The sequence below is a fragment of the Macrotis lagotis genome, chromosome 7 (assembly GCF_037893015.1).
Source record: "Macrotis lagotis isolate mMagLag1 chromosome 7, bilby.v1.9.chrom.fasta, whole genome shotgun sequence".
Lineage (NCBI taxonomy): Eukaryota > Metazoa > Chordata > Mammalia > Peramelemorphia > Peramelidae > Macrotis > Macrotis lagotis.
Window position 1 is genome coordinate 190,407,519 of NC_133664.1, and position 72,089 is coordinate 190,479,607.

A 72,089-nucleotide genomic window follows, 5' to 3' on the forward strand; every position below is an offset into this window, starting at 1 on the left:
ATGCACCAGCACTTATTCATAGTTTTAATGATAAAAAAAAGTATCTCCCTAATGTTGGCTTCTACATAAGTTAACCAAAGTTGCTCCCCCCCCCACAGATATTTGGTCCTTCTGATTTCACTTACATAGCAAACTTCCAAATGAGGAAGTTTCTATTATCAATGCATACAAGAGTTTTTTTCTGTGAAGTAGAATGTTAGATAATTGTCTAAGACATTAAGAAGTTAATTGAGTTACCTAGGGTCCCAGTCACTATTTTTATGTTTCAGGAAATGAACCTAAGTCTTCCTAATTCTAAGGTCAACTCTCTATCCACTGTCATATTTTTTCATATGTAATATAATAATATGATATTATATGTAATACATAAATATATGCCAAATAACCTGAAATGTGTGACAGACACACATCCCAAAATAGTATCACATGTATGTGACATGAATGTGTGTCTGTCTATTTTATTTCATCTTCATAAAATATTACATGTAGCTTATGAGAAACTACTAATATCTGAGAGAGTTATGATTTTTGTCCTGTACACTGAATTCTCAAGAGAAGCTACTATTCATTTAGAAATTATTAGAAAACTTGCTGGTTCAGTTTCCTTGCCTTGTTAGAGGTGATTTTGAAATGATAAAATTTCTTATGAGGGTAAGGTGACCTTACCATCCACCTAACACTAGATAATTTAAAACATGGAGCCCAGAAATTGGAATTGACCTAAAAGCTTTAAGCTATAATCTTGTTAAATTTGTACATTCTAGGAAAATAATTTAGAACCCTTTGAAATCATGTTCATATTTAAGAAATTTGTTATTATAGAGAGTCAGTGTTGTGAGCTAAGAGTCAGAAAACCTGATTTCTATTATTACCTGCTGTCTTTGTAACCTTGGATGAGTAATTTGAGATTTGGGGGCTTCAGGTTTTTCAACTGTAAAATGAATGTAATCATCTTGGTTTGATCCTGTTGTAAAGTTCCAAGGACATAATAAATTCAAATGCAAATGACAATCAAAGGGGGGAAGACTTTCACACTAATCTGGAAAATGATAAGAATCCAATAAAAATGACAGGAGAAAGCATTTTTATGCCAGTAACCTGCAACTCTGAGTCATAGGGATTAGAGTAGTAGAAGATGAGAATATCCTAGACAAAGGATGTTCTTATGTGCAAGGCAATATACTAAGTGCTGAGAATTAAAAAAAAGTAAAAACATCAAGTACAATTTGATTAGAATAGGCTAATGAAAATGGCAGGTGAGATTACCATTTGGTAATTCTAGGCAACAGGGAGTTATGGTAGACATTTCATTCTTTTGTCTCTCTACCATGAACCTTGATAAGATGTTTGGATTTCTTAGTGAGAAGGGATCAGTAATGGGCCTCTAATTCTGGTCATTTAGTGAAATGGGCCTCTAATTCTGAGTTGCTCTTTGCTTTCTATCCATATTCCCATTAATTCATGGCAATGAAACTCATAGATTCTTATATTATATTATTATATTATTTATTTTTCTCAATTGAACAAGGAAATCTATATATGAAATAATTAATGAAAAGAGATGGTTTAAATTTTTTAAAAAGACTGGCTCAATTAAATATACAAGTCTGAAGAAAAAAAGAAAATAATGAATTTTTTTTTACGCCATTATCCCTTTCCCTAGAACAAAAGAGAAAGGAATCTCATTGATTTATCATTAAATTCTGTCACATAATTGAATTGTCTTTTCCTTGTATGTGAATAAACTATTTTTTTAAATCCAATTAATTTAATCAAATTTTGCTTATATTTTAAATTCTGAACAGTCTCCTTCCTTCATTCTGTACATTACTCTTGAGGGCATCATTTTTTTGGGGGGGGGAGGTTGAAATACTTTTCATTTATTTATTTATTCATTCCTTTATTTTTTGTTTTATTAAAGATTTTATTTGAGTTTTACAATTTTTCCTCCAATCTTACTTCCCCCCCCCATAGAAAGCAATCTGTCAGTCTTTACTTTGTTTCCATGCTGTACATTGATCCAAATTGAGTGTGATGAGAGAGAAATTGCATCCTTAAGGAAGAAACAAAAAGTATAAGAGATAACAAGATCAGACAATAAGATATCTGGTATTTTTACCTAAATTAAAGGGAATAGTCCTTAAACTTTGTTCAAACTCCACGACCCTTTATCTGGACACATGGTATTCTCCATCGCAGACAGCCCAAAATTGTCCCTGATTGTTGCACTGACGGAACAAGCAAGTCCATCAAGGTTGATCATCACCCCCATGTTGCTGTTAGGGTGTACAGTGTTTTTCTGGTTCTGCTCATCTCACTCAACATCAGTTCATGCAAATCCCTCCAGGCTTCCCTGAATTCCTGTCCCTCCTGGTCTCTAATAGAACAATAATGTTCCATGACATACATATACCACAGTTTGTTAAGCCATTCCCCAATTGAAGGACATTTACTTGATTTCCAATTCTTTGCTACCACAAACAGGGCTGTTATGAATATTTCTGTACAAGTAATGTTTTTACCCCTTTTCATCATCTCTTCAGGGTATAGACCCAGTAGTGGTAATGCTGGATCAAATGGTATGCTCATTTTTGTTGCCCTTTGGGCGTAGTTCCAAATTTCTCTCCAGAAAGTTTGGATGATTCACAGCTCCACCAACAGTGAAATAGTGTCCCAGATTTCCCACAACCCTTCCAACAATGATCATTATCCTTTCTGGTCATATTGGCCAGTCTGAGAGGTGTGAGTTGGTGCCTCAGAGAAGTTTTAATTTGCATTTCTCTAATAATTAATGATTTAGAGCAATTTTTCATATGGCTATGGATTACTTTGATCTCCTCATCTGTTAATTGCCTTTGCATATCTTTTGCCCATTTGTCAATTGGGGAATGGCTTTCTTTTTAAAAAATATGACTCAGTTCTCTATATATTTTAGAAATGAGTCCTTTGTCAGAATCATTAATTGTAAAGATTGTTTCCAAATTTACTACATTTCTTTTGATCTTGGTTACAGTGGTTTTATCTGTGCAAAAGCTTTTTAATTTAATGTAATCGAAATCATCTAGTTTGTTTTTGGTGATGTTCTCCATCTCTTCCTTAGTCATAAACTGCTCTACTTTCCATAGATCTGACAGGTAAACTAGTCCTTGATCTTCTAATTTGCTTATAGTATTGTTTTTTATGTCTAAGTCCTGTAGCCATTTGGATCTTAACTTGGTAAATGGTGTGAGGTGTTGGTCTAATCTAAGTTTCTTTCATACTAACTTCCAATTTTCCCAGAGAGAGTTTTGATCCCAATAGCTGGACCCTTTGGGTTTATCAAAGAGCAGATTACTATAATCATTTCCTAGAGAAGGTCATTTTTGATGCAGATTTATAAATATATGTAAAACTAATATATGTACTTCTACTGCATATATGCATATATGCATATTTACTATATATACATATATTTATATTATACATACTCATATTAATCAATTCTTTCTCTGGAGGTGGATAGCATCTTTCTTAATAGGTCCTTTAGAATTTACTTGAATATTTAGTACTCAGAATAACTTGGTTGTTCATAATTTTCTTCGAATAACGTTGTTAATGCATATATTGCTATTAGTTCTGTTCACTTTAATTTTCATTATTTCATCTTAGTCTTTCTATAGTTTTCTAAAATTATCCAGCTTATCATTTCTTAGTGCACAGTGGTATTCCATCACAATCATATACCACAACTTGTTTAGCAATTCTCCAAATGATGAACATTCCTTCAATTTCTAGTTCTTTGCCACCACAAGAAAGCTGCTATAAATATTTCATAATATATGTAAGTTCATTTCCATTTCTCCTAATCATCTTGGGAAACAAACTTAATAGTGGTGTTGCTAGATCGAAGTATATAGACATTTTAGTAATATTTTGAGCATAATTCCAGATTGCTCTTCAAAATCATTGGATTAGGGACAGTTAGGTGGCACAGTGGATAGAGTACCAGCTCTGGTGTCAAGAGGACCTAAGATCAAATCTGGCCCCTAGCTGTGTGACCTTAGCAAGTCACATTGCCTTCCAAAGAAACAAAATAAATAAGTTCATAGTTCTATCAACAATGATTAGAGTGTCCCAATTATTTACCATCTTCTCCAACATTTATTCCTTTCCCTTCTAATATTTTAGTCAGTATGATAGGTATAAAATATAAAAATTGTTCTAATTTGCATTTATTTAATCAGTAATGATTTAGAACATTTTATTTGACTATAAATAGTTTTGATTTCTTCACTGAAAAACTTCCTATGTATATTCTTTGACCATTTATCAGTTGTAGAACGATTCATATTTCAATCAATTTGATAAAGTGCTTCAAGTACTTGAGATATGAGACCTTTATCTGAGAAACTGTCTATAAACTTTTTCTTCCAGTTTTCTTTTTTCCTTTTAATCTTGGATACATTGATTTTTATTTGTACAAAACAAGGTAGTCAAGATTGTACATTTTTACATCTCTCAATGCTTTCTGTCTCTTGTTTAGCCATACATTTTCTCCTCTTCATAAGTATGATAGTTAATGTGTTCCGTGTTCTTCAAGGTTTCTTATTATATTTCCCTTTGTATCTAAGTCATGAATCCATTTTGACCTTATCTTGGTAAGTGGTGTAAGATATTGATCTATACCCAATTTCTGCCAGATTGGTTTCCAGTCTTCTTAACATTTGTTTTTTAACCAGTGTGTTCTTTTTTCCCCAAGAAGCTTACATTCTAATGTATTTTATTGAGTACTTGATGTTCAATTGTTTATCGGTCATTTCTGACTCTTGGTGACTCCATTTGGAGTTTTCTTTTTTCTATTTATTTATTTATTTGTTTGTTTGTTTAATTAATTAATTTTGAATTTTGCAGTTTCCCTCTTAATCTTGCTTCCCTCTCTCATCCCTCACAGAAGGCAGTCTGTTAGTCTTTACATTGGTATTGATCTAAATTGAATGTGATGAGAGAGAGAAATCATATCCTTAAGGGGGAAAAAGTATAAGTGATAGCAAAATTACATAATAAGATAATGGTTTTTTTTTTAAATTAAAGGTAATAGTCTTTGGTCTTTGTTTAAATTCCACAATTCTTTCTCTAGATACAGATATTCTCCATTGCAGATACCCCAAAATTGTGCCTGATTGTTGTACTGACAGAATGAACAAGTCCATTAAGGTTGATCAATACTCCCATGCTGCTGTTAGGGTGTACAATGTTCTTCTGGTTCTGCTCATCTTGCTCAGCATCAGTTCATGCAAATCCTTCCAGGCTTCCCTAAATTTCCATCCTTCCTTGTTTCTAATAGAACAATATGTGTTCCATAACATACATATACCATAATTTGTTCAGTCATTCTCCAGTAGATGGACATTTCCAATTCTTGGCCACCCCAAACAGGGCTGCTATGAATACTTTTGTACAAGTGATGTTTTTACCCCTTTTCATGATCTCTTGAGGATACCCTCAAGGACCCAGTTGTGGTATTGCTACATGAAAGGGCATGCACATTTTTATTGCCCTTTGGGTGTAATTCCAAATTGCTCTCCAGAAAGGTTGGATGAGTTCACAGTTCCACCAATAATGTCTTAGTTTTCCAAATTTCCCACATTCCTTCCAACATTGATCACTGGCTGGTCTGAGAGGTGTGAAGTGGTACCTCAGAGATGCTTTAATTTGTACATTTCTCTAATAAGTAGTGATTTAGAGCAATTTTTCATATGACTATAGATCTTTGATTTCCTCATCTGTAAATTGCCTTTGCATATCCTTTGATCATTGTCAATTGGGGAATGGCTTGTGTTTTTTAAAATTTGTCTCAGTTCCCTGTATATTTTAGAAATGAGTCCTTTGTCAGAAATACTAGTTGTAAATTGTTTCCTAATTTACACTTCTTTTGATCTTGGTTACAGTGGTTTTGTCTGTGCAAAAGCTTTTTTAATGTAATGTAATTTAATGTAATCAAAATTATTTAGGCTTTTTTTTAGTTTTTTTTTTTGCAAGGCAATGGGTTTAAGTGGCTTGCCCAAGGCTACACAGCTAGGTAATTATTGTGTCTGAGGTCAAATTTGAACTCAGGAACTACTGACTCCAGGGCCAGTGCTCTATCCATGGTGCATCCAGCTGCCCCTATCTAGTTTGTTTTTAATGATGTTCTTCATCACTTCCTTGGTCATAAACTGCTTCCCTTTCCATAGATCTGACAGGTAAATGATTTCTTGTTCTAGTTTGCTTATAATATTGTTTTTTATGTCTACATCTGGTATCCATTTTCATCTTATCCTGGTATAGGGTGTTAGGTGTTGGTCTAATCCAAGTTTCTACCATACTAACTTCCAATTTTCCCAACAGTTTTTATAGAAAAGAGAGTTTTTGTCCCAAAAGATAGACTCTTTGGGTTTATCAAACAGCAGATTACTATAATAATTTCCTGCTATTGTACTTAGTCTATTCCACTGATCCACCACTATTTCTTAACCAATACCAAATAGTTTTTTGACTGATGCTTTATAATATAATTTTAGATCTGGTATGGTTAGGCCATCTTCTTTTGCACTTTTTTTCATTAAATCTCTGGAATTCCTCAACTTTTTATTTCTCCATATGAATTTACTTAATTTTTTTTCTAACTCATTAAAATAAGTTTTTAGAATTTTGGTAGGCACTAAATAAGTAGTTTAATTTAAGTAGAATTGTCAGTCTTATTATATCATCTTGATCTATCCATGAGCAGTTAATATTTGCCCAGTCATTTAAATCTGATTTTATTTGTATGAGAAGTGTTTTGTAATTGTTTCCAAAAAGTTTCTGAGTTTCCCTTGGCAGGTAGACTCCTAGGTATTTTATATTGTCTGAAGTTACTATGTTTATTATTTATTTATTATTTAGGTTTTTACAATGCAAATGGGGATTAAGTGGCTTGCTGAAGGCCACACAGCTTGGTAATTATTAAGTGTCTGAGGCCAGATTTGAACTCAGGTAGTCCTGACTCCAGTGCTGGTGCTCTATCCACTGCGCCACCTAGCCACCCCTGAAGTTACTTTGAATGAAGTTTCTCTTTCTAGCTCTTCCTGCTGTATTTTGCTAGTCATATATAGAAATGTGGAAGATTTACACAGATTTATTTTATATCCTGCAGCTTTGCTAAAGTTGCTAATTATTTCTAGTAGTTTTTTAGATGATTTTTTTGGGGATTCTCTAAGTATACCATCATGTCATCTGCAAAGAGTGGGAGTTTTGTCTCTTCCTTCCCAATTCTAATTCCTTCAATTTCTTTTTCTTCTCTTACTGCTAAAACTAATATTTCTAATGCAATATTGAATAGTAGTGGTGATAATGGGTATCCTTGTTTCACCCCTGATCTTATTGGAAATGCCTCTAGCCTATCCCCTTTGCATATAATGCTTGTTGATGGTTTCAACTAAATACTGCTTATCAGTCTAAGGAACAATCCATTTAGTCCTACATTCTCTAATGTTTTTAGCAGGAATGGGTGCTATATTTTGTCAAAAGCTTTTTTAGCATCTATTAATATAATCATATGATTTCTGATGGGTTTGTTATTGATATAATTAATTATACTAACTGTTTTCCTAATATTGAATCAACCCTGCTTTCTGGGATAAATCCTACTTGATCATAATGTATTATCCTAGTGATAACTTGTTGCAATTGTTTTGCTAAGATTTTATTTAAGATTTTTGCATCTATATTCAGCAGGGAGATAGGTCTATAATTTTCTTTCTGTTTTAACTCTTCCTGGTTTAGGTATCAGCACCATATTGGTGTCATAGAAAGAGTTAGGCAGAGTTCTGTCTTCATCTGTTTTTCCAGAGTTTATATAGAAATGGGACTAATTGTTCCTTAAATGTTTGATAGAATTCACTTATGAATCCATCTGGCCCTGGAGAATTTTTCTTAGGGAGTTCAATAATGGCTTGTTGAATTTCTTTTTTCTGAGATAGGGCTATTTAAGTATTTAATTTCGTCTTCATTTAATCTGGGCAATTTATATTTTTGTAAATATTCATCCATTCCACTTAGATTATCAAATTTGTGGGCATAAAGTTGAGCAAAATAATTCTGAATCTTTACTTTAATTTCCTCTTCATTGGTGGTGAGTTCACCTTTTTCATTTATGATACTAGTAATTTGGTTTTCTTCTTTCTTTTTTTTAAATCAAATTAACCAGAGGTCTATCAGTGTTATTGGTTTTTTCATAAAGGCAACTGTTGGCTTTATTTATTAGGTCAATAGTTTTCTTGCTTTCAATTTTATTAATTTCTCCTTTAAATTTTAGAATTTCTAATTTGATATTTAATTGGGGTTTTAGTTTGTTCTTTTTCTCTAATTTTTTAGTTGCATATTTCATTCATTGATTTCCTCTTTCTCTAATTTATTCATGTAAGCATTTAAAGATATAATATATCCTCTGACAGCTGCCTTGGCTGTAACCCATAAGTCTTGGTATGTTGTTTCATTATTGTCACTATCTAGGATGAAATCATTAATTCTTTCTATAATTTGATGTTTAATCCACTCATTCTTTAAAATGAGGTTATTTAGTTTCCAATTAGTTTTGGGTCTATATCTCCCTGGCTCAATATTGCATGTGATTTTTATTGCATTGTGATTTGTGAAAGATGTATCCACTATTTCTGCCTTTCTGAATTTGATTATTAGGGTTTTATGCTCTAGTAAATGCTCAATTTTTGTGTAAGTGCCATGTACTGCCGAAAAAAAGTATATTCCTTTCTATCCCCATTCAATTTCCTCCATAAGTTTATCATATCTAGATTTTTTTTTAACAATCTATTTACCTCCTTACCTTCCTTCTTGTTTATTTTATGGTTAGATTTGTCTAAATCTGAGAGTGTGAGATTGAGGTCTCCCACTAGTAGAGTTTTGCTATCTATGTCTTCCTGTAACTCCTTCAAATTCTCCTCTAAGAATTTGGATGCTATACCATTTGATACATACATATTTAGTATTGAAATTACTTTATTGACTATGGTAGCTTTTAGAAGGATATAGTTCCCTTCCTTAGCTCTTTTAATGACATCTATTCTTGCAACTGCTTTGACTGAGATAAGGATTGCTATCCCTGCTTTTTTCACTTCAGTTGAAGCAAAATATATTTTAATTCAAACTTTTACCTTTACTCCATATATATGTATATATATATCTGCTTCAGATGAATTTTTTGAAAGCAGCATATTGTAGGATTCTGGTTTTTAATCCACTCTGCTATTCACTTATGTTTGAAGGGAGAGTTCATTCCATTCACATTCAAAATTATAATTACTAACTTTTTATTGACCTCCATGCTATTTTCCCTCATTTTGTAATTCCCCCTTTTTCCCCTTTATCCATATTCCCTAGTATTTTGTTTCTGAATACCACCATCTTCAGTGTGTTTGCTCCCTATATCCAATCCCCTCCCCTTTCTTTCCCCTTTCCCTTTGCCCCTTCTTCTTTCCCTTTCTTCTATTACTTCCCCCTTTTCTCCCTCCTTCCCTTTCCCCCTTTTATTTCTTAGAAGGTAAGATAAGTTTCTTAACTTAACTGAGTGAATGTATGTCAACTTTTTTAAAATTTATTTTTATTAAAGATATTATTTGAGTTTTACAATTTTCCCCCCAATCTTACCTCCGTCCCCCCACCCCCCCACGGAAATATGTATGTCAACTTTAAGCCAAATCTGATGAGAGTAAGATTCAGGTAGTTCTCACCTCCTCCCTTCTTCCCCTATATTGCAACAGGTCCTTTGTAACTCTTAATGTAATGAGATTTACCCCATTCAGTCTCCTCCATCCTCCTGTCTCTTTACTATCCCCCTTTTTAATGAGGTATTGTTTTTAAACCATTCAGTCAGATTCACAGATAATTCATGTCTATCACTTCTGGCTAAGTATATTCTCTCTAATAGAGTTACAGTTTTTGAGAGCTATTAGAGTCTTTCTCCTAGGTAGGGATAGAACCATCTCATTGGATAGCAGTCTTTTTTCTTTACCCTTTTTTTAAACCTTTTTTATGTCCCTCTTGAGTCTCCTGTTTGCCGTCCACATTTTCCATTAAGGACTAGTCTTTTCATCAGGTAAAGTTGGAAGTCTCCTATTTAATTAAATGTGCATCTTTTCCCCTGGAAGAGAAGGCTCAGTTTTCCTGTATAGTGAATGCTTGGCTGCATTCCAAACTCTCTTGCTTTTCAGAATATCACATTCCATGCCCTTTGATCCCTTAATGTTGATGCAGCCAGGTCCTGTGTAATCCTTACTGTGGCTCTTTGGTATCTAAATAGTTCTTTCTGGTTGCTTGCAGGTTTTTCTTTTTTTTATCTGATAGCTCTGGAATTTGGTGTTTTCATTTTGGGATCCCTTTCTGGAGGGGATCAATGTATTCTTTCAATAACTATTTTGCCCTCTGGCTCCTTGATGTCAGGGCAATTCTCCATCACTAAATCCTGTAATATTAAGTCTGGGATTTTTTCTCTTCAATAAGTTCTGGGAGATCAATGATTCTTAAGTTGTCTCTCTTAGTTCTATTCTCTAGGCCAGTGGTTTTGCCAGTGAGGTATTTTATATTTTCTTCTATTTTTTCAATTATTTTGGTTTTGTTTAAGAGATTCCTTTTGTCTCATGAAGTCATTAGTTTCCACAGGCTCAATTCTTTTTTATTGTGAGAAGAATTTTTTTCATTTATCTTTTGCAACTCCTTTTCCAGTTGGTCAATTCTGTTTTTGAAAGAGTTTTCCATTTGATAAATTGAGGTTTTGAGAGAATTATTTTCTTTTTGTATTTGTCCAATTGTATTTTCCAAGGATTTGTTTTCTTGTTGCAAGGTGTTAATTTTCTCTCCCAGATTTTCTAATTGATTTTTAAACTCCTTCCTCATTTCTTAAAGGAAGTCTTTCTGGGCTGGAGACCAAATCATATTCTCTTCAGAGGTTCTAGATCTCTCTGAATTGGGATCTTTGCTTTCTATGTATGGACCCCCCTTCCACTGGCCTTTCTTCAGTTCCCTAAAATCTTGTATTGAGGGAGGGGCTGGTTCACAGAGGTTTGGTGTTGGGATCCCTAGAGGCTTTGCTCACTTGGTTTAGTAGCTCTAAGTGGGTCAGCCAGTAGGGGGTGCTAATTGCTTTCTCTGGTGTGTCTGTGACCTTGATTTGAGACCCTTTCCCTTGTCCTGGAGGGGGTGGGTGGACTGCTGGATACTTTTATCCCTAAACAGTATGAGCTATGCCCTGGAGCAAGGTAATTACTCTGCCTATTCAGCTGAGGGAGTTCTGCTGCCCAAGCCTGAGCCTGAGGGTGGGTGGGTGGTGCTGTTACTGTGTTTGTTCTGGGATGAGGGTTCAGCAGAAATGAATGTATTCTCCAAACCAGAGGAGCCCATCAGATTGATGTCTGCAACTCTTTGTTGGAACTTGACCTCCAGCCCTGCCAGAGGACCCTATACTGTCATTCCTGCAGCCAAAGCCTCCAACCCTGGTTGACTCTTGGACCATGGCTCCCACAGTAAAGGCTTCTGTGGTTGATCCTAGGTTATCTCGGCTCTCACCCCATCCTGGCAGGCTCTCTTCTCTCTGCCCTTGGCTCACCCATGATCCCTGAAAACAAACCTTGAAGTAGATGTTCTCTTAGCTTCTTTTTTCTGAGTTTTGTAGATTGAATGTCTGTTAAGAGGTTTGTTTCATATTATATATGAGGGAAGATCAGGAGACCTTAGCCCAGTGCCTGTCTTCTCTTTGTCATCTTGGCTGGAAGCCCTCCCAAATAGAGTATTCTTATCCCAAAAGTTTAATCTGAAAAGTTTAAATCTTTACATTTGTCAGACAGCTGGTTGCTATAATCATTTACTCTGTAGCACTGGTCCACATTTCTCTTTCTATGCAAGTGACAAATATTTCAATGTAAAATTGAAAATATTCCATAATCTGACTCCTATTCACTTTCTATTCCTATTTTATATTTATATCCTTTAGGTATGCTATATTCTAGTTGAACTGTTAGCCTCACTGTTTCCTACACATAATGTTTCTCCTATTTCTGTGTGTTTATGAAAGTAATTTCATGTCAAGAAGCTATGCTTTTATTGTCTCTGCCTGATAGAATTCCTAGATTAAAAAAAAACACTTCCAAAATAATCTTATCATCCTTTGCCCAGTTATTAGTACTTTCTCCCTCTTGAAATTATTTGTATTATCTGTACATATGCTATATTATATTCATTAACTTTTGTACATGTTGCATAAACCCATTAGAAGGTAAGTTCCTTGAGGGCAGGGATTATTTCTTTTTTGATTTTGGATCTCTCTCCCCTAGTATAATGACTTTACATAGTCACTGAATCAATTCAATCATTGCATTGAATCTCAGCTGTTATTCCATTGAGAGACCAATGCTATAGCTAGTGGTGTCATGGTGGTAATAGGAAGATATTCTTTCCTTAGCAAAGAGGGCTTAGTCTATAAGCCTAAACGCTTGGAAGTGATAGGGTCTTCATTACATGCTGTTTTCAAAGATGACAAATTTTGTGTGTGTGTGTGTGTGTGTGTGTGTGTGTGTGTGTGTGTGTGTGTGTCTGTGTGTGTATGACAGTATGTGACAGAGGAAAGTGTGCATCCTCTGTGGAAGGCAAAGGTCAAATAGTGCATATATTGAGGAGATAATAATCCTTATGAGATGTCAATCCTTGAAAGAGCTAGAATTTAGGCTCTTAGGACTTTCTGAACTATGTGATCAAAGAGGGAAAAGTAGTTTTCAGGGCAGTGTCAGTGATATCACCATCAATAGCACTTCCATTCTCTTTATTGGTTGCATCCCTGAATACCTGGATCCTTGGTGGCGATGGATGAGGTCTCAGTAGGTGCTAACCTTGAAGATAGAAAAGACAGGCCATCCATGCCATATAATAGAAAGTGAAATGGACTTGGGTTTACATATGTGAACATTACCTATGTTTCAGGTAAAATTGGAATTAACCATACTTTTTTTTTAACTTGGAGAAGAAAAATATCAAGGACTATTCCTTATTTTTACTTCTGTCAGATAGAAAAAAATATCCATGGCAGGACTTTTGTGGTAGCAAAGAACAGGAACAAAGTATATGACAATTGGAAATGGTTGAAAGAACTGCTTAATTTGAATGTAATTAAACATTATTATCTAATTAGAATTGAGAAATTCAGAGAAACATGAGATTTGAATAAAGTAATGAAATAAGTGAAAGTAAAAGAACAATACCCACATTGGCTATCATAATGTAAATGAAAAAATCATTAAAAGGAAGATGAACTTTGATAATAGAAACATCATTAATAATCCTGAAGAACAGATAGTGAAACTTATCCTCTTCTTAACAGAGAGAGATAAAATGTTGTACATAGTTGTCAGATTTGATCCTCACTTAATTTTTTTTGAGTGGTTTTGTTAATACAAAAGAGATTTCCATTTCTAACTGGGCAGAAGGGCATATTTCCACAAAGGACTGTGATTAAAAATCGAAAGTATCAACAAAAGATATTGAAAAGAAAGACATCACTATGTATTATCACTAAATGAGAACAAAATTATGTTTGATTTTGATAGTAAATACATTGTTCAATGTAGTCTCCCACTCTGAGAAATAGTATCCAGATAAATATCACAATTTTGTTTGTGTTTCATCATCTTTCAAATATACAGATTGTTTGTTTATTTCCTTGTCTTCATTTTCCTTCCTTTTAATGACCACCTCGATCACTGTGGTATTGCTTTCAGCCGACTGAAACTGCTTCCTCAAAATTAATACAATGAATGAGGCTGGGACATAGCTCATTCCTCTTAAGATGGTTGACAATCCAAGGTATATTGTTCTGTGAAGAAATGTAAACCCCCAAAATCTTATGCAGTCATACAATATACAGAGCACCCACCCATTCTCAGACACCAAATTGCCTTTGCAGAGCACTGGATAGTCCTGTTATAATTTTTCTGATGTCTCACTGTTTCTTGGTAGTTAGATCTGAGAGGAATCCTAGAGATCAACTCATCCAATACTCTCATTTTTCAAATGAAGAAATTGAGACCCAGATAAGTGGAATGACCTGACCAAAGTCACATTATTAGTAAATGGTAGAATCAATATTTTTACCCAGGTCATCTGATTCTTCATTCTGTACTTTCTTCACAATATTACAATGCTTCTGTAAGAAGTAAGACATGATCACTGGCCTATAGGAAATTATAATCTAATAGTTGCATACAATGACTTCTTCAGGTCAAGAGGCAGCTAGGTGGCACAGTGAATAGAGTACTACAGCTGGAGTCAGTAAGACCTGAGTTCAAATCTAACCTTGGCACTTAATAGCTATGTGTCACTGGGCAAGTAATCTGACCTTTCTCAACCTCAGTTTATTCATTTATAAAATGAGAATAATGATAGCACTGACTTTCCTTGAATGATGCACGGATCTAATTTTATTTCTCACCTGACTGCACTACTCTGGGACTTCTCTAATTTCTCCATCCTACCTAGGCATCAGTTACTTTCCCTCTATCCCCCAAATCCCCTGACCCTCCTTCCCTGGACCCTTTATAGCTTCCCTTTTTGCATTATCTTGCCCCATTAGACTGTAAGGTCTTTGATGGCAGGAATTGTCTTTCTCTTTTTATATTTGTATCCCCAGTACTTAACATGTAATAGACCCTTAGTGAATGTTTTTTGTATGACAGACGAATGACAAATCTATATCTATATCCATATCCATATCTATCTATCTTTGGAGAGCTTAAAGTGAAATATAAATGCAAGCTATTTCTTAAACCCCAGTTGTATGAATCTATTAATGTTTTATACATTTACACAATCTTTAGATGGTATTTTACTTCATTGGTCTTGATTTGTGATCTGAATTTATATGCTTTATATAATATAAGTAAACTTCTTTTCAAACCTTGAAGAATTATGTAAATGCCAGCTGTTATTATTATTTTGAAAACAAAGAAAGAAAATGACACTATGTAAATACCTATGGGAAATACTTCATTTAAAGGATTGAAAAATAATGCCATGGAAAAATCACTGTCACTTAAAGAAAAAACTAGAAAAGACTAGTACTATTAAATCTTTACTTAAATGGTTCAAGAATGCACACTTTTATTACTGTAGGTACTTGCTTCATCAATACAGATCACATCAGCATTGTGTAGTAGAATGAATACTTGATTAGGAGCTTAAACCTAGTACCTACCTGATTGACTTTGATAAGTAATTTCACCCCTGTGGGTTTTAGTTTCCTTATCTATTAAAAAGAGGAAGTTGGACTAGATGCCCTCTGAAGATCTTTCTAGCACCAAATCTATATTCTTGTGTTCTCTTAGTCAATAGTCTTCTTGAGCTGTCATCAGAATAATTCATTAGCTGATGACCTATCTGAAATTTTGTGGAACCTCTGTGAAGGTCTTCAGATACAGTCTATTACTTGACAAATATCTGAAATCTTTCCATCTGGGAAGGCCTATTACAGTTTATGTTCCCCTGGAAGAATTTCTAGATCACACAGGACCACAGATCTAATGAAGCATTAGTGTAAGACTTTACTGAAAGTGTACCATAGTAGAGGGTCTTTTTTACTTAGTGATCCAGTAAGTAACAGTAATTATTACCTGAAGCTGATGGAATCATATATTCGGCAGGCTCCTGACTTCCCACACCGCAAAGTTCCCCAGTGCAAGCATGTGTAATCTATTAAAACTCCAAAGTAAATGGGAGCTGGAATTCCAGCTAAGATACAAAAAATTGGTTGATAAGATCAAGTGCTGTCATGTAATTTTGTTTCCATATTTTTTCTTTTTTTTTTCTCCCTTATAAATTAGTTTCTCGATCTGAGTCAGTCTCAATGTGGTTCACAATACTCCTGACTGTGCAGAACCGGATTAAAATGCAATCATAAAATATTTAAGAAAATTAAATAAAAATACAATAAAATGTTGATAATATTAATTTAAAGCTTTCTAAGTCAATATGCAGTTCACATTGAATATCTTTAGGTCTTTTCATGGCTCCCCTTTCTATTTGAGTTTAACATCATTGTTGTAAGTGGTTAGAAAGTCAGTCTTGGAGTCAGGAAGACCTAGGTTCAAGCTCTTCCTCTGAGACATAGTGATTATATGACCCTGGGCAAATTAAACTATAATTTTATTCTCTCGGTGAAACTCAAACATAATGCCAATATGAGCTGGTAGAGAGAGTTTCCTCACTGGGAGTTCCCTCTTTTGTTGTTTGGTAATGTCTGACTCTGTGACCTTAAATGGAAATTTCTCAGTAAAAATGCTAGAGTAGTTTGACATTTTTTTATCTCCAGTGGATTAAGGCAAATAGAGGTAAAGTGACTTGCCTAGGGTTACAAAACTAAAAAATGTCTGAGATCACATATGAACTGAGATCTTCCTGGTTCTAGGCCCAGGTTCTATACAATGAGATACCTAGCTGCTTCATAGAGAATTCCCTAAACCAGTGAAATTGCAAGTTTACGTCTTACCCCCTATCTTGTAAAAAGTTAGTATTGTGTCAAAAGAAATTTACTTCACTAGAGAATTAGGAAAAATCACATTGCTTTGGGGGTTTAACTTACTAAACCTACTAGACAGTTCTTTTGGAAAAAGAAAAACTTAATGCAGAGATGATGGGTGATCCACATATAAATACTACATTAAGCTCCTTTGGCAGCTAAGTGGTATAGTGTATAGAGCACTGGAACAGGAATCAGGAATACCTAAATTCAAATCCATCCTCAGAGAAGTGCTAGTTGTCTGGGCAAGTTACTTATTTTCTCTGTCTGTTTTAGTTTCCTAACTTTAAAATAGAGATAATAATAATACCTCCTACCTCATAGCATTGTTGTAAGGATCAAATGAGATAATATTTGTAAAGCATTAACATGTCTGACATACAGTAGATAATATAATGTTTCCCTTCTCCCTTTTTACTTTTCTATGATGTGTTTGGCAAATTTTATAAATATTTTATAGAATATTCTCTTTTGCTGCTCTTTTCAGAGATGGGTATGGAATAGAGAGGGTAATATTTTCTGTAAGAGAAAAAAAGGGATTACATGACGTAGAAGTAAATGAACACAGTACATAGTGTTCATTAAACTCGAAGTTCTAACTACTAGAATAAGGACTCACTACTTAGCAAAAAACCACTAGAAAAAATGGAGAGAAGTTTGTAATAAATTAGGTACTAATACATTACACCATATAACTCAGTAAGTTTCAAATGAGTATATGACTTAGACATAAAAGATGGTGTGATAAAGAAATTGTTAAGGTCAAGGAAGAAAATATCTTTCTTATTTATGGATAAGGGACAAAATACATGCTAGAGATTATTGCAGAAATTAAAGTAGACAATTTTGATATTTCAAAAATTATAAAAATTTGCACAAATAAAACCAATGAAGTTAAAATTAAAAGGGAGACAGATAACTAGGAAATATATCACTGCAGCATATTTCCAAGATAAAGAATTGATTCAAATTTAAAAGAAGAAAAACCATTCAATATTATATAAATTATCAAAAGATATTAAGAGGCAGTTTCCATAAGAAGAAATCAAAGAAGTTAATAGCTGTGAGGAAAAAAGAGTAAAGGAATGTAAATTAAAGCAATTCTGAGACAGAAAAAGTAATAATAAATAGTTTTGGGGAGAATATTGTAAGGAGAGATAGAAAAGTAGAAAGCTATAGTTGCATAAAGGGATTTCAGAATTCTTCATCACAGAAGTGGAATTTGAAAGTGTGACTGTCTTTGTATGGCTGAGGTAAAATGAAGAAGTAAATCATAGAGATATTTGTTATAGCAAAAAGCTGGAAATAAATTATATGACCAGCAACTGAGGATTGACTAAATAAAATGTTCAATATGAGTGTAATTCTTGGGAAATGATGAATACAGAGTAATAAAATATGAAGTGAAAGGGGGAACAAAAGAATGCTATGTAAAGAGTGATATCTAGCAACAATGTTGATGTTACCTTGTTAAAGTTAATGCACACAATTCTCATTATCAAAATTAAGATAATGTAATCTTTGCATGTATAATCAAATGAAACTACTTTTTATATTGTATAAATGAATTGTTTAAGTTGATAGGAATTTTGTTTTGCTTATACTATGAGTTTTTAATTGTTTTTTTTGTTTTTTATTTTCCCTTATTATTTTCCCCTTTTTGTCTTTGTATATGTAAATTTGAATATATATATATATATATATATATATATATATATATATACACACACATATATATTGATGGGAGCTAAAATGAAATTGTCAATTAAAGTATCATCAACATACAGAAGGGAAGTAAGTATTTACTAGAATTTTACTCTGACAAACTACATTATTTATGTAGTTTTTGTTTCATTTGTATTTATTTTATATTGGAAAGAGAACAAATAACTCATTTTACCAAGTATCCTTGTGATTAACATGTGAAGGCCCACACCAAGAGCTTTCTCTTTGGGCTTGATGCTCCTGGGGAGGAAAAAGAAAGAAAGAAAGTCATACTGACAGTAGAAAAAGGATTAGAAAAGACTTCCTTCAAATAATTCATCTTTGTACTGAGAACTGTACCCACTTGAGAAACTTGCAAGGATGATTTGTATCAACCATCTTTTGTTTATTCAGGGAGTGGTTATACTGTTTGTGATTTGATTGCCATTTTTATTACTTTCACCCTCATATTTCCTCCTTTTTTCATTATCAGTTTATTATCACAACATTTCTTTCATCTGTCCCCATTTCTTTATTCACTCTGCTGTATGGTTTCCTATATCCATGATCTTTAAACATGTTTTCTTTTATCTAATTGACTCCTTCCTCTAATCCACATCTTTTATTCTTACCATCCTCATAATAATCTTTCTTCTGTACAGATGTGGTCATATAACCCCTCTGGTCAAACATTTTTAGTTCTCTATTATCCCCCAAGTAAAGTTAAAATTCCTTTGTCATTTACGGTTCCTTACTTTTCCAACATCCTCTTAAATGACGTCTCTTTCTACATATGCTCCTGCAAGGGAAAAATTTTTTTTTTTTCGATCCACCAAACAAGACTCTCTTTTTCCTTTTTCTTCTTTTTTTGCAAGGCAATGGCGTTAAGTGACTTGCCCGAGGTCACACAGCTAGGTAATTACTGTCTGAGGTAGTATTTGAACTCAGGCCCTCCTGCCTCCAGGGCCCATGCACTTTCTGCTGTGCTACCTAGCTGCCCCCAAACAAAACTCTTCACTTTTCTATACTATTTTTTAAAATTTCTTTCATGTAGTTCTGTTGTTATCTTCCCCTAATATCTCCATTCAATATTACAGCTGTTTCCAGGCACACAACCACTTAAAATCTCCCCTGTATCAAAGAGAAAGAGTCTAACAGAACCAACTGACAACCCCTAATGAGAGGTGGGAGATTGTCCTGCCCTTCCTTCACTTTGTATTTCTTCAAACTTTGTCTGGGATAATTGTCCCCCCTCCCCCATTTTTACCTATACAATTCTTTTCTTTTAAATTTTTTTTTATTTATATCTTTTGTTTGTGCACTGACAAATATCCTCCTCTCTTCATCCCATTCTCCTCAAGAGCCATGCCTTGTAACACCAAGACTTTTAAAAATAAAAACAGGAAGATAAAGGATTTTCCTCTTAGTTATTTTCCTTGCTATTCTATTTATTTATTTAAGTGCCTTTGCTTTGAGTTAATGTGTTCTCAGATGATCTTTCAAAAAGAAGGATCAGATGTGGTTGCATAGATGCTGACCTAAAGTATGATCTGAGCTCAGCAGAAACTTTCGAGATTACATTTGAAAAGGACTCAGAATCTGTTACAGATGAAGAAACAAAGGTTTGAGGAAATTAAATAACTTATTCATGGTCATACAACTAGAATGAAAGGGAATCAGGACAACAAAAACTCTGAGCCTAATGCTCTTTCTTACGACATCTCTATTTTTCCCCTCCCCTCCAATAGTTAAGGTTCTGTTGCCTTAATTCTTGTGACAGGAAATAATGTTTCATTTCACAATTAATAATAACATAAAATGGAAATATCCCTAGGGGAAGTAACACATGGACTGAAACCCACACTAAAGTATTACTGTTACAATATTTGATGTTGAATTCATTTGTTGCAAGCTGGATTCATTACATATTAATTGAATACCTGCTATAACAAAATATCATGATGAGATACACCTTGGAGAACTCAAAGATGGCCCTTTCACCTCTAAGTTTTGTGAAACCTACATAGCTTCTATACTCAAGGAGCTTATACTTTAGTCAGATAGATGATTCAGTTTATGATAAGGGCTAAAAAGCAGAGATAAATGGGAACCTTAGGTAAATACTGAATGGGAATAGTCAACATAGGAAGAGAAAAGGAGAGTCCAGTGGCATTAATTGACTACATTCCAATTTTATCTGGGGCAAAACTCTGCTCTGAGCGTAAAAATCAAGAAAATTATTACTATGAATAGTTATATTTGCATTTGATGGTGATATATCTGCTTTATCTCTCTGTGCTTATTAATACCAGGTTCAATCAGAGACCTCAGTCAGTAAGTATATTGATATATACTAGTGACTGAAGAACCTCTACTCCACATGAATTGTCTCTATGCCTTACTGATGAACTACTTCACCTAAGGCCTTTACACTCTCCAGGTAATTGATTATACCCCATGAGTTCATATTTTTGATTAAACAAGTAGCTATTTGTGGGTAAACTCCAGAGGAAATGGATACTGGGGGACCTTGGAGAGCCAGTGATTGTTTAAGACTTAAGCCTAGGTAAGCTACAAAGATGATAGCAAGATATACTTTTTACATTGCAAATATGATTAGATTTGTTTAAACAGTGGTAATGATTCATTTTTATGTTTTGCTTATGCTGTGAATTTTTGTCCCTTTTCCAATATTTGGCAAGACATCTATAAAAATAGTCTAAGCATCTTGCTCTGCTCATATTTAATTGAAAAAAAGGTATACTTTATTTGTTCTTGAGAGTTAGGGAAAGGGGGCAGCTAGGTGGTGCAGTGGATAGAGCACCAGCCCTGGAGTCAGGAGTACCTGAGTTCAAATCTGACCTCAGACATTTAATAATTACTAGCTGTGTGACCTTGGGCAAGCCATTTTACCCCATTGCCTTGCAAAAAACCAAAAACAAAAAAAGAGTTAGGGGAAATGACTGCTAAACATGTGGGCCAAAGAAAATCAGTAATTAGCTCTAAAAATTATTTCTAAGACTGAATAACACATAAATATTTTTCTTCACCATAGTGGTCAAAAACGTCACTTAACAGCACTCAGAACATGGCTATATTAAGATTATATAATCTTAATCATCTACAGAAGATATCTTACTCTCAAAGATCACTATATAGTTACACAAAAGAATGGAGCAGTCTGAAAGTGATGATCTTCACTATTAAAATAGGAGAATTTTCATACCTTAAAAAGACCATGTAGCCAGGTATTGCAGCTAAAGAATAAATGAAACTACTGAGTGCTGACAATATCAGAAAGTACTGAAGCATCAGAGAGCAGGCTGGTCTACTACCACATAGTCCAAGAAAGGCTGAAGCATTTCTTGAAGATCTGATGCAACTGCAGTTTTGGAAGCCCTATCAAAAGATAAAGGAAATAATTTAACAAAAATGGTTTATTTACACTTTATTAGATAAGAAAAAGCTTCATTAGCCCATTGCAAGGAAAAAAATACCATGTAAAGTTTTGAACTGAAAATCAAAGATTTTTCACTAAACCAATTAGATCAAATTGAAGGCTACTAATTCTCATAAACTATGTTATCATTTTCCTAATGCCTGGCTTTAGGAATGCCTCAGGCTTTAGGCATAAAGGAAAACTAATTATTATATCTGTAGGACATCTATGGATGTGTTCAAAATATATGTGTCCTGTCAACTATTTTAAAATCAAATTTTAGATATATGCATATACATATGCAATGTATATATATGTATATATGTGTATATATTTCAATATAGCTATATGACTACAACAGAATATGATCCTGAACTTATATGTAAGTTCATACCTATGTATGATGTAATTTATATGTAAGTTCAAACATATTCACATATATAGTATTTGTGAAATCTTTCCTCAAAATAATCATATTCTTACCACACACAATATACCTACATTTTGAAAGTATAATTATTTTTAAAGAATGTTTCCCAACATGATTACCACTTATGCTAGTATAGATTGAAAATTTTTCTCTGAACATAGATTCAGATCCTACATTTAATATTGCTGATATAATCACAACTTGGATTGTAAAAAAAAAACAAAGGCAATATTATTCCCTTCACAATGAGTCTGAATGGTCAGAAGGAGAATAAATAAAAACAATTTATCCATGTAATTACATTTCTATATTTAAATATTTTAGGATTCAATATTTAGGGGTTTTTTGGGGGGGGAAGAGTGATAATTATTTAAGTGCTTCAATTCATTTTTCTAGGACATGTTTGATTTTGGATGCTGTAGAATTAATGTTTTTCTACTGTTTTGATCCAGTAAAGTCTAGGAAGCAGAAAAGCAAATCACACTTTAGAAGCTGATATTTCTCTCTGAAATTATATATAGTGTTAATTTAAATTTAAAGGAACATTTATGGCAGTTGTATTTCATGATACCAAATTGATATCTAGGCTAAATTTTCAGTTGTAAAGATGAAATCAAGTTCACAACTTCCATAAAAAATTTCTGTATGTTACCATATTCACGCCTGTTCCAAAATATGCCTCACAGCCAGCAAGACAAGCAGACATATAAGACAAATTATTATCTCCACACACAGGGTCCCATATTTTATCTTGGCAATTGCAGTCAATGTTGCAGTCAGTTAATACATTTTTTTCCATATACACATTCTGTGTTCTGTAAGTGATTTAAAAATGATACAAAAATATTATTCAAGGTCACACTTTTATCTTTTTCCCTTTAAAATGCTTTGAGAAAGTTTTTATGTTAGAACATTTAGCACCAATGATAATAGCATCTCCTACAATATATTACTGCATGCCCTGTGCATGAGTTGGTGAGTTGGTGAGGGCTTGGAAGATAGACTCAGTTCTAGAGGAAAATTCTCCATAATATCTATTGTGGCAAGTTGATTATAAGGATCTATTGGAAGTACTGGCTCCTCTACATGTCAACTTCTTCCCAGAATCTTTCTGTCCTGTTGGAGACTTCTCCTTGAAGAAAATGTGGAACAGCATACCTTTGGTCTTAAAGTTAGAGAACAGAAGACTTAGAATTTCTCTACTCCAAAGTCATGAAAGCATAGTTTAAGTAATTTAATCTCCACTAATGAAGAGAGTCATATAAATGAGCTTTGAAAACTTGATTACAATTATAACTTAATAATTTATAAAATAATTTTCTTTCGATTATTATGAGGGCGGATTTGAACTCCTGACTCCAAGGCCAGTGCTCTATCCACTGCACCACCTAGCTGCCCCTGTCCCTCAGTTATCACAAGATCTAACCATGTTGTTAATCTGTCTTCTATTTTCTATGATCATATGTTCCTTTGATGTCTTTCTACAGTTTTCCTTTCCCTTTCCTTTTCCCTTAAAATATCTACAACATGTACAAAATATCCAGTAGTCATTTTATCAAGGTACATAAATACTAGTATAGATATAATTACATTTAATTTAAAGAAATAATAAAATAATGGGAGATATGTCAAGTATGAATGACCGAACCATGCCCCAAAGAATTCTGAACACTTAGTATTAAACATATTAAAGACTTTATAGATGTGATTATATGTTCCTAACAGATAAAGTAGTTTAATGAAGGACTGCCCTGTAATATTTCATATTGTGTACATATGGAGGGAGATTGGTCTTGGATTCTGCTTGAATATTTATGTGTGCATATATGTGTGCTTAATAGTTTGGCTTGTAAACATTAAATTACCAGTTCTAATAGAAGGTATCAAAGACTAGCTTATTAAAAATTATTCTGAAATCATAGAATTATGGAATTGTAAAATTATTGATATCATTTAATAGATAACAGATAATAGATAGTGTTATGTTTCAGATCATACCACTAGTAAACTGTGGATTTATTACTTAGAATCCATATATTCTGACTCATGCTTCAATGCTCTAGATTTTGGGCTAATCAGATACACACAGAGGAACAAATACTTTTTTTTTCTTTGTCTTAGATCCTTACCTCTCTCCTACTTCATTATTGCTGGTCACTTAGATTGATCTAGCCAAACCATGGTAGTGGTGAATAGATGGATTGAGAATGATGTCAAAAAAGACCTGGGGCAAAAGTAAGTAATCCAAAAAGGAAATAATCTTTTCATGAGTACAAAAGAATTATTCAATTTAGGTTATACCCTAAACTGAATTGGTATTTTTAGAGAGAATATGTCAAATTGAAGTGAACATACCCTTCATAAGAGACAGATAGACCAGCAACTGGAGAATTGTCACATATTGTTAAAAAACATAACATGTTCAAAAAATAGTCGAATAAAGATATGCAAAATGCTATATAAGCAGCTTGTTTCATATTTATCTTGAACTTCTTCATAATGAAACCACCAGCTAAATATCCAAAGCATATTGGAGGCAAGTTATAAATACCTATTAATAAAAAGCAAAATTTAAATTTACAAACAATATCACAGAAAAGGAGTATATTTATAATCTTGTAAGTACTGATCTTTAGAACTCATTGCTGTTGTGTTTGGCCTAGGTAATTGACATTATAGGTTTAGCAAAAGTGAGGGATAGTTGATCTCATTTGTTTCACCACCTATATACTTACTCTAGAGAGGTATGGCTTGAAAATATTATAGTTAAAATGATTTTTAAAGAAATCTTTTGCAAATTTGGGAGAATTATGTAATAATTAGGTTGTAAGCCTCTTGTGAAGCAGGAATCCTTCTTAAACTACTTTTGTATCTCTATTCCTATCCCTGATAGCTTCTAACAAAATATTGAATGGAGTAGGTGTCTAATAGATATTTGCTGATTGATTTTCTCAAAGTAATTCAAAATTCCAAAATATAGACATTAATTTAAAGTAGTTCCAATGTGGAAAATAGAAGATGAAACACTGGAATTAGACTAACATTATTGACTGTTTTATATATCATATTTTTACTTACTTAAATGATTTTGGATTTGAAACAGATTTGGATATGATTTTTAGAGTTAAATAACTGATACTAATTACATTAAAGTCTGCCTTTGGGAACAAAAAGTTAGAAGCATATTCCTTTTAATCTCAGCTAGCATGATTTTGTGGAAAAAGAAAGACAAATATAAAGAAATGGTCATAAATGGGCATTCATATAATTCTAGTGAACTAGTTGACTGTGCAGTGCCAATTAAGACTAGGGATTATAGATCCCTGTGTGATCCTGGAAAGTGGTTATATGTGACTTTGTTTGTGTATGCATATGTTAGTGTGCATACACACTATCTGTGGCATGTGTATATGTGTATCAAGGGAGGGATGTAAATTAAGGAAGAAAGTATATTTAGGAACTTATATGAGGTTATCAAAAAATGGATATTTAAGACTTGTTTTTAGAGAACACTGGATTATATGTGAGAACATGAAATAGGAATGGTCCAGGAAGCAGCTATTATTGAGAACAACTATTCACATTACCCTTTGCCAGTGTCTACTGTTAATAGCATAGCATAAGGACCTTTGATTTACTCTTCTACCTTATTTTAATATTTGGTTCCCAGTCTTCCTTTTGCTTCACCCTCACACTTTAATTAAAGAAGTTCAATGTTATTGTTGAACATACCTCAAACAAAAAGCAAAATTTATCAATCTCTCCCAAGTCTAATGTCCTCCTTCACCAATTCTCATCAGTCACATACTGGCATTGTTGCATCTTACTTTGTCTTGAATTTGTACGATATCTATAATAAGGAACTTCAAAATTCTACTTTTCCATAGTAACTGCCTATCCTGCCCCCTATCATTTACGTTGTTTACTTTTGTCTTTAATGCCTTGATGCAATTCTGTTTTCTCAGTCTCTCTTTTCTGCTCTGGATTCACTTGTTCCCAAGTTGAGCCTCAATCCCATCATTGTCTACTTATTTCACCATGTTCTTTCTTAGACCTCCTTATTTCCCTGAACCTCAACTATTCCAATAGATTTTTAGCCCTAGTTGACTTCCATCATCTGATTTCTTTGGCCTTGTTTCAGTGCTACTGAGCATTGTAAGAGAAGATAATTAAAGTGACCTCATATCACTTATTAAATACTTAAGTAAGCTCAGCTAGATCTTCAACTACTTGACAGTTTTTAAACATGATCTCTATTGACTCTCGGTCTTATTCTCCAGAATATCTATTTCAGATTTTCTCTTCTATTCTTCCCCATTCTATATTTCCCTTCCTAAAGCTTTGAACAGATAACTTATTTCATACTAAAGATTGAAACTATCTGACATGAGGTCTTTCAGTTTTCCTTCTACATTCTTCAAAATATCTCAGCACCATCACTTATTCTCTTCTTCCTCCTCTCAGGGAAAAAGCATGTTTTATCTACTCTTAAATAGGGCTAACATCTTTTGTGCTCTGGATTCTATTTTCTTCTGCTTATTCTAGATCCTTGCTTTAGCAACCATGCCAGTTTTTCATATCTTCAAATTTTCTGTCTCCACCTGTTCCATATCATTTTTAGAAGCTTATCTAGCTCCCTTAATTGTTAAAAATCATCCCTTGACCCATCTACCATGTTTTCTCCTTTATTTCACTGCTAAACCCCACAAATGTTGTCTAAATCCAATGTCTCCATTCCTTTTCTATTCTCTCTTTCCTGGAAGTCTGGTTTCTACTCTTTCTATGCTACTGAAAATTTTTTCAAAGGTCACCAATGATCTTCCAAGCTTCTAATCCAGTGATGCTCTTTCCATCCTCATCCTTTTTAGCTCATTTGATGATTGATAATCTCCCTATTGTTAGATTTTCTTATCTTCCTTGGCTATCTAGGTTTTTGATTTATCCTACTTTTAGAGGGTAAATAAACTTAATGAAGGTAAGGATCAAGTCTTGTCTATGCTTTGTAACTCTATTACCACATAGCCAAGTGCTCTCTGTATGTGGTGACACTTAAAATTTTATTAATTTTTTTATGAACAAACAAGTAAAGAGCATGAGCCAGTAAGAGAGAAATGAGGTAAAAAGGTGCTAATTAAAATCAGGTGAGTTTTTTGTGGTTTCAGTCAAAAAGATTACAAACTAGAAACAAATAGTGAACCTGCAAACCATCAAGGAATGATTGTGCAATTTGAAGAATAGGTTTAAAGGTTTGACTCTCTGTATCAGGGAATGAACATTTATAAGTAACTCATGTCTATTTAGTTTAAACAAAGGGGTGGTTTGCCAGAAGTTTGCTGACATGCTTTGGGATAGTGTAAAGATAGCCTGGAGAAATTTCTGCTCAGAGACTTAACTAGTTTTATTTGAGCAAGTAAATTAAACTCTTTGAGTTTTGTCCTCTGCAACTGTAAAATGAAAGGAATGTGTTAAATGAACCTAAGGTTCTTTTATACTTTAAAATTTGTAGTTTTATGAAACCAGTCAGGCAATGGTATAAAGGATGAAATGGAGGAGGAAGGAATTACACAAGTACAAGTGTCCCAAAAAGTCTTATGTGTGGACTTCAACTAAAGCCAGTGAGCCTCATTTCTGGGTTTTTCCTTTGATTCAAAGTTTAAAACCACATTAAGACTTTTGGGTCATCTCACATTTATTGGATATCTGATAGGTGCAAAGCACTGTGATAAGTAAAGTGGGAGATATAAATATGAACAAGATAAAAAAGAGTAATGTGTAGTAAAAAAAAATAGTATGCCAGTGTTAAACTCAGTTTTAATCAAGTGTATCAGGGCTCTTCCTGGAGAAGATGTTATTTTTATCAGGATCTTCAAGAATGGGTAGGATGTCATAGGGATCACAGTATTAGAAGGAACCTTAGTAATGATTCAGTTACAACCCCTTACCTAGGAATATGAAGCCTTTGGAGAGTTAAGGTGTTCATGGTCATAAAAGTAGTATAGTGAGTAACAGAGTTAGGATTCCAATCCAGTTCCTATGACTCAAATTCAATGTTTTTATCACCACTCCTTACTGCCTTTCACTATATTCATTTCTACAACCACCTCATTCATTTCCAGAAAAATAAATTAGGTTACAAAGGTTGGAATAAAATATATTTTCAGTCCAACAGATTGACTCATTTCATATTTCATTGATCAACTGTTATTAAGAAGAAACCTATAGGAGAGATGAAGTAGAAAGACCATGTTTCCTAGGATCTGACTTGGGGAGAACTTGCTGCCTCTCAATTTCCCATTCACTTACCTGGTAGAGGTGAAATGTGGTGTACCAGAGGTGAAAATAGCCCATGACTCTTCTATCTGGGGGTTTTCCTGGGTCCATTTTATTACCTTACATAATACTAAAAACAGTAAAAACCAGCTTATTTTGCAGATAGAAGTTGACATACCCATTAGGAAGATTGCCTCTGAGGCAGATATGCCATATTGCTGTTCCATATATTTAGGCAGGAAAGAGAACATAATGACAAAGGCATTGAACTGCAATATACTTGTGACCAAGAATAATACATAAATTCGATTGCAAAAAAGGCCTTTCATTAACGGTAAGAAATCTGAAATAAAAAAAAATCATAACAACTTATGGACTATCTGTTTCCTTCATGGAATGATTAATTAATAAATATAAGAGCAGGACATTTAAATATGACATTTTTGGTGTGTGTGTGTGTGTGTGTGTCTGTGTCTGTGTATGTGTGTGTTTGTGTGAATTCACATTCTTTCTGATTATTCATTCTCTCTTCCTCTCTTAAAACCTATCACTTATAGATTAGGTATTTTGTCAGGTAGTAGTAAAAAGATAAAACTGTTTTCAAATGATAGCATTATTAAAACCCTTTCTGTGCTTTAGACATATTACAGTTTTATTGCTGTTTAAGCCAAATTCTCATAGAAATTCAAGAAGGATAAAATACTAATGCTGATATTTGGGCATACCTTTTAAGGCTATTAATTTGCTCTTAACACAGAGTTAGGTAAAACAACATTACAAAGATCAGTTATATTTTTATGTTATAGTTTGTTCCACTGTCAATGCTGAGCCCTCCCAAAGAAGGAAGAAGTGTGATCAGTATGAGTAAAAGAAATATTGCCTTGGGCAGAAAGGCTTCATGAAAGGGAAATATTTTAGAGATATCTGCCACTTCTCTATATATTGCTTTCATCCTGTTGCACTTACTACTATTTTAGAGCCACTATTGCAAACTTGAACTCCCTCTTCCCATGCTGTCTGTTGAATTTTGACATGCTAGTGAATTTTTGGTTTAATTCAGTCCAGATTCTGGCTTTTTATATTAAAATGTCACTTTCTGTATACTCTTTTCACTAATATTCTTTCCTCATGACCTCTTTCAGAAACAACCCCCATTTAAGGAAGGATGTTGAAAAGCTAGAGAATGCCCAGATAAAAACACCCTGGATAATGATAGATTTTGAAATGAGGGTCATAGTTTGAGAGATGGAAGGGACCTCTGAAGGTAAACCCTCCCTCTACTGTCCCATTTTATAGTTTGGAGAACTGAGGTCTAGAGAGATGAAATCTTTTGCCCCAGGTCACAGAGATAATGAGTAGCCAATATTCTTTCCATTACAGCATACTCTCCTCCTTGTGAGGCATTATGCTGTATGAGGACATGATTGAAGGAACTGGGGATGTTTATCCTGGAAAGGCCTCCTTTCTATTTGAAGGACTATTGCATGGGAAAGGAATTAAACTCTAGTTCTTCTTGGCCCTAGGGAAATCAATAGGTAAAAATTGTAAGGAGACAGATTCAAGTTCTGTATCCTATGTCAGTCAAAAGGACTATTAATATCTTAACCTGAATTTTTTTTGAAGCATGGCATCCAGGATTAGGGAAGAGATAATTCTGTTTTTCTCTGGTATGATCAGATGAACCAGTTGGTCTAATGGACTTGAAGAGAGGACATGAGAGACATATGGAATGCACATGCCCCAGAATTAAGGGATAATATTCAGTCTCATGGAAATTCTAAGTTTTCAGAGTAACTGAAGCATGACTAATATACCTGCATCACAAAAGTATAAAAGTCCTCTATCTGGGAAAGGGCAACTGATTGAGAACACACCACCATCTTGGCACTGTTTATCACTCCCTTGAAAATTACTTTTACATTGACACACTCCAGGTTGACTTTTCTACTGCTGTGAATTCCATTTTCTACATTCCTCTACCTGCTGGATTTTGAGTGTGTGTGTGTGTGTGTGTGTGTGTGTGTGTGTGTGTGTGTGTGCGTGACATAATGATTCTTTATCATTTACCAATGAAGATTGGCATCCATTCTAAAATGTAACTATAATTCTATAAGATAGTTATATATATATATACATACATATGTATATATATATATATGTATGTATGTATATGATAGTTATGTGAGCATATTGAGGTAGCTAAGGGACTGACCAAGGGTCACATAGCTGTTATATGTCAGAGGAAGAATTTGAACCTAAGTTTTCCTGACTTTAAGATGGGCTTTCTATGTTCTTTGAGTTTTGTTACTCAAGCAAAGACTATTTTTCCTTTTAGAAGGTGACTTAAATCATGCTTTTCCTCCCTCTGCACTGCCCCCCCCAAGAATTCTTCTAACAGACTCTGTTGATTGTTCTAGATAATCAGTAATCATTAGCTCTCTTTCCCTTCTGGGATCAAGGGAGTCAAGGAGAGCAATGTTTTATATAAAATTTTGGGACCAACAAATTTGTTCCGGTACAGTTAACTTATATTTGATCAATTAGTTAAAATAACTTCACAACATTATAGCAAGTTTGATGTAGGAGTTTGCAGCATTATTATGAGTCTGGTGTAATACTTAACAGCATTACAATGTATTTGGTAAAGGACTTCACAGGATGTTTGTGACTTTGGTCATATATTAATGCTATAATTTTTGTAAGGATAGAGTAGAACAGAAGAGCATTGAGTACCATGTGTAGTCTCAACTTCCTACTAATTGTGTAATCTTATACAAATCACTGAACCTTTCTGGATCCCAGTTTTGTCATTTGTAAAATAAATAGTTATATGAGCATGGTCATGCCACTTTACCCCTTATGTCTCCATTTCTTCACTTATAAGATGAGTTGGGCTAAATGATGGTTAGAAGCCCCTTCTAGTTCTATATACTGTGAATTCAGGGTAACATTTTTGAGATATGGGCTTATCACATGCCTATATACATATACAGGACTCTTGCAGGTCAATGACTTATCATAGATCAAAGGGCAATGAATAATACTAGTTTAGTTGCCTAAATTTACAACTAACATAGGGCAAACAAGCAGAATTATAAGATATTTGGAGATAAAATTTGGAAAAAAGGAAAAGTAAAGCATTTATTATCTATTGTGTACCATACTATAACTATACCATATATTATTTCATTTGATCCTCTCGTTAATCCTATGAAAGCAAGTATATTTTTATTCACATGTTTGCAGATGAGGAAACTGAGGCAAAGTTTAAATAATTTGCCTGGGTCTCTCTCTCTCTCTCCCTCTCCTCCTCCCTCCCTCCCCCTCTCCTCTCTCTCTCTCTCTCTCTCTCTCTCTCTCTCTCTCACACACACACACACACACACACACACACACACACACAGACACACAGAAAACCAGCCTTGATGTCAATAGAATATCAGAACTGGTTGGAATTTCTTAGTCCAATCTAGTACAGAACTGAGTAGAAATCATCTTATCTTTCACTAATTTATGATCACAAAACTTTTGCTTATAGGGGAATGAATAATGAGCACCTTATTCTTCTTAATTGATATGGAATTTTTATTTTACTAAGACAATATACAATTCTACAGTATCTATCAAGTGCTCCTAACTCTATTTTTTGGGGCTGACCAAAAAAAAGTATGATCCCTCTTCCATATGAAAGTTCCTCAAATACTTGAAGACAGTCAACTATGATGTGAACTCATATCTACAGTCTTCTTTTCTTCAGACTAAACATCTTCAGTTTTCTCCTTATAACACAAGTCAGCAACTCCTTAACCCCACCCTGCTCTGTACCTTGGATAGTTTGCCAATGTTCTTCCTTAAAGGGAGGATATTTTTACCTTCAAAGATGCTCAAGGAGGGGCAAGCCTGAAGTCTCCATAGAGTGTATGTGCTGTAGTACTAACCATTCACTAGCATGTGCTTAATAGACTTATTTTCAAAACTTTTTTATTGACTGAATGGCACTACACAGTAAAAATGGAAAAAGCAAGGAAACTATCATACCCTGTTGCATCTCTTCCTTTCTCTCCTTCTCCCTTTTCTCTTAATTCTCTTGGATTCCTGATATTCTTCCTCTAGAACTTTATCCTTGTTTGCTGTTAAAATGCATCTTCAGCAAGGTTAATGTTAATTGAGATGAGTGTCAGATTTTTTTAGTCAAGTCCTTAAGTACTTAATGTACATCTACTACTTGCCAAAAACTTTGTTATGTATTGTGGGGGAAGGTCTTTGTTGCTCATACTTGCACAGAATAGTATTTTTGAGGTCCTCCATGAGTGAATTGACTTCCTTAGAAACTGAATGACTGTTTCTAGTCATAAGCATAACCCTTAATGCTCTGGTGTATTATTAAGTATAATTTACTAATTTTAAACAAGTCTGAAAGGCAACATGTTAAGGTGAATAAAGGCCAGTTTGGAAGTTAAGAAAACCCATATTCAAATCTTGCATCTAATATATATGATATCAGAATGACTCTGTGATAACTCTGTTAATGTTATAAATTAAATTTTAGGCATCTTCTTCTGAGGTGAAATTTTTCCATACCAATAGTTTCTTGCATTGTTGAAATCATATCTGGGGGGCAGCTAGATGGTGCAGTTGATAGAGCACTAACCCTTGAGTCAGTAGGAACTGAGTTCAAATCCAACATCAGAGACTTGATGTTTACTGTGTGACCTTGAGCAAGTCACTTAATCTCTCTGCCTTGCAAAAAAAACCAACAAAAAATAAAATAATAAAATAACTCTTAAAAAAGAAATCATGGGGGCAGCTAAGTGGCACAGTGGATAGAGCACTGGCTCTGGAGTAAGGAGTACCTGAGTTCAAATCCAGCCTCAGACACTTAATAATTACCTTAGCTGTGTGGCCTTGGGCAAGCCACTTAACCCCATTACCTCGCAAAAAAAAAAACCCAAACAAACAAAAAACAAAACCAAACCTAAAAAAAAAAGAAATCATGTCTGGATTAAAAAAATGAAAACTCAATAGTCTATGATCTGTGAATCTCTATTATTCAATATATCAGTGGATATAAAGCAAAGTGAAGAACTGAGACATTGTAAGAATCTGATTTGCTCCTGTGGCACCAAATAAAGATCAAATAATGAACAGAAATATAATTCCTTGAAAATTGGTTGTGTATAGGATATTAGCTAGTATATTTCTTCAAAATGAACACTCCATTTTTTATTCATGATAATTAGCCAAAAGAGGAATGATATACTAATAAATTCAAATCTTGAAACTCCTAAAAGAGTCTAATTTACTTTATTTTAGTAGGTTTTACAAGAAGCAGTATATTATAGTCACCTTGAAGTTTGGAATACTGAGGTTCACATCTTACTTCCTACATATATTGACTGTCACCTTAGGAAAGTCACTTAATGCCTCAGTGCTCTAGGCAATACTGTAAATTGAAGTCTCTGGAGAGTGTATGTGCTGATCTACATTGGCAAAATAAGTTTTATCATCTGGACCTTTGACTATCATTAAAAACAAGGATCCTTTCAAAAAAGTTTATTCACTAAAATAATTATTAATTGAATAATCAAAATGATTGTTAATTAGTCATCTCAAAACAGTATTGAGAGATAACATATTAGGTTTAAGTTAGTATTAGGTGTAAAGTATATACATAAATGAATGTCTAAATTTTTTTTTGTTTACTTGCCTATAGTGATGTCTCTCCTTTCTCCTTTGATGTCTCTCCTTTCTCCTTTTGTTTCATTTCTCTCATCTTCTTCTATGATATTTATATTAGTTTCTAATCCTACCTTTGGAAGAGATTTGGGCAAGAAGAGAAATGGAAGTCCAGAAAGCACATTTGCTCCTGCACATATCAATAAACCGAGCCACCATGCACCAACCCATCGTGTATCAGTAGGAGTTATGATCAGATCATCTGGAAATCAATAAGTAAAGTTTAAATTTACTCTGAATTCTATAGTTTATATTATTTGACAGAGCTTGAGTTCCAATTAAGTACAAAAAGGATAATTTAGAAAATACTCAAGAAAGTTAGTTTTACCTTGTTATTTTTAGCCTTATACTTATGCAATAAAATTTAGCACCAAGCTAATTTCTTTATATCCCACCTCAAATAAATTGCTATATTTAAAGACACTTCAGAATTTGGAATAGATATGAAGTGCATAGGATGACTAACCATGGAGAATTTGAGCTCTATTATCATTGGAATGAATAGTCGCAGAGAGCCATTTGAATATTTGAGAATTTTAAAGCATTTATTTCTGAATAACTGTTAGTTTAATTGGTATATAAAAAACCTGTTTCATTAGCACCAAATGCTTCTAAACATAAAGAGAATGGACCTAAACACATTTTAAGTAAGTAGCACTCAGAGAATTTCATTTATTTTTAAAAGAACAATATGTATTAAGTATTCAATCAAAAAAGACAATTTCTTTCATCAAACAAAACAAAGAAAAAATCTTACATTAGCTGGACTTTTATTAAAGTCTCACAGTTTCCCTTCATTTAGCTCTGATTCCTAGATTCAGCTTCAGCATTAAAAAATCTTCAATTTTGGTAAAAAGGAACTCTTTTCTCACTTTATGTATACATTTAAAAAATAACTCAAATAGGACAGGCAGTTGAGTTTTTGTTGACCTACAGTTTTATCACATATAATAATTTAGAAGTAAAAGTGATCATTCAGAATAATAACAAAAATTTCCTGAGCCTATCCCAGAGACAAATGGTGTTAAAGTTAATAGAGAACTCATAACACATTCACTATCTCTTCCTCACTCATGCATGAGTGTGCAGATAGTTTTCATTTATATGATCCAATTATCCTATCACTCCTAACTTGAGAATATTCTCATTGTTTCTCTCACAGTTTTTTTGATTCCTCTCAGCAGTCACCCCAAATGTCTCCTCTTTCATGTTTTCTTACTTCTGATAGTTTCTTATTTCTACCCTCTCCATAAGCCCCCAAAACCCCAATGACAGAGGCAGAGGTAGCACTTGGAATTTTGGGTAATAGCCTATCTATTGGTTCAAGTAAATCTCCTAGGAGCTATAGTCAAGGGTAAGCTATGCATAGACTTCTTCAACATCTATATTACACTTATTTCAGCATTTATATACTACAACAATCTATACTTTAAAACTAAAAATGTACTGCGATTAAATTCAATTGCAAGCTACCCCCCTTTTTTTCCCAAAAAAACAAATAAGACACACCTGGGTATACTCAGAACATCTCATAGGCATGTCCTTGATTTTATATATATTATTGACAATTATCCTCCTAAGATATCTACTGTGGCCATAAGAAAACATCCTGGTATAGAATGAAGGCCTAAGAATTTTTAAACAAGAAGCAATAAACAAAGATAATAAATTAATAGCATATGCTGAGGTATAGTTTTCACTGTTAACTGGAGGCATTTTCTGAAGAAACTCAGAATGCTAAAATATATTGTAGTGAAGCATTATACTCTGACCAATATGCTGAGTTTCGTCAGTGAAAATTGACACCAAGAACCAAGGAAAATGCTTCTTGCTGGGGGGGGGGGGGTGGAGGAAGAGAGAAAGAGAGAGAGAGAGAGAGAGAGAGAGAGAGAGAGAGAGAGAGAGAGAGAGAGAGAGAGAGAGAGAGAGAGAGAGAGAAAGATAGGGAATGAAAAGTATTATGGGAGACATTTAGTAATATATGGGCTTTGTTAGCAATTAAAAGGTTGTTTTGAGTTGCGGTGGGCGTGCTGATCCTTTCCCTCAAGTGAGTCAGACAGGTCAGATGTTTAAATCACAAAGTATCTAAGCTGTTCAGGGTCATGATTGTAGGAGTAAAGGCCATGATAACAGGAGTAAGGGGAAATAAGAATTAACATTGACTTTTGGGGCACACATACACACACACACACACACACACACACACTCTTACCTGTATTTACAGATCCAAAGTCTACATATATTTTCACACAGAATGATGCTAACAGAAAACCAATCAAAGGACCAATGATAGATCCTGTTTCTAAACACCCTAAAAGCAAAAGGAAAATATGAGCTTTTTTTAGATTTAAACACATGCAAATATAGCTAACATAATAAATTTAGTCCATATTCCAAAAATTTAAAAGGACTAAATATCTTCCATGTTTCTTTCCCTTTTCTTTGGAAGTGATAATTTGTATTATCTTTGTGTGTGACATGTCCTACTATTAAATGGTAATGTCCATGAGGTTAGAAATTTTTTTTGTCTACTTTCACCATTTCCTGGTACAGAAATCAGTGTTTTAAAACTTAATTTTAGTTTTAAAATTTGATTTTTATTTAGTTAGGAAATTTATTTCTATAATATATGCTTATAAAATAAGGAGATTTTTCTTCTATAATCTCACAAAAACCAATCTCATGATCTTTGTACACTTCGTACACTGAAACTTAGTAATAAAGAGAGTTTTGCTTGTTTGTGGAAGCAAGTTATGAATGAGTCATTGATATAATGGTCTTTCTAATACTTTATGCAACCAACCACTTTTAATTGGATTCATAAGTCAGTGAATTAATTATATTTATTCATGTACCAGACTGTGCTAAATGCTAGAGATACTGCCCAGTTCCATAGAATATTAAATTCCTTGAAAAGTACAACGAAATATAGATCTATTTCCACTAAACATTCTTTTAACGATATTATATGAAAGGATTTGAAATGAGAAAGAGAAAAGGGAAGTAGGCAGGACCAATATTAATGGGGTACAGAAAAATTAGTATGATGAAGTATCAAAACAACATTAAACAAAATAGCTTAAAAACAAAAGATATTTATCTTGATTTACTTATTTACATGAAATGAAAATGGAAGAATAAATTGCAAAGATTCATGGCATTTTCCCCATCTTCAATTAACTATTCCATTTTTTAAAGAGATTATATATAAATTTACAAAAGTACTTACCAGCTATATGACCCTGAACAAGTCATTAAACCCTAGTTTTCTGTTTCTTCAGCTATATTATCTACTAAGGAGGAAATGGTAGAGGGTTCTGACAAAAGATGATCATCTGGAGAAAGAGATGACAAACCATTCAAGTATCTCTGCCAAGAAACCCCGTGGACTAAAATGATAAAAGAGATGACTCCCTCAGTTTTGAAGGTGTCCAATATACTATTGGGGAAGAGCAGAGAACAACTACAAGTAGCTCCAGTACTAATGAAGTGATTGGACTAAAACTGAAAGGAAGTTCAGCTGTGGATATATCTGGTGATGAAATAAAAGTCCAATGTTTTAAAGATCAATATTGTATAGGAATTTGGAATGTAAGATCTGAGAACCAGGGTGAATTGGATATGGTCAAATAGGAGATGACATATTGGCTGTCAGAGAATTTAAATGAGTGGGAATGGATGAATTTAATTCAGGTAATCACTATTTGTGGTATTGTGGGCAAGAATTTCATAGAAGAACCTTCATAGTTAGTAAAAATGTGAGAAAAGCAGCACTTAGGTATTATCTAAAAAATGACAGAATGATATCTGTTTGACTATAAGAAAATGGTTCAATTAATAATACAACCTTTGATGCTAAAGTTGATCAGTTCTATAAAAAACTTATATCTTCTAGGAATAAGGCCAAGAAAAGAAAAAGATGATATATTTATCAGAGGGAATTAGAATACTAAAGGAAATCAAAAGATAATTGGAATAATAGGCAAGTTTGGTCTTGGACCACAAAATGAATCATTGCAGAGACTAATAGAGTTTTGTTGAGATAAATTATTGGTCATAGCAAAAACTCTTTTTCAGCAGCTCCAAAGATGACCCTTTTAGGGACAATATCATATGATCAATAAATCAGGTTAATGATATACTTTGCCAAAGGTGGTGATACTCTACACAGTCAGTTAAAATAAAACCTGGAATTGGTTGTAGCTTGGATCATGAGCTTCTTATTTCCAAAGGCAGACTTAAATTAAAGAAAGTAGGGAAAACCATCAAATGATATAGATATGACCTAAGCAGCATCTCTTATCAAAGTGAAAGATGTGATAAATAGATTTAAAGGATTTTAGATCTGTATATAAGTATCTGAAGATACGGGTAGAGCAATGCAAAGAAATAGAAGAAAACAATTGAATGCTAAGTTTTCTTAGACTGTGTATTTCTTGTCTGATTTTCCATCTATTTATTAAATACCTACTCTAAGGTATACTAAGCCCTGGGGTTACAAAGAAACAAAATATACAGTCCCTTCTCTCAAGGAGCTTACAGTCAATGGAAGAGTTAGCATGTAAACAACTAGTTTCAAGTAAGATATATTCAGTATAAATTAGGGGTGGTTCTAGAAGGAAGGCCATTAAGATGTTGGAAGATTGGGAAAGATTACCTGCAGAAAGTGGTATTTTAGCTGAGAAGTGAAAAAAGCTAGGGAAGCCAGGAGGTGAAGATGAGGAGTGAGAGTATTCAAGTCTGACAAAAAGCAGAGTGAAGAGTTGGGAGTGTTTTGTGCAAGGAACAGCAAGAACTCTGATGTCCCCAAATTGAAGGCTCCTTGGAAGGAAGAAAGGTATAAGCAGACTTAAGGCTTATGGAAAACTTAAAAGTCAAAATGAAGATTTTATATTTGATCCTAGAGGTGATAAGGAGCCAATGGAGTTTGAATAAGGAATGAAGTTGAATAGGTAAGATAACATGGTCAGATGTGAGCTTTAAGAAGATCACTTTGATAGCTGAATAGAGGATAGAGTAGGGTCTAAAAGGGAGATCAACCAGAAAGTTATTTCGAAGTTGAGGTATGATGAGGAGGAAGGGCAGCTGGATATAGGGATGGATAGCATACCAGATATGCAGTAAGGAAGACTCATCTTCCTGAGTTCAAATCTGGTCTCAGACACTTGGTGAGACCCCAGGAAAATCACTTAACTCTGTTTGTCTGAGTTTCCTCATCTGAAAAATGAGTTGGAGAAAGAAATGGCAAGCCACTCCAAAAGCTTTGTTGAGAAAATCCCAAATGTTATCACAAAGAGTCAGATATGACTGAAATTACTGCATCAACAATGGTGATGAGGGTTTATATCACTGTATTGGCAGTGTCACTTTATTTATTTTCAATATATGTTTCAATTTCTGTATGTTCTTTGTACCTTTTACATTTTTTTTGGTGAGGTAACAGGGGTAAAGTGACTTGCCTAGGGTCACATAACTAGAAACTGTCAAATGTCTGGGACTAAATTTGAACTCAATTCCTCCTGACTCCAGGGACGGTGTATTTCTATATTTTCTTGGAGGGAGGTGGGTAAAGGCTATTTTCTAACCTAACTTGTTAGCTTTCATTATTGCATGTGAATAGATTTGAAGCTATATATATATATATATATATATATATATATATCAATCATCATTGGAAAAATACTGATGTTAAAAAGGTAGGCTTTTTCAATAATAGCATGGAGTAGCTTGGAGTAATTGAAAGTGATAGATAATTATCCAAATAAGACAGATAAATAACTTCTCATTTAAATTCTTGGTGAAGTTTACTGCCATTCTGTGGAACCTATCTTTTAATTTGTTTTAATGGCTAATTTTGCAGGTTTCCTATTCAACTAACTTTCCCTCTGTGGGTGGCTAAGCTAATTGCTTTTGAAGAATTGTGGATATTATTTATGAGGCCTTTCATTTGATGGTGATTTTTTCCCCTTTGCTCCAATGAATTCTAGTAATAGTTAATTCATAAATATTGCTAAATAGTTCTGTTCTTTCTTTTAAATTATGGAGAATATTTTTTGATACCTGCTAGGTCCAACACCTCCCAACTCTCCTTTTTTTTTTACAAGGCAATGGGTTAAGTGACTTGTCTAAAGGCACAACTAAGCTAGATTTGACTCAGGTCCTACTGACTCCAGAGTTGGTAGTCTAGCCACTATACCACCTAGCTGCCCCTCCCAACTCTCTTCTTGGAAAAAAAGTCATGATATATGTTCTTAACATCTATGTAGTAAATAAATCTTTGTATTATTTTGCTTCTTTATTAAAACCATATTTTCCATTACTTTTTTACATTCCTATGCCAAATTTTGTACCAAAGTCATTTAATATTGAAATATATGTTAGTTTAATTTGGAGGGTTTTCCTAGAATTTTTGAAATAGATATTGTTAATGCATGAACTATAATTATTTTCTTGTTGGTCCTTTTAAAATGCCTTTTTTGGGGGAGACAATAACATCAGTAAAAAGTTGTTATTGAAAAGATTGTATATGATTGCTTTCATGAGAAGCTTGGGATATGTTTTGCAATTTCTTGAAAGCAAACTAATTTTTCCCCATTTCTAAATCAAATCAGTAATTAGTTTGGTAGAACAAAATGTTGCCTTTTGAGCCTTTTTATAGCATCCATACAAGAGCATTCTGGGGTCTCAGAAGATGTATTAATTCTGTTCTTCCCTCTTTAAGCTAAAAGTCAGAAGTGCATGAAGTGACTATAGGACCCCATTTCATTGAAGAGAACTCAAAAGAAAGCTAAAGAAATTGAAGTTCTCTTTTGCTCTCTCCAACTTCACTCCTCACAAAAGGCAGGGCATTCAACTCCACCAATACTTAAAATTAGGCTTTGGGACTAGTGTTACACAAATATAACTTCCCTAAGAAGTCAATATCTTTTGTCCATTTCCCAATTTCAGGATTTAACTGTTTATATTAACTGTATATAAGTAAAGCTGTTTTTAATGGTTTTTATTTGATGAAAACCAATTTGACTGCTACAGTCCTAGCTTCCCAAGATATAAACATGCTAAGGCTAATTATATTCAGAAACTGGGCATTAATCCTTTTCAGTCTTTTATTGGTACATTTACAGAAAAACTCCCCAATTCCATGCTCCTTATTCCTATTTTTCGTCATCTTATTAGGAAATTTAGAAAATTCCCTCACTTCACTGATCCTAGAGGTAAAAGTGCAGACTCTTGTTGATATCATAACAGCTTATTGTCTCAAAGAATATATACATTTCAGAAATGAGAGATTCTAGGCCAGGGGTGAGGAGCCTTTTTCTGCCAAGGACTATTTGGATATTGAAAACATCATTCACAAGTCATATTTATATTATCAGCTTAAAAATTAGCCTGCTATATTTGGTTAAACATATAATTAATTCATTCCTAAAACACTCCTAAATTTACTGAATTTCAAGTTCCACCTGTGGTTTCTGGGGCCTGCAGCAGACATTCGCCATCCCTGCAACACTGATATCCATTCCTTCCTATCCACTCTGTGCTGTCTACCCATTGTAGGCATGGAATCCACATGCCAAGACTGTCCTTGTGTGTATCAATAAAATTTATTAAAGCTCTATGTATTCTTCATTTTTAACACAAAATGGAGTATCTTTCTTAACTCTTAATTCATTTTTCTAAAATCTGGAACAAAGATTGGACTAGATGACTTTTTTTAGGTTTTTTTTTTTTTTCAAGGCAAATGGGATTAAGTAGCTTGCCCAAGGCCACACAGCTAGGTAATTATTAACTGTCTGAGACTGCATTTGAACCCAGGTACTCCTGACTCCAAGGCCAGTGCTTTATCCACTACACCACCTAGCTGCCCATAGACTAGATGACTTCTAATGTTACTGCAGTCTTATTGTGTAATTCTTTTAATTTAGAAGTTTTTCATCTACTCTTAGACATTTTACTTTGTTATTTCTCTTTCAGTTCCTTAAACCTTCAGTCATCTCTTCTCTGGATTTGTGTAACAAGCTGCTTATTGTTCCATTCTACAGGTATAGCAATAGAAAACTTAAAGTCACTCTACAACCACATTGAGTCATTGGCATATGACTTTTTGTGGAGTGATAGTGATAAAGAGGTATTTGAAAAATATTCTAGCAAGTATGAACTACAGATAATTCATTGAATAGTCAGTAATGGAAATCCAGAAAGGAGTTGACTGTGTAGGTTTTGTGGCAGTCAATATGGTATAGAAGGACACTGTAGAACTGGCAGATATAACTATTGACTGTTATGGGGCAATGAAAAAAAGGCTGAAGTAGGAAGTAACTTCAAGAATCTCTTGACTAGATTGATAGTTATGAACTGACCAGATGGTGGCTATCTTTGACATTAATGAAAAAGATAGGAAGGAATTGTTTTGAACTTGGTTTGTTACTAATTGGCATTAGAAGTATGAATGTTCTGTAAGCAACTATAGACACACTGAGACAACAGAAAATACGGATTTAGGAGTCATCTGTGTGGAGGCAGATTGCCTTCATATTCTCCCTCTTAGAAATATTAAGAATACATGTTTAAAATTATCCTAAAGTCTTTAGACTATCTCAAAGGGAAACTTATAAGTTTTAAGATATCAAGTCTAAAAGAGGGGGAGACCCTCTTTCTAGATTAATCTAGAAGGAACTTCTCCCTGTGATAATTAAGTTGGTGGAACAAAGAATTCTTGAGTGATCTTCCTTCCCCAGATTAGGATAATGATCTTTGATTACTTTAGTAAATGGAAATATTTCTTGAGTTCACCTTTAACCAGCTACAAAGGAGTGCTTTTAAAGGGATCAGTCAAAGAAGTAGTGAATGGTTTTAAGAAACTGGTTCTCTAGAGGTATACTGAAAGTTGTGACTATTCAATTTGATGAAGCAAATTGTTAGTTGAATTGCTCTCAAAACTCTGGAATTTTAATTTCGACTGACATGAAATTGGGATATCAAAATGACTTGTTTGGAGAATATCTGAGGGCAAGAGGGGACTTTGTCAGTTTGATTAGTCCTCTATTTCTAAGCTGGAAAATCTTAGGTTTAGGCAGACTTGGAGGGAAAGAGCATACCCTAAATTATAAATAGTAAAATGTTTCCAAAACAAGGAATGGGATTGGAAGTTTTTTTTTAATTCAGTGAAACAACATGCAATTAATTTTGAAAGCTTACCAATATATAAAGGAGAATTTTCAGTTTTGGCAAAGTCTTCTATATAGGAAATACCCAGTGGTTTGATGGGAGTTTCACCAATTCCACGTATTATATTTCCTACTAGTACAAATAACCACATTGATGATTTGACTTCATTTGTGCATTCTGCAAATCAAAAGGCAAAAGAAGAACCTATGTTAGAATCTTTGACATTAAGATTTTAAAAGTGACTATGATACTGCTAAAGTCTAAAATTTCTAAGTAAAAACTTTAAAGATTCATTCTATGTGACCACACAACTGCTAATACTAATGACCTAATGAAAGACTTGGGTCATTAGGTCACAGGATCCAGAACTTGAAAAATCCATATAAATCAATTTACCATAAGATTATATCTTTGTAGAGTGGCTAAATAACAGTGGATAGAGCACAGACCTTGGACACAGGAGGATGGAAGTTCGAAACATGCCTCAAACACTTGATACTTACTAGCTATGTGACCTTGGGCAAGTCAGCTTAACCCTGATTGTCTCATATCCAGTCATCCTGATCTATATCTGGTCATTACATCCAGATGACTCAGGAGGAAAAAATGAGTCTGGTGACTTAGCACAAATTCAATTCATGTGATTTTTCATGGCATCATTTCCCCAATGTCATGGCCTTCTTTGAAAAACAAAGGACAAACATCATATTTATAACTGGCAGGGACCTTAGAGACCATTTAATCCAATCAGATAATTTTACAATTGAGAAAAGAGAGCTCATCTCTATCTCCATCTCTTCATCTCTATGACTTTGGCTATGTAGCCTGTCTGTATTTATATCTGTCTATGTCTGTCTATTTCTAGATTATGTCTAAAACTATGTGTAAGGGCAGCTAGTTGGTACAGTGGATAGAGCACTGACCTGGGAATCAGAAGGATGGGAGTTCAAATCTAGCCTCAGACACTTGACTCTAACTAGCTGTGTGACCTTGTAATTACTGAACCCTGATTGCCTCACATCCAAGGCCATCTCCGGTCATACTGATTCATATCTGGTCACTGGATCCAGATGATTTTGGAGGAGTAGGTGAGGCTGGTGACTTAAAGAGCATCTCCTCATTCAAATTCAATTCATGTGTTTGTCATGGCATCAGCTCCCTAATGTCATGGTCTTCTTTGAAAATGAAGGACAAGCATTGTTTGTCTATATCTATGTCTATATCTAGACCCAGATGGATAAATGGATATAGATTGATATAGGTAGATGGATGATAGATAAATAAATTTCATTTATATATGATGATGCATGCACTATATACATATGTATCTAAACATATGTAAATAAAATAATTGAGTTTTAAGCCCTAGAGCCCTTGTCATAACTGACATATTTGCTTAAAAATACCTCAGAAAGAAGGCCCAGCCTATACTCTTGAGTGGTTCAATACCTCTAGGAAACAATGTGTTTGTGTGAGGCAGTAGTTAGTGTAGGGAATCTCCTTCTATGATACTAGTTATGCATTTGTAACAATTAAAATGAGAGGCTGAATGATCCATTGGAAAAAAAATGTTGGTATGGAGGTGAGCTAAATTTTCTTATCTTTTCCTGCCCTCCTCAGTTATATACACACACACACACACACACACACAAACAGTCACATATACTGTGTCTCTGTGAAGCGGCCAAATTGCTGTATTCCAGACAACTCTCTAAAATAATAGTTTACAGAGAAGTTAATAATATTCATTGGCAGAGAAAATTCTTCACTGGGAATTTCCCATACTGAAAATAATTTAAAAAATGATCAGTGTAGTTTTGATTTTAAAAGGAATTTAAATACAGTCATTATTATTGTAATTTTGTCTTTCTACGAAGACCACAATTTTGTATAAGTTGAAAATGTGTTAATTGAATCATAACTCCATTCACTGTTCTCTCTGTTTACCTTACATACCTAAACTGAAATTAAAGTTTGCTTTCAGTGTTTACTGATTCTTGGTAAATAATAGTAGATACATAGAACCTTCCCTAATAATTTGTGCCACTTCTCTCAATGATACCAGTCAAAGATAGTGAAGGAAGTGATATTGAACTGAATGTTAAAGGGAAAGCAATAGGATGAATGGCATCTCATTCTCTCATGCTCAGAAGCCTTTTTGATTTGGGATCTCCTAAGGTATATAATTCCAGAGTACAACTAGCTCAAGGTATCCTTTAGATGTCTACTGGGGGGGGGGGGGCGGCGGCTAGGTGGCACAGTGGATAAAGCACCAGCCCTGAAGTCAGGAGTACCTGGGTTCAAATTTGGTCTCAGACACTTAATAATTACCTAGCTGTGTGGCCTTGGGCAAGCCACTTAACACCACTGCCTTGCAAAAAAATCCTAAAAAAAAAAGATGTCTACCTCATCCTAATGTCTAGGTCCCATCTAGATAGAATGAAAGCAGTTTCAGAATTGTTATGAGAATTCAGATGTACTCTAAGGTGTATATAATGATATCTGGTTCAGAACACAGGTAAACCTTTCACTTTAAAATAAGCGTAAAATTGAGGAGTTTCCAAAGAAGTACATTTCATGAAAAACTACTAAAATGAAGAAAATATTGTTAATCTTTTAAATTCAGACTTGTACTTCTAAAACCAAACCAGAAATCATCTCAAGGCAGAACTTGGGGCTGCCATTGATCTTTTTTTTAGTTATATTAGGGTGAACTGATAAATATATATATATATATATATATATATATATATATATATATGTATGATATGATATTATCTTATTATCTACCATTGGTGAACAAGAGATTTGCAAGTCCTTGGTTATAAGTTCTTGCCTCCATACTATGGAAGTGAGGATTATGATGGCATCAGTTAATCCAACTTTGAAAATTTTTCCATTACAACACAGACCTCAGAGGATCAAGAATAGTATTCAATGATAGCTGGAGATGGTAGTGCATTGGAGGAAGTAGGGCTACTGACTGGATTTACCAATGATTCTCAAGAGAAGCAATAGAGGAACAGAAAAAGGAGAAAGTTCATGAAGTGAAATGGAACTATTCTGTACCTCCTTGATTTTTCCATGTTATAGCAGATCTGGAATATAACTCAAATCTTTTGAATCTTTGAATACTTCTCTCTTCAACAATACTAGCTCATCTATTTTTATTACAAAATGAATTGAGTCAGCAGTAGTTATGAATATTTGTCCAAATTTCTAAAGTTTTTTTACTCCTTATCTTAACTATACCTTGGTCTTCATGACCATATTCAGAACAAGTATAGGAAGTAGATAGAGATGCTTTTCTTTGTTCATTCAAAATTAAGATATTAATAGTTAAGATATCTTCAATAATTGTTTCTCTCTTTTTCCAAGAAGAGAGAGTATCTTTTCTTTATTTGTCAAAGAAGAAAATCTATAATTTCATTGGTGTAGACAATTCTCTGGGAAGAAACTATCTCTACCAATGCAGATCAGCAATTTTTATAATTCTAGATTATTATCTGATGACATTGAGAAGGCAAGTGACTTAAAAAAATTTTGGGGGGTGGGACAGAGCAATGGGGTTAAGTGTTTGCCCAACGTCACACAGCTAGGCTGGATTTGTCTGAGGCTAGATTTGAACTCAGGTACTCCTGACTCTAGGGCCAGTGCTCTATCCATTGTACCACTTAACCACCCTGTAAGTGACTTTTCCAGAATCACAAAGCCATTACCAAATCTTTCTGATGCTAGGTCTGTCTCTCTGCTCTCTACATTGGGGTCGATTCTACACACTCACCAAATAATACATCTTAATTAAAGAAATATTATCTCATTAAAGGACTCAAAGTACCAGTAAATTACAAAGGCAAACATCCAAGAATCATCCAAGAAAATGGGGCACAAGGAAAATAGACCACCTGATGGATCTTCTGTTGGTGTGAAAATCTGAGATTCCTTTCTCATGCACAGAAAACCATTTGAAGAAGAGTTAGATGTCTTTGAAACTGTTGTCTCATATTCATATCTATTTGAAAACAAAAAAAAATCTTAAGAAACTGGTAAGGGCAGTAGGAACACTGACCAGATAACTAATTTTATTATTATTAGATACAGAGGGCAAATCTTACCCAAATCCAGTAAGGTACAGAAAGTAAAGATTTCCACATTGCTCATCATCGTGATAACAAATTATACTTGGTAAAGATCTCCTTAAAGTAAATTTACATTTATCCTTTCAAGTTTTAACTCACTTTACATGCTTCTGGATTATTTACTTTGTATATTATCATAGCACATTTTTAATGTCTTTCTTACTTTGTAACATCATCCACAGTGCTTCTGGATCACTTTACCTATTATTATCTTATGCTTTTTCATTTAATAGATGAATATAAAATGGCTTAAGCAGAGTTAACTAAGAAGTTAAATCCAGGAAGAAGAAAAAATGAATCTCTGGAGGCAACATAACTTCGTAATCTAAGGTTCCTGGAAACTACATGGGTTCACTTAAATATGGAAAAGCAAAATAATTTATGTACTAGATAACCAAAAAAACCTTTAATCCCTAAATGGAAGTTCTACAAATGAGGAAATTGGGTGACCATAAAAGCAGAAGTGAGGGGGTGTCTAGGTGGCTAGGTGGTGTAGTAGATAAAGCACTGTCCCTGGAGTCAGGCGTACCTGGGTTCAAATCCGGTCTCAGACACTTAATAATTACCTAGCTGTGTGGCCTTGGGCAAGCCACTTAACCCTGTTTGCCTTGCAAAAACCTAAAAAAAAAAAGCAGAAGTGATAGGACCAAGGCCATATTGCAAGATGGTGAAAGAGAAGTCATTTTTTTCTGAGTTTCATTTTAGTTCTCCTTTTCCTTTAAAGCACTGCTTTTTCAAAAAGAAATCATAACTTCATTTCTTTTCTTTTTTAGGTTTTTGCAAGGCAAACGGGATTAAGTGGCTTGCCCAAGGCCACACAGCTAGGTAATTATTAAGTGTCTGAGACCGGATTTGAACCCAGGTACTCCTGACTCTAAGGCTGGTGCTTTATCCACTGCACCCCCTAGCTACCCCCATAACTTCATTTCTTGCAGATATAAAATATATTGTCATCAGGCATTGAAATACTTACGGATCCATTAAGAAATGAGGTAATGACTGCAAAAAGCATCCGATGCCCATAGTCATGCACCCCATAGCAATCAACATAGGTCTGTGCATTTTTGTTCCAAAGTAACTCACAAATACCATCAGCAAAAGATTTCCTAGGAAAGAGAACATTTGTTTCCATTTCTAAAGATAGAGTGCAGTTTAAAATTAGAGACTCAGTTTAGAAAAAAACTTTCTGCAAATGTAGGAATATTAAACAAAATGATACCTTTGGAATAATGGAGAATAATCAAGAAACAAGAATTGTTTAAGTTATTACTATATGCTATGCACTGTATGGAAGGTTAGGGAATGAAAGGCAAAAACAACCCTGCTCTCAACATCTTGCATTTGAATTAGGGAGATGATACAGAACAATGCCTGGCACATAATGTGTATATTGATTGATTTGCTTATGATTATGTTTATTTATTGATTGATATAAATATATTTGCTCATGGAAGATGGAAAGCAAGCTGAAAGGAAGGGTTAGTATCTAGGGAAACTGAAAAAGTTATCCTGCAGAAGATGAGATTTGGGTGGACACTTGAAATTGCGTGGACACTTGAAATAAGCCAAGGGTGACATGTGATAGCCTCTACATGAATGACTACAGGCAAATAGTTTAATTTCAAGCAAATATCTTTCTATTGTATGTTATGAAGGTTAAAAAAATACTTTCTAACTACTTCATTGTGTTGTTGTAATTTTGATATCTAAATATGTTTTGATTTCTAAATACTTTGTAGAATTTTTTCCAAAGATTTTTTTAGACCAAGCTTTAATGAGAGGTCCTCTGTCAATGCAACCCTCAGATTATCAATCATCTTATTATGGGTCTATAGATTATAGTAATTGTTTACCAACTATTCTTTTTTCTTCAAATAATATATCTATAGTATTCATCATTAGAGGCAGCTGAGTAACACAGTGAATTGTGTGTTGAGCCTGGAGTCAGAAAGACCTGAATTCAAATATGATTTCAGATACTTACTAGCTGTGTGATCTTGGGCAAATCACTTAACCTCTGTCTGCCCCAGTTTCATCAAATGTAAAATGGGCATAATAATAGCACCTACCTCCCAGATTTGTTATGAGGAGCAAATGAGACAATATTTGTAAAACACTTATCATGGTGCCTAGTACACAGTGGGCACTTAATAAAAGCTTACTCTCTCCTCCACTTCCCTCCTTAAGTAATGGCAGGCCAACCTTGCTTGCTTCTAAAGGTATCAGAGCAACCTTAGAAATAGTCAAATTTGTAAAAGGAATTAAAAAACAGATATGATGATGAGCACTTAGGTATAAGCTTATTGAGAGCAAGAACTATACCTTTTCCATGTTTGTCTCCTCCACATCATCATCACATTAATTCATATTTATTGAATAAATGAACAAAGACATGAATGAACAATTAAAGGTATCCAAAGTGGAATGGGACTGCTTCAAAAAATAATGAATTCTCCATTAGTGGAGATAGTTAATGGAGGTAAACTTAGGACATGTTAAGAATCTAGAACCAGAAAATCTCTCAGCGATAATGGGCTTTTGAAATTCAAGTCCAAGTTCCATCTATACTTGAATAAATCATCATGAAAATAATCCAACATTGATTATTGAATCTCTGCATGATGATCCCCCCCACACACATGAGGAAGAAGTCCTGAAACAGTCTATTCTACTTTTGCATATCTCAAATTGTTAGCATTTTTCTCTTATATTAAAGTCTAAAACTAATTCTTTCCACTTATTACTACTGGTTATGACATGAAGATTGAAAGGGAGACAGATAGAATGGCATACTAGAGAGGGAACTGAAATCGGAGTCAGTTTTTCAAAATAGTTTTTAAGTTATAATCTAATCAGATTATGAAAAACATCTATATCAGATGATGAGAAGTAGTATATTCATGATATGATAATTAGAGGACCAGTTTAAAGTGCCAGTAAGATTTGGGTTCACATCCTTTCTCTAATATATTTAGTTGTAAGAACCCTGGGCGATTCACTTAAATCAGAGTACCCAAAGTAACTCCTGGTCAATCATGTCATTCTTCCATTTTCTTTAATTCACTATTTATAACTATGTCTTTCTCATCTATATTTAAGTCATTCAAGTTTCCTGAATTCCTCAAAACTACTATCCCATTTGTCTCCTCATCACTGCTAAACTTCTCAAAAAAGTTGTCTATGCTCATTTCCCTATCCTGTGTCTCCTCAATTCCCCCAATATGACTTCTGTCTACAACATTCTATTGAAATTGATCTATTCTGAGTTCATAGATTTCTCCTAATGAATAATATAAGACCAATCTTTTTTACTATTTTTTAACTTCTCTGTAGCTTTTAACATTATTGAATTATTGGTTACCTTTCTGTATTAACTCTACTCCAAAGAAATCATAGATCTGAATGTCCTTTTCCCCTAAAAAAAATAAATTGTTTTACTTTAAATATAATCCATTATTCATCCTAGAAAGTTGATACGTTGTGGGGGAGGAAATCTAAACTTATAATTTCACTAAGATAGGGAATCTTCAGTGAGAACATTTCTTCTATCTGCACCTGCATTTCAATTTACAGTCTCAGAGAGTTACCTGGGTACTGAGTGAGTGTGATTCACCTAGGATGACCTAGTAGTTCATAAGTACTGAATACCAGATTTGTATGAACATCTTCTTGACTCATTTTTCAACTCTCTAGCCACTTTGCCAAGGCTACCTTTCACACTTAATTATTTGCCAGCAAAACTGGATATTTAAAGAAAATGGATAAATGTGTTTCAAAATAAAAAATACTCAAATTAATACAGAAATTAGAGATTAACCCGTTCTTTGCAAATTTTGGTATCATTATTAGAGACAGGATTTGAACCCAAAGATCAACTAGTATACTCAGTACTTTTAAGTAATACATTGTTTTGAAACAAATCTTTGATATAGTTAGAGAGAACATTTTCCTTAAACTTACCTCCCCAAGCAGACAGGCATATGACAGAGAACTAAAGATACTTAGGTGCACTCTAAATAAACAATAATTAACACCATAAACACAAAAATTACCAATTTCAAAACTTCCATTAATAAGTCCAACTAGAGTTGTTGAGAGATTAAATTGTCTCTCTAGCTGTGTAAGGATGGAATTTAGGAAAGATCCTGACAATGTTTTGGAGAAATATGCACACATCAATGCCAGCAGAAACATCTGAGGGAAAACAATAAGGGAAAAATAAATATTATTTTCAATATAAATAGTAACAAAATTATTTTTTAATGTAATAGATTTTATAGTTTAAGTATAAATGAAGTTGATTTCTTTGTAATGAATTAATCCTATTTCCCCATCAACTGATATTACAATTTCAGGATGTGCTTTGCTTTCTTTCAATATCCATGCTTTATTGAAAAAAACTAAGCTACTTTTCACATAGAGATCTCTCTTCAGTTATCATTTAAGCCATCATTAAGCCTCTCAAAGTAGTAATTTCCATTCTTTGTACTTGGCACTTTAAAATAAAAATTAGAGAAAGCAAGTGCTTTCTCCATTAGAATATAAACTTCTGAATAAAGATTCTCCATTCATTTTATTTGTATCTTGACTAAATAAATACCTGTTATTTAATTGATTTCTCCCCAAAATAGAAGCATAAAGTATGGAGGGAAAAGGGAGATAGAACATGAAGCAGCACAGAAACATTAAACACTGAAAAAAGTCCTAGAGAAATAAAATATAGACACTGAGCATTGAAATGGTAGAGTTTGCAGAATCAGAGCCTCTTGGTCAAATGCTCTGTAATTCTGTCTTGCTCTTCTCTTTACCAGCTGATGGCAGTATGAGGTAGGAGGAACAGTTCTCAGAACCTCTAGCAACAACAATAATAAACTATTAGTTCTCCAATGTTAAAATAGTAGTAATCATAATAATGTTGTTGTTCAATCACTTCAGTAATGTGTGACTCTTTTTGATCCCATCTGGAGTTTTCTTGACAATGATACTGAAATGGTTTGCCATTTCCTTCTCCAACTCATTTTGTAGAAGAGAAACTGGGACACATAGGGTAAAGTGACTTGCCCAGTATCATACAACTAACAAGTATTTGAAGCCATATTTGAACTCAGGAAGATGAGTTTTCCTGACTTCAGGCCTAGTACTCTGTTCACTGTGCGACCTAACTGCTTGCCTGTAATAATAATAATAATGACACAAAATAATATTATTGATAATAACTAGTATTTGCATAGCAGTTGATATGTGCCACTATTCTAAGTGCTTCACAAATATTATTTCATATAATCCTCACCAAATAACCCTATGAGGTAGATATTGTTATTCTCTCTATTTTGCAGCTGAGTAAACTGAAGCCAATAGAAGTCGAGTGACTTGTTCAGGGTCAACTATATGATAAGGAATTTGTTCTTAGGTTTTTTCTTACTTCAGGTACTATTAGCCACTGCATAATCTCACTATCTAGTTAATATATTTTTCTTTCCTTCTAACAATCACTGCTTAAGGAGGAGAAAGCCTATGGTTTCATAGCTGCCATAATAGACAACTCATATTTAATAAATAATAATTTCATTCTATCTCATTTTTAATAACCACTTCTGGAAGCATTTTGATCTCTCTGTTTCTGTGTAGCATTTTTAAGAGCATAGATAAATTAAATGGGTTCATAATTCAATTTTTTTTAAATGCAAATTCATCAATAGAAATTAAATGATTTTTGAACTTATTTGAAGTTTGGGTCATGTAAACAAGCAAACTGATACAGAATTTATATTTACATTTCAGGAAATCTGTTAAACAGGGATGGGGGTACTCTCTCCAGTGACTCAAACTCCAATCCATTCAAGTCTTATAGCTCTTGTTTATGTATCAAATATCTTCTTTGCCTAAGAAGATGATATGGTTGAATAATATGGTTGCATGGTACTAAGAGTATTCATATTTTCTAAAATAATGTTATTGAAATATATCTGAGAGATAATCTATATTTTTTCAAAGTACTCATTACCCATCATTAAAAACAAATTAGAATTATCAAAGATTTTGCACAAACAAAACTACTATAACCAAGATCAAAAGAAATGTAGTAAATTGGGAAACAATTTTTATAACTAACATTTTTGGCAAAGGACTCATTTCTAAAATTATAGAGAACTAAGTTAAATTCATAAAAAAAATAAATTTCCCAATTGACAAATGGTCAAAGGATATACAAAGGCAATTTACAGATGAGGAAATCAAAACTATTCATATTTATATGAAAATTTTTCTAAATCATTACTGATTAGAGAAATGCAAATTAAAGCAGCTCTGAGGTACCATGTCACACCTATCAGATTGGTCAATGTGACCAGAAAGGACAATGTACAATGTTGGAAGGGATGTGGGAAATCTGGGACACATTGTTGGTGGAGCTGTGAACTGATCCAACCTTTCTGAAGAGCAATCTGGAATTATGCCTAAAGGACAATAAAAATGTGCATACCCTTTGATCCAGCAATACCACCCTGGGTCTATACCCTGGAGAGATAATAAAAAAAAAAGGTAAAAACAACACTTGTACAAAAATATTCATAGTAGCCCTATTTGTGATAGAACTCAAAGAATTGGAAATTGAGTGAATGTCCATCAACTGGGGAATGGCTGAACAAATGGTGGTACATGTATGCTATGCAGCACCACTGTTATATTAGAAACCAAGAGGGATGAGATTTCAGAGAAACCTGGAAAGACTTGCATAAACTGATATTGAGCAAGATGAGCAGAACCAGAAGAACATTGTACACCCTAATAGCAGCATGGGGGTGATGATCAACCTTAATGGACTTGCCCATCAGAGACAATTTTAGAGTACCTGTGACAGAGAATACCATCTGTATCCAGAGAAGGAACTTTGGAGTTTAAACAAAGACCAGACTATTACTTCCAATTTTTTAAAAAAGTTTCTTAGGTATTACATAATTTTGCTATCTCTAATATTTTATTTTTGCCTCAAGTGTATGACTTCTCTCTCAACATAATTCAAATTCTATCAATGCATAGCATGAACACAATGTAAAGATGATCAGATTGCCTTCTGTAGGGGGATGAGGAGAGGGAAGGGAAGGTGGGGGAAAAATTGTAAAACTAAACCTTACAAAATTGATAGATAGAAACTATGATTATATATAATTGGAAAACAAACAAAAATATTAATAAAATATAAACTTTATTTCTAAGAGAAATATATACAAACTTTCCCATAAATTTGTTTTTAGAAGATGATGACAGTCTACCTCACAAAATTATTCATCTTCATTTGAAATGGCATTAAATTAGTTATGAAAAAATATCTGTTTCCATGTTTTATGTGAGAAGTACCTGGAAACTCATTAAATTTAATTAAGTTTTAAGCTGTCCTTAGTAATTTGACTTCATCTTCTCAGTCAACTAGGCAGCGATAATCTGACATAATTTTTCTAAATAGATAATGATTTAATTCTCTCTTTTGTTCCAACTAAGACATGTTTATTTATGTTAATGACCAAAGTAGATGTTTTGGTATGAAATTAATGGTGTAATATTGCATGTATGATCACTTTCAAGGAATACATAGATTTTTTTCTGGATATTCACCAAAACACAAGCCAAAATGTTTTAAAATTTCATAAAGTATTTTGTATATATTATAAACATATAATATATGGATATGTAATTTTTCACTTGCAAAATGGAGTGATAAAAATATTCCACTTTTGATATAGCTATTTTTACATTTATGTCAAAAGCATTTTCCTCCCTAAATTATCTTATTTCTCAATTCTCCACTTCTTTTTGCAAGTTTAAATCTTTATTGTTTACATCATCTGAATAATGGCAAGCAATCATTTCAGAAAGAGTACATTGATAACAGGGTCAGAATCTTTTTTCTTCAGTAGTTGTCAAATATTCAGATAAATATCTGGAAAATGTCAGTAAAAGGAAAAGATAATTTAATTCAAAATAAATTTGGTTAGCAATGGAAGGAAAAGTGTTTGCACAGTCAAATACTGAAGGCTGCTATGGAACCAAAAACAATTCAAGAGTAGAAATTTCGATTGTAGCAATTACTACCGACCGATCTGGACAAAGCACTTGTACTGAATTTTTGAGAAGGATTGTAATCCTAGTAATAATTTACTACTGTCCCATGTTGTCATTCTTCTAAAACGAAGTAACTAAATAAACAAAGAAACAAACCAGAAACCCACACTGGAACAAAATATGTATCTAATAGTCTGCAGTACATCATCTTAAAAACTGAGATAAAAAAATCCAACATTTTCTACATACTAATGATCCTTCCCAAAATTCATTCTTTTGCTTCTAAATTAAAAAAATCCCCATATCTTTCAGATAGTTGCCTACTCCAACTATTTTTGACAAAAGTCCTTGCTGTGGTAAATGCTACATAGAGGTACCCAAATTTACAAAATTAATATCTTTTTTCTTTTCTCCTATTTTCCTATTGACCATATTCTCCATTGACCATAACATTTATAATTTCTATTAGATAACCAACTAAATAAAATCAATTTCACAGGTACTGTCCAAATTGCTACACATATGTTCAGATATACATTTAGTAGATTCCATACCTTTAGCTTGGAAATACACTTTAATTGGTGGGTTGCAATCTGTTTTTCAGTTTCTCTCATATTCTTCCAAGTGCACCTGAATGTTTATTTCTTGACAGTTCTTAATACTGATCTTTTTAAAATAACAACAAACAAAAAAGGGATTTAAGCTTATGAAGACATTCAAAGACATTATTCATTCTAGGAATTCTCAGAGGTTGGATCATTTGATAAATCACTTGAATATAATGCAAAAAAATACTTACAGTAGTTTTAAGGCAATTCTAGATAATGATGCTGTTGGGAAGATTTGTTCATATAAAATTTTCTACTTAAAAATGATAAAGTTAAAGACAGCATTAGTTACTTATTAATGATATTAATGCTATTGAATAACTTCCCAGAACCCAATTCTAAAAAAATATAATAAAAACCAACCCTAAATCCAAAGATTTGAAAATAGTAGCTAAAGGAAGCTCTTGATATTCTCTACTAAAACAAATGGAACTAAATGTGAACTTTATGGAAAAAAAAGCTAAAAAACAACCAAACAAAAACTTAAGACCCTGTTCTTAGGAACTAAAGGTATTAAACTGTGTTTTTGCTGAAAGCTGCTTCAGTAGTCTTAGTAAGCCTCAAGAATCTGTATTTGGCTACTATCCAAGTTCAAGTTCCAGGACTTCTTTGGAATTTGAGGAGGGGAAATGAATTCTGATGCAAAGAAACAATGGAACATGGAATGCTAATAATCAGACTAGGCTGAGGAAAACTGTAAAGCAATGCTTAGATCCAAGAAAAAAACATTCAAATTGCAAGTCAGGAGAAAGGGATTATGGGAAGGTCAAATTTATATTAGTGGAAAATAATGGTGCAAAAATGTGGGAGAGTGGTAGATCAGGGAAAGGAGCCTGATCGTTTTGAAAAAGTGTCCAAAAGGAACATAAGGAATCTACCTTCAAAAGACTTATGCCATTCTCCTCATTTGCTCTGAAATATCTTTTGAATCCACATCTATATTTATTTATCCTGCACAGTAGCTTTCATGAGCACATCAATTCATGAAAATATGTGTAAGTATGTGTATACTTCAATGAAAGTCCTAGCTGTGCTTAGTTCAACAGATCCCTTTTCAAAGTCTTTTTCCATGAATCTAGGGCAGTGGAATGGGCCAAAGCCAATGTTTTTCCCTTTGACAATATTTCTTTGACTAGCTCCATTCAAAGTAGCCAAGATACTAACTTAACATAGCACAATTTGAATTTATCCAAATGCACTGAGTGCAGTCTATTAAAGTGTGATTCTGAAGGACTTTAGTATAATCTGATAACTGCCCAATTCCGGTTCTTACATGAATGAAGGTTATTTAATTCACTAAATACTTAGTGAGTACTTACTACTTCTTTTTTCAATTGTTCAACAAACATTTATAGGGTATTGTTTTGGGTATAGGGGAGATAAAAGGATAAATAAGACATGCTCGTTTTTTCTCAAAGTTTATAATCTTGGAAGGACAGATAGTAATTATAGCTTAAATTGGGATGAAAGGGCAAAAATAGAGAATCATTTAAATTGTGTTGATGTAACGGATGTCCAGAACATGTGCAGATCCCTCTCAGTTCTCTAAGAGTGTCTCCATGTGGATGATTTTATCTTAGCAAACTGATGGTGTTTGAATTTTTACCAGGCTCCTCCTCCTTCTTTTTAACTCCTCCCTGATTAAAAATTTACTGTTCTAGATGAATAGATGGGGATGCATTTTGAACACAATATCCATATTCTCAATAGTCTCTGGGGACTCTGGGAGATACAAATAGGTGCCATCTTAGCAAACTAAAGGCTTATTATTATTCCCCCTTCCCTCATTCTACTCAATGAAGCATGAGTTCTATTGTGAATACACCAAAGAAGAGATGGGAATGTGCTGTTATTTCAGCCTTTTTAAGTTCCCAGTTGTCTCCTTCTCACTATGTGAGCACCTGATAAACTGAGTGTGCTTCTAGAATCTTATAGTGATTTTGAACAGGTTAAATTCCTTGTTCAAGGCCATGCAAGTAGTACATGTCTGAGGTTGGATTTGAACACATATTTTCCTGCCTCCAAGCCCAGCCCTCTAGCCACTTCATCAGCTAAGCAACTTCTAGGCTTCTAGGCAGCTTTGTCTCTATCTCTCTGATAATACTGTCCACTGAATCCCTCTTTCACATAACAGGCTTTCAAATATTTTACTTCTCTTGTCATCACTAACTTCTTGTCTAGGCTCAACATCACCAATTCCTTCCACCTATCCTCATATTTCATGTTTTCAAATACAAACACTTTGACCATCCTAATTGCTCTTCATATGTTCCAAACTTATATTTGTTTTTTGTATAATTCTTGTATTTCCTAAAATGTAGTGATGAGAAGTAAACATAGTGCTCCAAATGTGGCCTAGTCATGGCAAAATATTGTGGAAATAATACCTTCTACTATGTTAGCTCTGTCTCCTCTACCATCTCAATAAACTCCAGAGGCTCCCTATAACCTCCAGAATCAAATATAAAAACTCATTGATTGACATTCAAACCCCTTCTTAACCTAACCCACCCCTACTCTCTAGTATTCTTATACATAACCTCCTGGATGAGATGTAATGCCATTGACCTTCTTGCTTGTCCTTGCACAATAGTTTCCATTTACCAGTTAAGGAGCATTTTTGATGACTATTTCCCATCACTGGAATGGTCTGTTCTAATTTTGCCTCTTGCCTTTCCTGGTTTCTTTCTAGTTCCAACTAAAACAACCTCTTCTATAGGAAGTCTTTCCTGATCTTCCTTATTGCTAGTGTTGCCCCTCTGTTCATTTTTTCCAATTTATTGTGTTTATATCTTGTTTGTACATTGTTATTTAGTATTGTCTTCTCTATTTGATTGCAAAGAGAGAGCAGGGACTGTTTTTGCCTTTCATTATATCCCTAGACCTAAGCATCACATACATAGTATCTGCTTTACAAATGTTTCTTGACTGATTATAGACATATTGGGTATATTATTAGTGCAGCCTAGGTTGATGTTTTTTTAATTCCATGTTGCCTTTTTGGTTATTGGATTTGTAATAATGATGATGATGATGATGATAAATCACATTTCTATAGTACCTTATATCCATCCTTCCCAGAATGTCTTCAATGCAACTACTATTATTCACATTTTACAAATGAGAATACTAAGGTTTTTTAGAGACTTACAGTTCATGAAATTGTTTACATGTTGTCCTATTAGAATGCAAGCTTCTTGAGTGAAGAGGCTATATTTGACTTTTCTTTGTATCCCCAGAACTTACCATAATACCTGCTATAGAGTAAAGGTTTAAATGTTTGCTGCTGGCTAGGTAAGTGGATAAAGAATTCTTAAATTGGGAATTACTTATACTACTCCTTTTCATGCTTAAATTCATTGAGAAGGCTAGCTACAATCTATGCCTTCACCTCCTTTCCTGTGCCTTTCTTCCTATCTCTCTGCAATCTGGTTTGCAACTTCATCATTTGACTGAAATTGTTTTCTCCAAAATTACCAATGATCATTTATTTGAAATCTAATTTCATTTCTGAATCCTCATCCTTCTTGACTTCTCTGAAGCTTTTGATACCCTCTCTTCTTCTGGATATTCTCTTCTAGAAGAAATTCTCTCTCTCTCTCTCTCTCTCTCTCTCTCTCTCTCTCTCTCTCTCTCTCTCTCTCTCTCTGTCTCTCTCTCTCCCCCTCCCTCTCTCATCTTTGGACAGTGGGTAGAGCACTAGTTCTAGAATCAGGAAGACCTGAGTTTAAATGTGACTTCAAACACTTGATACTTACTACTTGCATGACCTTGGGCAAGTCACTTAACCCCACTACTTTGCCAGAAATTTTTTTTAAAATTATTTTCTTCAGTGTAGTTTTTTACCTCTTTAATCAATTGATCAATTCTGTTTTTTTTAAGGTTTTTGTCTTCATTATTTTGTGCCTTTTGACCCAAGATTTGATTGTCATAATTTTCATTTCTTTCCCCAATTTTTACTTTGCTGCTCTTAAGCTGATTTTTAAAATCTTTTATGGCTTAACCCCCCCCCCCCCGCCAACTTATTCTTTATCTCTCCTAGGAATTCTTGTTGATCTTTAGTTCAATCTGTGGTTTTTTTTTTCCTGAAGAAATTGTTTGTAGATGCTTTTAAGTCATTATCTTTTGAGTTTGTATCTTGAACTTTCCTGTCACTAGTTTTTTATGATCAGAGTAATCTTTGCTCATTTTTCAGCCTATTTCTCGACTTTGAATTTTATGATAGAGTTGGCACTACTATTCTCTTGGGGGGAGAGGGTGACTTGCCTGAACTTCAATATTTTATGTCCTGCTTTCACAGCAGAAGGAATCTTTAATATTTTGATGATTTCAAAGTAGTATAGTCCATGAAATGGTCTGATCCTTGCCCTATTGATCTCTGCTGTGATCCTTACCAAGGTAGGGGTCCTGCTCCCTTGTGACCTTAGCTGCTCCTTTCTGCCCCGGAATAGTGACCTGAAATTAGGCAATGGGAAAAAGTCCTCACTCTTGTGCCCAATGCAAGCACAGGTGTCCTCTGGAATTTACTTCTGACCAGGGTTCAGACCCCTTACTGTCTCTATGGATTGGGTACTCCTGGTACCAATCCATTGTAGCACTGCTCTTATTGTTGCTGCAGTCTCCAAGACTGTGTGCTGCTCCCTACCTGCTGTATTCTTGGCCACAAACTTCTTTCTCTCTCTCTTTTAAGTTGTCCTGGGCTGGAAAAATGATTTGCTATGCTTTGTAAAATTGTTTAGAGATTGTTTGTCAGACTGCTAAACTTGGGGTAAAGTGAATGGTAAAATGAATGCCTATTCTTTGTGGATGATTTAGAGGTTATTGGTTTCCTTTTCAAGAATAAGTGTTCACATTAGACTTATCTCCATAACCTTACTTATTTGAGGGCTAAGACATTCTGTTAAGACAATGATTCATCAATACAGCTTAGATTGATTTAAATTGGATTCCACTAGGGGGAGCCCAGCAAAAGAAAAAGAAAAAGGAAAAGGAAAAGGAAAAGGAAAAGGAAAAAAGGACATAAAAGTTAACAGAATGTGTATATGAGTTTTCCATGCTGATCCTTTTCACTACAAAATTTTGAAATTATTTTTAGATCCATTCCCCAAGTATTAAAATCAATTAAGTGGTAAACAAGAAAATATGTTTGCTAAAGGTGACCTTTAGTGACCTTTTAGGTACTCCAAGAATAGCCAAAACAAAAAAAAATTTTCTATTGATGGTAAGGTTTTCCAGATGATCCTATTTGTTTTAAAAAATCATAATTGTATTGAACTCTAAAGGTCTACAAAGTCTTCTTTGTTGTTCAGTTTTTTTCATTGTGTCTAATTCTTTATGACACCTTTAGGAGTTTTCTTGGCAAAGATACTTCCTCCAGATTATTTTACAGTTGAGTGAACTGAGGCAAAGAGGATTAAGTGAATTGGAAATATATATAAGAATTATAAAAGAAGTTAGATAGTATTGACTGAATATAGAGAACTGTTATCAATAGCTGGCTCAAAGATTACTTCTGACAAATAATGGGCCATGTGATCCTGAATAAGTAATTTACCTCTTACTACTCTCGATAACTCTCTTAAGACTACTGATTACATAGGTGAAATTCTGCAACGATAGAGGGAGTTTTCTATGCCAATGAAATTATAGGTTCAGTACCTAATCCTATCCTTTTAGAGGAGATTGAACTAAAAAAAAGTAGATGAAAAGTGAATATCATTCAGATTATAGCATAAAGTTTAACAGATAGTCTATAGGATTATTTCATCAATTTGTGTATTTTGACATGCACTATTGAGGGACCATGAACTATGCTCTTATAGGAATAAATTGACTGGATTGCTTTGGGGAAATAGTTCAGTGCTTCGATTATTTTCAATCGACTCAAAATGAAATTTGAGTATCAGTATTTTTGCAGTTACTTTATCTGCCTGCATCATGTAGCACCATGATATTGAAAACATTAAAATGACTCATAATGCAAAAAAAGTGGAAAAATTAATGATGAGTCTACATCTATACATTTTTAAACTGCCAAACTGCTCAGAGGAAGATATAGGAAAGGATTCTGCTTTGTCCAGCCTAAGATTTTTCTGTCTATAAAAATCCACATGTTACTAAGCCCACTTTGGAGAGTACAATGGAAAACAACACAGGCACAACTGAGAGGCTTTCCTTTCTCTTAGAGGCACCAGAGGGCAACAAATTCAGCAGCTTTTCACACAGCATCGGGATGTAGCTTTCATCCAGGGAGCTTCCAGCAGGTATTCCAGCTTTTCTTCAAATCCATTAACAAAGTAATGCCTGCCTTTTGATCAGCAAGTTCTCAGCAAAATTAGCTGAAGACTTACCTTTTTCAGCTGATAGTTCTCCCCCCCCCCAACTTCATGTGACACCTCTTCTCCTGCTTCTTCTGTCTGTAGCTTATTTCTCTGCTGATTTCTGAAGTTTCTAATGTCTCAGATCAGAGCATCCTAGCAATAAGCAATTCATCTTTACCTTATGAAGTAAATTCAAGAAATGACAAGTATGAACTAAACATTGCATATGTGATTGCCACATAATCCCTAAACAGTTATTTTGTTTCTAATTATTGTTGTGAATGTGAAAATCTTAAAAAGTCACACATAAGTGAATTAATGGATCATGATATGCTGTAGCTATCATTACTGGTAGTCATTGCTCTGCTTTCAAGCAGGTCCTCTCAGTAGGTTTATCTGAGATAACTTTCTATTAGGTCTTCAGAACAAACTATGCATGTTTCTTCCCAAGAGGATTTTAGCAGGTTTTTTCTTTTGTATGCAAATATTCTTTTCCTCCCCATTCAGAAACAAAATTATTCAAATATGAAAGTTCACTTACCAAATTCTTTTGACAAATAGGAACATCACTAAAGTTTGAGCTTTTTCTTAGGTTTCATTCTCTGTGACATTGTCTATCACCTCCCTTGAATGTATTTCTTACATCTCTATTTATTAAGATCATATTCATACTTTAAGGACTAAATCAGGTACTTTTTTCTCTATGAAAATTGAACATAATCCCCTACCAGAAAAGACCTCCCCATTTTCTGTATCGTCATAAATCTTTTATTTGTATCCCTCATCCATATAACATTTCATTTTGCATTTTAATTCTGTATGTATATTTTACTTTCCTTGTCTGAAAATTATTTCAATGATTAGGTCAGTGATTTGCATCTAACAGACACATCAGTGTTTGCTGAATTGAACAATGTGTCCTAACATAGCTTGAACATAGTTCAAGGACTCATGATTTCATCAGTTTGAACACTTTGACAATTGATTACAATTTCTCCATGACTCAATAGCTGTTGTTTTGAATAAAAAAATCATCATCTAAAAAGTCTCTCTGTTTCAACTATGTTTATTATTGCAAGATCAACATGTGCTTGGTTGCCAGGTCCTTGAGATGTGGCTGCATCTGGCAGAGATTATGCTTTGCTATGATAATCTTTACTCTATGTGCTAGAATGAGGCATCAGAAAAAAAGATTTTAGTAGAAGATGCATTGGCCATAAGAAAAAACAAATTATGTAGCACATGTTAAATTAAAGCAATAGCAATTGGTCTTACTACTAATTCCAAAGTATCCCTTTCTATAATGAGTCCAAGTTCATAGATGCTGAAGAGATAGGGGGTAGAGATTAGTCAAATTATAACTGAAATTTATACATTTGATCTCAAAGAGTATTGCAGCAAATTTTACAACCCAAGGAAAGAGTCATTCAAAGAATTTTCTGGTCCTTCCAAACACAACACTATTACTGAAACAAATTTCTACTTAAAGAGGATATAATTCACCCTAAAGACATGTCTAGTGTGGGACATTTAAAATGCATATTTCAATATTTCAATTATAATATTATATTTTGATTTTTAACATTTTAATTATTTTATTAATATTCATTTATTTTTATATTTTGAGCTATGAATTTTTCTAACATTTTCCTCCACCCACTGAGAAGGTAAACAATAAAATAATAAAACAAATAACACATGTGAAATCATGTAAAACATGTTTCCATATTTCAAAAAAGAAAGAAAAATAAATTTATTTTGAACTGCATTCACCAGTTTCATCCCTGGGGGTAGATAGGAATTTTTCATAATGAATCCTTTGGCATTATCTTGGCTCATTGTTTTGATAAGAGTAGCCAAGTCTTTAAAGTTGATCATTATTGCAACATTCCTTTACTGTGCACCGTGGTCTCCCAGTTTTTCTCTTTTTACTTTGCATCAGTTCATATGGATCTTGCCATGTTTTTCTAAAACCACTCGCCTTATAATTTCTTATAATATTCCACTACAATCATATGACATAACTTATTCAACTATTCCCAAATTGATGAGTATCCCTTTTAATTTCCAATTCTTTACCATCACAAAAAGAGTTACTACAATTATTTTTGTACATAAGCTCCTTTTCATTTTCCTTTGATCTCTTTGGGAAACAGACCTAGTAAACTGGCATTACTGGGACAACTTTCAAATCTGGTCTTTCACTTATTTGTGACCATGGACAAATCACTTAACCCTGTTTGCTTCAGATTCCTCATATTTAAAATGAAATGGAGAAGGAAATGGTAAACACTCCAGTATCTTTGCCAGGAAAACCCTAAATGGGGTCATGAAAAGTCTGAAATGACTGAAAAATGACAGTGATATTGTTAGGTCAAAACATATGCACTGCTTTTAACACCTTGGGCATAAGTTCTAAATTTTTTTCTAGAATGATTGGATTAGTTCACTACTACAACAGTAGTTCATGAGTGTACCAATGAGTGTGCCCTCATTGCCTCTAATATTTATAACTTCTGCTAGGTTTGAAATATAACTTCAGTGTTATTTTAATTACATTTCTCTAAGTTAGAACATAGAAAGTTTCGATTTCTTCTGAAAACTTCCTGTTTATATCCATGGATCATTTTTTAATTGGGGAATGGTGTTTATTTTAACAAATTTGAGTCAATTCTATATTCAGTATATATCAGGAAAACAGGATCTTTTATCATAGAAACTTGTAAAAGATTTTGATATTACTTCTTTGTCTACACTAACCTTTTAGTATACCATAATTTCTCTGTTTATCTAGGTCCATTTTTGTCTTTGCTTTCTCTAAAATTCTAATTGCTATCTTTGCATGACTTCAGGTGAAACATATTAAATCCTGCTTCTGACATTTATTTTAATTTTATGTGTGTTTTTCTTCTTCAAGTGTGTCTCTTACAAAGAAAATATTGTTGGATTCTGTTTTCTATTTCATTCTGTTATCTACTTCTATTTTATGGGTGAGTTCATCTCATACCCATGAAGTTATGAATACTTTATTATTTCCCTCCCTCCTATTTTCTTCTGTTCATTCTGCTCTCTTTCTTATTATTTTATCTTTCCTGAACTGTCATTTTGTTTCTAACCATTTACTCTTTTAATTCTTTTTATCATCCCTCCCCCTACTCTTTTCTTCTATTTCCCTGTTGGTAAGTCATATATAAAATTGTGAGGTATTCAACCTCTGAGTATGCATATATTCTACCCTCTCCCTACCAAATCTAATGATAATGAGGTTTAATCATTGCCCAAAGTACTTTACCCCCTTGTAAAAACTTTTCCTTATGTGTCTCTTTTGTGTGAGAAAATTGGCCCCATTCAACCTCTCCTTTTTCCCTTCTCCAACTCTTTTTTCACCCCTTCATTTTTATTTTGAAGGTCATTCCAACATAATTGACTTACATTCAAGCCCTCTATGTTTATTCCTTTTAATTGCCTTAGTGATAAATTTCTTAGGAATTATATCTATCATCTTTTCATATAAGAATGCAGACAGTTTAACTTTATGGAATCTCTTATGATTGCTCTTTCATGTTTACTTTTTAAAGTTTTTCTTGAGTTTCATTTTTGAAAGTCAAAATTTCTATTCATTTCTGATCTTTTGATCAGAAATGCTTGACATTTCTCTATTTCATTCAATAGCAATTGAAAGATTACAGTCAGTTTTGGGGAGTAGATTACTCTTGGTTGTAATCCTAGAACTTTTGCCTTCCAGCACATACTATATCAAGACCTTAGATCCTTTGACATGGAAGCTGCTAAATACTGTGTGATCCTGCTTGTGACATTGATATTTGAATTATTTCCTTCTAGTTACTTGCGATATTTTCTCCTTCTCTTGGGAGCTGTAAAATTTGGTTTTGCTATTCTTGAAAGATTTTTATTTTGGGATCTCTTTCAGGAAGTAATCTATAGATTCTTTCAATTTCTGTTTTTCCTTCTGGTTCTAAGAGCAGTTTTCCTTGATAATTTCTTAAAATATGATATGTAAGATCTTTCTTTTATTATGGCTTTTAAGTGGTACACTAATCCTTTTTTTTTCTTGTTTCTTTTTCTTTTGTCTTTTTTGCAAGGCATTGAGGTTAAGTACTTGACCAAGGTCATACAGCTAAGTAATTATTAAGTGTCTGAGTGTGGATTTGAACTTTGGTTCCCCTGACTCCAGGGTGGGTGCTCTATCCACTGTGCCACTTAGTGCCTATTTTTCAAATCAAATTTAATATTTCATATTTCTTTTTTTAGTTCTGCTTATTTTATTTCATTGTTTCTTGATGTCTCATGGAGACATTAGCTTCTATGTGCCCAATTCTAATTTTTAAGAAATTATTTTCTTCAGTGAACTTTTGTACCATCTTTTCCATTTGATCAATTTCAGTTTTAAGGAATTTTTCTCTCTTCAATGGATTTTTGTGCTTCTTTTATCCTTTGGCCAATTTTTTTTTAACATTTTGTTTTCTTCAGTATTTTTTTTTGCAAGGCAATGGAGTTAAGTGACTTGTCCAAGGTCACACAGGTTTGTTTTGTCTAAAATCCTAATGCTGGGTAATTATTAAGTGTCTGAGACTAGATTTGAAACTCAGGTCCTCCTAAGTACAGGACCAATGTTCTATCTACTGTGCCACCTAGTTGCCCCCTTTCTTCAGTTTTTTTTAAATCTCTTTTTAGCAAACTGTTAACTTTCATTTTTTTTTGCATCAGTCTTATTTTTTCTACATTTTTCCTCTAGCACTTTTACCTCTTTCCTTAATTTTTCTAGGAATTCTTATTGGAATAGGATCCAATTAACATTTTTATTTGAGGCGTTTAGGGGGTAGCTATTTACTCATTGTCTTCTCTGTCACCATAGCAGCTTTGTATGGTCAAGTTGTTGTTGTTTGCTCTCTTTCAGCTTATTTTTAGACTTTGAATTTATGTTAAATTTGGAGTCTTCTTACCTGGGAGTGGGGAGACACTTTACCAAGCTATAGGCTTTTTTTTGTACTGCTCTTTCTGTTGATGGTTCTGGGATTGTGCAAAGTTTTGTTTTTTCTAAGGAGGCATGGTCTTGGGAGAGGTATAATCACTGTTCTCTTGGCCTCTGCTCTGCTCTTTACCCAGGAAGAGTTTTTAGTTCCCTGTAGCCACATGTGCCAGAACTTCCTCTTTCCTTAGGTAATGTGACCAAGAGTCTGCTCTTTTGTGACCTACCTCTATCATTCTTCTCTGCATTAGGACTGTGACCCAGAATAGCATGTGGGTGAAAGAGTTGCCAGTCAGCACCAGCTGTACCAGTGCCAGCAAAGAGACTCTTGTAATCTCTTTGCAATCAGTTGACATAGAGTTTCCAAATCTGTTCCTTCTGCCACTGCCACTGTTGTCTCCACCTGCATAGACTTTAGACAGATCTTTACTCTGGTGGCATAGAATTCTCTTACTGAGCTCTTAGGTTTTCTTAGACCAGAAAAATGTCTCACTCAAAACCTCTTTAAAAAATAATGAAATAAAAGCTCATTAAAACAAACAAACAAATAATCAAAAGAAGGAGTTGGGTTAGGGTCATTCTGATGCTCTTGGGGATCTAGGAAACACCCAGGTGGGGGCCATAATTCTAGGCTGCCTCTGATGAACAGAAGGATGGTGGGCAGCCAATCTCAAATGGGCTGCTGGCTTGGTTTGCTGTTTCATGGTGCTTTGACATGGTGAGAAGGGGGTCTGAAATCCCCAGAATGGACATAGTCTCTGACATGACCATCACATAGAACTTCTATTGGTTCTGCTGTTCCACAATTTGATTTGAGGTATTATTTTAAAGGTTTTATTTGAGGGGAATATTGGGAGAATTCAGCAGAATAACTGCCCCTAATATACTATTTTGGCTCTGCTCATTGAGAAACATCTTGTGTTACACAAATAATTGCTTTAGGAATGGATTCTAAAAAGAAAGAGTTTTTTAAAATTAAAAATGAAATGATTAACTACCTTTCTTATAACTGTTACTGAAGCACTGAAGTAAAAAATGCTTATTTTCAGAGGGGCGAGAGAGTTGGGTGGCTGTAGAGCTGGCTAGAAACCATACTCTGTGTCATACAATCCTGAGATTCTGATGGAGAAGATTCCAAAGGATGCAGAAAAAAGTATAAGAATGATCTCATGCTTTAAAACTCTACTTGTGAAATCAACCCAAAGAGAAATGATTTAAGTGAAGAGGAAAAAGAGAAGATGTCTAAAGACTCTAGTATAGGTATGCACCAGGAATTCTCTAACCATTTTGGATTTAAAAAAAAGGAGAAATGGTCAGAAGATGGAGACAATGGAAGAGAAAGGGAGAGGAATGTAAAAATGCAACACTTTTTTTTAAGGTTTTTTCAAGGCAATGGGGTTAAGTGGCTTGCCCAAGGCCACATGGCTAAGTAATTATTAAGTGTTTGAGACGGGATTTGAACCCAGGTACTCCTGACTCCAGGGCCAGTACTTTATCCACTGCGCCACCTAGCCACCCCCACTGCGCCACCTAGCCGCCCTGAAATGCAACACTTTTGAAGGAATAGTGAAAAGGACTGAAAAGATCAAAATAAGCTTAGCTGAGAGGTAAACTAAGAATAACAGAAAAGTTTTTGTTGTTTTTTTTTTTAGCTATATTGGGAAAGCAGGAAAACAGCAATAGGCTTGTTATTTGGTTGAATGAAACCCAAAGAATTTTTACTGACTCAATGTTAACTTTAAAGAAGGTCTCTCCAGTGCAATGTACCAAGGTTCTCTGAACTTGATTCTATTCGGTTTAAAATTTTATCATTTGGACAAAGGCAGAGACAGTATAAAATTATATTATCAAATGGCTTAATTTGGGAGTGATATTCAGTGTGTCAGCAGTTAGAATTCAAAGGACATGCTAGACCATAGGTACAAATCTGATAAAATAAAATAAATATGAAATCTTACATGGATATAACAACCAGCTTCACAATATTATATTGATTGGAGGTTAACTTGTTGCTCAGTGTTTTCATAGACTGTAAGTTTAATATAAGACAATAGTATAATATAATAGTTAAGCCAAATAAGGCCATCTTAGCCACACTAAGAGAAATACACCTGTCAAGAAGTTCTTCTTTCTATGTTCTCCCCTGATTAAACTACATCTGAAGCATTGTATTTTAGTTCTAGATTTCACATTTTAAAAATTATATTTATTAGCTGGACTGTGCCCAGATGTTAGCAGGACAAAGGTCATGTAATCCAAGTCTTACAGTTCTAGGAAATGGAGATGTTTAGCATGAAGCAAATACTTAGGGCAGAAATATTTGGAGGTCTTGTAATGGAAAAAAAGATTTTTTTTCCAAGAGATAAATTCAGATGATATAAGGAAAAACTTCTTAATGATGAAAGTTGCACTTAATGGAATAGCCTTGTCAAGAAATTGTCAATTGTCAAGGAAATACTGGCTAACCATTACCAAGTATGTTTCAAGATTGAATTGTTCTAGTTAGAAGAAGACCACTCTGTTGTCTTTAATCTCTTCTTTTTTGATGAATATAGTGAGAAAAAGTTTGTTGACTAAGCATAACCGAATCCATTTTATTTTAAACTTCTATTAGTAGTTGTTATGTAAATAGATTTTTTTCTGTAATAAGATAAGGGCTTGGGTGGTAAAGTCTCGTAATGATGTTATATTCCCCAAATTTGGTAAACAATTAATAATGATATCCTACAATAATTATGTCCTACAAGCTTGCTAAATTAATTCAAATGATACTTGTACCCCAAATATGATGAAAAACATTTGCTAATGGCATTAATTTTAATTGATGTTTTCCTTTCATCATAGGACTTGAATAATACACAGAGGTAGAACTTGAAACAACCATCAGAGACTTCCCATTCTTTAGCTTGACAGCTGAGAATGATTTATTTTTTCTCTGCTTTCCCTTTCATTTCCTGAAATTGTATATGTATGCATATACAGACATCTATCCTCTGTACTCACATGAAGACAGGGCTGTTCAAATGCCACTGAGTAATTGAGATTGATAAATTATCAGGCAACCGTCTCAGAAAAAATACATGGTCTCTGCCTGGGCAGAGACAGAACTTTGTCAATGAGTAGTGGTGAAGCATGTTTACTGTGAAGTCTTAGAAATTGATGATTTGTTTCTAGTGGAATCAATATTTGAATAGTCTATTAGACAGCACAAACTAATGCTTGCATGTATTTGATTAATGAAGTTCCATCGATAGTATTGAGAAATAAAAGTTTAATTAGTGTTTCTGCCACATACATAGGTAATTTTGTAAACACTTTTGTTGTTGCTCAGTTGTTTAGTTGTGAATGACTTTTCATGACCCTATTGACCATTGCACCCCAGATCCTGACATCCTCTATTATCTTTCAAAGTCTATCCCATTTGATGTTCATTGCTTTCATAGCACTACATATCCCTCTCATCCTCTGCCATCCCCCTTTCCTTTTGCTTTTAATGTTTTTTCAAAATTAGTGTCTTTTTTAATGTGTCCAGTCTTATTATATGGTCAAAGTATTTAGTTTTCACCTTCAATATTTTACCTTCCAGTGACTAGTCTGAATTAGTTTCTTTAATTATTATCTCCTTTCTGTCCCACAGAGTCTGAAAAGTCTTCTCGAGCACTGCAATTTGAAAATATCAGTTCTCCAGTGCCTAGCTTTCCATGTAGTCTAACGCTCATAGCTATATATTGATATTAGGGGGGAAAACATAGTTTTGATATATGGACTGTTTGGCAAGATCATGTTTCTGTTTTTTAGTATGCTATCCATATTTGCCATTGCTTTCCTTCCAAGTAGCAAATATCTTTTAATTTCATGACTGCAGCAGCTATTTGCAATGATATTTGAGTCCACGAATATAAAATTTGATACTACTTGCATTTCTTCTCCATTTGCCAGGAAGTGATAGGAGCAGTTGCCAAGATCTTAGGTTTTTTTAAGCCAACTTTTATACTTTTTTCTTTCGATCTTATCAAGAAACTTCTTAGTTCTTCACTGTCTACCATCAGACATACCATCAAGGTATCTGAAATTTGTTGATATTTCTCTTGACTATCTTGATTCTGACTTTTAGTTCATCCAACCTGGCATAGGTTTGGCAAAGAGGTTTTGCTCAAGTATCATGTATTACAGTGACTAAAGTCCAATGCTTTTCATTACTCTTCTATCTGACTTCTCTATACTATTTTGATGATAAAATTACCACATTATATGTTGGAAAGATGTTCCTTTTTATATAGCGAAGAACTGATCTAGGTTGTTAGATTTTATTGAGATGCTAACATCTTTAGGAGTAATTGTACATGTAACTTTTTATTTATCACCCAGAAACAATGCCTTTTGGAGAAGTACTTTTCTTTAGCTCTTGTTTTACCTTTATGTAGCTGTTAGGGGAAAATAACTTATTGCCTATGAACTTCTTTCTTAGCTGGAAAATGAAGAGGTTGTAACCTTTCTTGTAATAAGGATGCCTTGTCAGTCTAGTGAAGTCTTTGTGTCCCTTGTTAAAATAGGGGCTTAAAGATGCATTTAAAATATTTTAATAGTTTTCCAATTTTATTCAATAGTAGTTTCTACCTATAAGTTTTGTAAGGTTTTGATTTTTTACAATTTTTCC

The 72,089-nt window shown here is 33.8% G+C and overlaps 1 protein-coding gene across 1 annotated transcript; it reads right to left on the minus strand.

Annotated features, from left to right (window-relative positions):
• Nucleotides 1-13,348: 13,348 nt before the first annotated feature.
• Nucleotides 13,349-56,388, minus strand: SLCO1A2 (solute carrier organic anion transporter family member 1A2). The gene is made up of 14 exons (XM_074194314.1): nucleotides 56,069-56,388; nucleotides 51,509-51,650; nucleotides 48,430-48,562; nucleotides 47,223-47,329; nucleotides 43,348-43,494; nucleotides 36,362-36,460; nucleotides 34,121-34,351; nucleotides 28,592-28,756; nucleotides 24,499-24,694; nucleotides 22,796-22,958; nucleotides 21,501-21,673; nucleotides 18,471-18,535; nucleotides 15,666-15,783; nucleotides 13,349-13,873 (listed from the first exon to the last, which is right to left on the minus strand). Exons 1-14 carry the CDS (start codon nucleotides 56,126-56,128, stop codon nucleotides 13,663-13,665), a joined length of 2,010 nt encoding a protein of 669 aa, XP_074050415.1. The 5' UTR covers nucleotides 56,129-56,388; the 3' UTR covers nucleotides 13,349-13,662.
• Between the last annotated feature and the right edge of the window lie 15,701 nt (nucleotides 56,389-72,089).

Coding starts and splice junctions, on each gene's coding strand:
- SLCO1A2 (XM_074194314.1), bottom strand. CDS start 56,128: ATGAGAGAAACTGAAAAACAGATTGCAACCCACCAATTAAAGTGTATT. Junction 22,959..24,498: donor CTATCTGTCTCTTATGAAGG/GTATGTTCACTT, acceptor AATCACTTACAG/AACACAGAATGTGTATATGG. Junction 18,536..21,500: donor GGCTACATGGTCTTTTTAAG/GTATGAAAATTC, acceptor TTTCCTCCCCAG/GAGCATCAAGCCCAAAGAGA.